The sequence below is a fragment of the Schistocerca americana genome, chromosome X (assembly GCF_021461395.2).
Source record: "Schistocerca americana isolate TAMUIC-IGC-003095 chromosome X, iqSchAmer2.1, whole genome shotgun sequence".
In the NCBI taxonomy this organism is placed as follows: Eukaryota; Metazoa; Arthropoda; class Insecta; order Orthoptera; family Acrididae; genus Schistocerca; species Schistocerca americana.
This window is the reverse complement of record NC_060130.1, coordinates 752392433-752464521: the sequence shown is the minus strand read 5'-3', so window position 1 is coordinate 752464521 and position 72089 is coordinate 752392433.

The window sequence follows — 72089 nt, the reverse complement described above, 5'->3', positions numbered from 1 at the left end:
AGCGCTTTTAACCGCACGGCCACACCGGCCGGCTTTCATGGAGTAACAGTCGGTTTCCTTATCCATGACACTTCAACATCTACACGATAAACAACCACTAGTATCAGACGCCAGACCATAGCGCACCCTGTGTTTAACACCGACCAGAAATCAGGAGCACTAACTTTGTGTTCTACCACGTACTTGAAAACATAATCTAAGAGCAGTTTAAGATTTGTCCATCGTATACTGAGTCTCTCCATAGCGATCTGTATTGCAGACTACAAGTCCCACAGGTTCACCAGACCTGAGCATTTAAAGTAACTCGACAGAGGCACAAGTTCGTTCTTCTTTTGCCCCATATACAAATGGTACAGCGGAAAGGATCGACTAGCAGTTATATAAGAAATTCTCCAAAATGTGTTGTATGCAGGCTTGCAGAGTACATATTGTCGTCTTTGTAAGGCTTAAGGCTTAGCGGAAGCAGCATAAAAGTCTTATCACCAAACACGCAACATACACACACCACAAACCACACATCACATCTCTCATTTCTGATGAATTGTAAAGGTGTTTGACTAAGAAAATATCCCATAGTAGCTCACCTGTAGCGTTCAGGATTATTAGCCATGAAGAATATATTAGCCAACTTGAGCACCCTGATATAAGACTCCACTGCACTGGTAGAACTCACAGACTGCCTACTAGCTGTGTAAAGAATGGAACGCTCGTGTGGTGCAGGGAGTGCTGAGAGCGACGATGATGATGGAAGCTGTAATTTGTGAACCATTTTGCTATAGTTGGGATGTGTTTTGTTGGACATTTTTGCACAGTTTGGAGATATTCTGATACAATCCTTTTGCTTTAACATGAATGAGATGAAGTGTTATGGAGTCTCCTCTGATCAGTTATTGCGTCATATAAATTCCTCAGAGTCCGAAATTCATCTGAAACATTTCACATTTATCAGACCACTTCAAAAGAAGAAGTATCTGCTGTGAAAGTCTAGCATGTTATTCACATGTGACACCCCAGAAAGAAATGCAAACCGCTGAGCAGGGTAACGGTATTTCCTTGACCTCACCCTGCAGGTACTAACCTGCATGGTTCTAAATTTAGAATCCATGACGTCTTGGATAACGTCGAAATTGAAGATGACTGACCTGCGGATATGGGCGCAGTGTCGTGTCCTAACACAGAATAGAAGGAAACAGAGGGTTAACTGTCACTCTGCCGTTTCAGAGCTGTTTGGAGCAAATGTAGAACGAATAACTTCCAGTGAAGGTAGGTTGAGTGCATGGATCAGTGCCAGACACTGTCACAATGCACCTACAAGAGGTGGGGATTTTGAAACTCGACAGAATGCTCGCAGCACGAGACCCAAGGATATTCAGATCCTAATTAACACAATTTATTTGCAATCAGACTAACTACTGTTCAAACAAATTTCGGGCTTGCAGCCGGTCGTCGTTCAATGCCATTATCACTGAGTATTACCGAGAGTATCCCAAATCTCAGAACTGAGCTTTCGACCAGGACACAAGCCACTGTGTTCACATCTTGCTTTTCTATTGGTTCTACGCAAATGAAATTTGTTAGAGCGACGCGGAATATTGGTACATATTCATTATTTCTGTCTGTTACCGTCAGGGGACTGACGATATCAAATATCACACCTATCAAACACCCATTCTGGTGTTGCTGTTGTAGCTAACGGCATTTTGTCTTATTTTGCTTTACCTTATTTTTTTTGACAACTAACAAATTTTCTGACATAGTCCTCAATATCTTTCTTCATATCAGACCACGTTCAGTATTTCCTACTTCCAGCGTATGTTCTCATGATCCCTTGATGAACACCTATGGGTACATCACGGAATTCCTTCAAAATTTCCGCCTTTTCTTCAGCAGTTATCTCCTGTTGTTCGTCTTCCGTAACTACCGGTCCTTCCTCACATTCATTTGCCACGGTTTCGGTATCAGTTGACTGTATTTCCCTTATTCTCGACAATGCATCCGCTACACAGTTTTTCTTGCCACTTTTGTATACAAAAAAATGGTTCAAATGGCTCTGAGCACTATGGGACTCAACATCTGTGGTCATAAGTCCCCTAGAACTTAGAACTACTTAAACCTAACGACATCACACACATCCATGCCCGAGGCAGGATTCGAACCTGCGACCGTAGCGATCACGCGGTTCCAGACTGAAGCGCCTTTAACCGCACGGCCACACCGGCCGGCCTTTTGTATACAATTTCATAACTATACTCCTCTGGTTTGTCTGAAATTTATTAAACATGAGAACGGATCGCTAACATTTCCGACCGACTGCAATGGTTTATGATCTGTACAAATGGTTAACTTATTACCAAAAACGAGTGGTGTGAAATGTTTGACCGCCTAAACTACGGCCAACAGCTCTACCTCAATTGTGCTGTTATTTTGGTGTGCATTATTCAGAGTTCTGGAAGCATATACAGCTGTAAGGTTTTTACCTACCTTGACTTTACCCTGTCTAAGAACAGAGCCAATAGCGTCCTGGCTAGCGTCAGTCGTGATTACAAACTTTTTAGAATAATCTGGGTATTGTAATACAGAGAGATTTAATAACTTCTGTTTTAGGATTTGGAACACATCTTCTCCATTCATACTTAACATCTTGAACTCATGTAGTGGTTTTGTCAGTTTACTGAAGTCACTTAGGAAGCGCCGATAGTACCTGACTAATCTGAGAAAACTCTTTAATGCTTCAGTGGTATTGTGCTGGGGATATTTGTCCATCGCCTTTAGCTTTTTTGGTTCTGGTTTTAAACTATCTTTGGTTACGACATATCCCAGATATGTGACCTCTTTCCTTAAAGATCCACATTTTTTTGAGGTGCAACTTCAAATTTTGTTGCTTTAGCCTCTCGAAAGTCTCGCCCAATCGGGCATTGCGTTCTCCCAGAGATGAACCGAAAATTACCGTATCATCTAAATATTTTAAAAAAATTTCATCCTGTAAAGCCATTAGAACTGAATTCATCAGTTTTTGGAACGTGGAGGGTGCAGAATGGAATCCGATTGGGGTAGTTTTATAAATATAAAGAGGGTGCTGTGTAGTAAAAACTGTAAATTGTTGGTCCTTATCGTGTACTGACACCTGAAAGTGTCCCTTAGCCAAATAAAGTGTTGAAAAATATTTTGCCTTGCCCAATCCGCCAAAAATTTCATCAACACGTAGGAATAGGAAGACTGTGTTTACAGTAATGTTATTTTGTTTTCTGTTATCAGCTACCACATTCTATTTCTTTTCACCAGATGTGTCCATCTCTTTTGAGAACCATGATTACCGGAAAATTCCAGTCGCTTGATGAAGATACTGTTATATCGGCCTCAAACATCTACTTTATCTCCAATTGTAACTCCTCTTTCTGCTCTTCTGGTGTTCTGCAAAGACGAGCGCAAATTACTCGTCCCTCTGCTTCGGCAGTTAATTTTATTTGATGCCGAATTGTGTCCATATATAGCAACTTATCTCTGGAAAATGAAAGATATCTTTATACGGAAAACACAGCTCTATTACGGACTAACTTCCTACGGCATGTAAATGATCTAACCATAAAGTTTTGATAGACTGATTCTCTACTTTTTCTCACTCCAGACCTTGTCTACATTGTGCACAGTCTGCTTCAGACTTGGGATAAATAGCGGAACTTCTTCCACCTTAATGCGAGGCATCTCATTAGAAATCGCCTCCTCTCGTATATTTAACACGATAATTAAACAAGGCCCTTTTCATACTCTCACCAGCGCCTCTGGAGCTACACACCTTTCAGCAATTCTTGTTTCTCAACAATGCCTTTTCCGTGGCTATTATCTGAAATCTTTCTCCTCAAAATCTTCTTCTTACGAGGACCTGACTTTATTCCAACCAACTGGCCTGCCTTAGGATCTGTATCGTCCGTTTTGCTTCGGTGACGTTGTCTGTCTATTGGTACTTTTGTTAGCTTCGCCATTTCTTCGGCGTAATTTGGTTTACTGGCTGCTGTGAGGTACTCAGAAAACTGTCAACTCTGGTATATACACATTCCACAATTTCAAAACCTCTTTGTAGCCTTATAAGCCCCTTTCTCCGAGTAGCTGCGCCTTGCGCTTCTATCTCTGTACACAGTTTAACGGGCCTATCCCAGATCCACAGGATTATACCAGCGTAATCATTTATTACACTATGCATTATAAGGAAATGTTTACCAATTAAACCGGCATAAGGAATATCCAGTTCACTTCCTATCAGATGGAACTTTTGTTTCATTCGAAATTCCTGATCCATTCCAAGATCTAAAGCATCAGGAGTTATAATACCTTTAATCTTTTTACTTTCTTCAAGTCTATATCCTACCTGGCTTCGCAGGTACTTCATACTGAACGAGATAATCTGTGCACCATTATCTAGAACTAATTTTAACAATCTTTCTGTACTCTGATGGCTAGTAAATTCTACAGACTCATTTCAACTTTCACATTCGGCTTTGAATGCCTTTCCCAATACAGCCCCAGTAGACTGTAATTAATGCTTTTCTTTCGTTGCCCTGCTTCTTATTTTAAATAGAATAGCCTGCATTCAGAGTATAACTCTCTAGTCATGTGCCCTGGCCTATGTCACATGAAGCACAAAACTGGCTTCTCTTTCATACAAGAATCTCCATGTCCCAAAAAACTTCAACTTTCGCACTTGACTGACTTTTGAGCCTCTGATTCTCGACACACTTTAGCCGATTCTACTTTACGAATTCTTTTCTCAAGTCAGCAGTCTTGTGTTAAATGACCTGATTTGCCACAAGTTTTACACTTAACATTACTTTTGCAATCCTTAGACGTGTACTCTGCACGTCCACATGAGAAAAACTTAAGAGTACCCTTCCTCTCTTGCCGTGATGACTTTTATCACCAAATCCTTTTCCCTTGGTAGATATAACTGCTGGCTCTTCTGTCGAAGATACCTCAACAGAATCAGTAATGGTGACAGTTTCAACTCTTGCACACACAATTGTCTGTATGCGCTCACCATATGCACCTGGATGAATACTGCTCTGCTTATTGTTCTTCTAATAACAAAGATCCTGACACCTCTGATGCTGGCATCGCAACATAGACAGCGTCACGAAATTGACGTTGAAGTAAATCTACACTACTGCAATCGTTTCTCCCTTTTATTACCCACTAGAAAACATTTTTCAGGCATGGAAGTCTAAAGTACACTTACACGTGGAATTTTCCAATAAGTCATTTCTTACTCCTTCCCATGTGGAATATAATTCCTAATAATATCTATACAGGGCCCTGAATGTGGGTTTTTACAAACTTTAACAATATTGGATGGTCTACTGCATGCATTAATTCAAAAGCTATATCCATATTATTGATTCATTCATTTAATCATTTCTTCACGCCATCGACAACGGCCTTGCCGCAGTGGTAACACCGGTTCCCGTCAGGTTACCGAAGTTAAGCGCTGTCTGCCTGGGCTAGCACTTGGATGGGTGACCATGCACTCTGCCGAGCGCTGTTGGCAGGCGGGGTGCACTCAGCCCTTGTGAGGCCAGCTGAGGAGCTACTTGATTGAGAAGTAGCGGCTCCGGTCTCGTAAACTGACATACGGTCGGGAGAGCGGTGTGCTGATCACATGCACCTCCATATCCGCATCCAGCAACGCCTGTGGGCTGCCGCTGAAGCTCGTGAAAACACCGCGTACCTTCCGCAGCTGGACCGTACTACCGCCATGTGTCGTTGCCCTGGAGATCCTTCGCAGATCGCACCCGCCCTTCTATCTCGTTGTCACTCGACCATTCCCGCGACCCCTGTGTTGTCGTATAATGGTGAATTCAGGTTGCGCTGGCCGCATCTTCCCTCGTCCAGAGTCTATCTCCGGTCGTCTGTTTCTTTCTTCTGTTCTTCTCGCTCCGCCTGCTCTCACTGCAGTCCAAGTGCTGCTCCTCATATGACTCTCGAAGCCATGAGTCCAGTCATGACGTCAGGCTGAGTTAATGCGAAGTACATATCTATCTCAAAAATCATTGAGGGAACGTCATACATGGCACCAGAAAATGTTTACATATGTCATGTCCTAACACAGGATGGTTGGAAGACAGGTCAATCTGCCATTTCCGAGCAGCTAGGAGCAAATGCAGAAAAACAAATTTCCGGTGAAGGCAGGCTGATTGCATGGTCACTGTCAAAACTGTAATATGACACCTACAAGAGACGTGGATTTTGAGACTCGAAACGATACTCGCAATAGGAGACACAAAGATACTCAGGGGTCTGAGTAACAGTTGTTTTTGCAATCAGAATAACTATTACATTGAAGGCTAATCCCGAAGATTAGAACAAGCAAACGAGGCAGCGTTTTTAGTACAAAACTTTGAGAGCAGCATTCCAAGTGAGAGAAACTGACAGTCAGAGCTTACTGGCCTGGCAACGAGTGACACAAAACTGGTGTCCTAGCGATCTCAATGAGAAGTCTGTCTGAATACAAAAACATGGGTTTGTAAAGGATTGTGGTGGCACACTATTTCTTCCTTCCTATAGACGACCCACTAGTCCACCGGAATTTTACAGGTTTCGGCCAACATCGTTGGTGGCTCTCCACCTATAGGGCACCTCTGGCCAACTACATTCAGATTCCTCCCCTTATCCAACTCAGTAGGTGTGGATGTTTCTAGACTTTACATTAACAAACTCCAAGCTTCGTAGCAACAGCGTTCAGGTGAAAGCTACACGCAACTGCCTATACTGGCTAGCAACAACTGTGTTTTACGTCACTTGGGACTCTCTTAGTTGGTGACTGCTCTTGTGTAAACCAACTGACGTTGTGGTTCTCAGGGGAAAGTATCAAGTTTGCTGCCTCTGGCAAGACGTGCCTTTTTGTGACCATCTTCCACTGTGACACCTTAAAACAGTGTCTAGGCGATGGATGGAGTTACCAGGTAATTCTCTGAAGGGAAACTTCTCCCCTCGGACAGCTGCCCAGGGTGTCTTCAACTTGCAGCGCTCTAGTGTTACTGTTAACCTCAAGTGAGTGAAACGTTAACACATTTGCCTACTCTCTGCATAATGTCTCAGATTTCATATCTTGGAATTCTCTTGCGGGCTTCCAACAGTGTTAAGCTTAACAATGAACAAGTCACAACATCGTCCATGTATGACAACAATATAAAACAGTTGTTTCAGTTCCAATAGCACTGTGGTCAACTAACCCCACCAATCATCCTCAGCGTCTGCATTTACTAACCATCAAGCCCAGCCACCACTTGTGCTTTGCACTCTGTAGTGAAAGGTTTATCATCATGAAGTGTCATCAGAGATCTACCATCTCCAGCCAGAAGAAGACTTGCACACTCGATTGTAAGTGTTAACCATTTTTGGGGGTTGGTTGGGTTGTTTTGGGGAAGGAGACCAGACAGTGAGGTCATCGGTCTCATCGGATTAGGGAAGGATGGGGAAGGAAGTCGGCCGTGCCCTTTGAAGGGAACCATCCCGGCATTTGCGTGGAGCGATTTAGGGAAATCATGGAAAACCTAAATCAGGATGGCCGGACGCGGGATTGAACCGTCGTCCGCCTGAATGCGAGTCCAGTGTCTCTAACCATTTTTGATTCGTTATGCGTGTATGTGTATGTGTGTGTTTTTCAAGGTTTTTCTTTTATTTTTCCCTCAGATCAACAACTCCATGATGTATACAATGAAGGACTTGGAACATCTGAGCAGCACGCCCCCTCTTGCAGCTCCTGTCACATTTGAATGGAAATCAAGTCAGCATGCCAAACCATATGCATCATCTACACCACTAAATCAGCATGCCGACTGCCTGCACGATGCAGTGCCTGATATGTCAGAGCCCAAGGATCCTGCTTCAAATTGAACCCGATGACCAGCAGCAACTTGTCTGGCGAGGCCCACACAGGGTGGGATACCAATTTGACTGTCTCCCACCATATGGCCCAACAACCAGTAGTGATGGTACGAACTGTCGTATTGTTTTATAGTAGAACCCATTTACTTTTCATCTGCAGCATGCTTAAAGCACAGTGGTACGTTAGCAGTACTCTAAGCCCCATTCTGTTGCCATTCCACTTAAGCTCCATCCTTCAGCTGATATATGAGTACAAAAACAAAGTGGCAAGTTAAGTGTTTATCTTTTTCTATGTTTTCCTCATTGCATATTTATTAAAATTCGTGTGTATTTTTCTTTTCAAGAGGTTAAATCCTGCATTTTTGCAAGTGTAAATTCATTCAATCTGTGGTGTAGTAGTTGCTCATTTGTTTTGTTTTGAAAACAGTCATCGATTCTTTGAGGAAGCCAGAAATAAATGTTTCAGAAATAAAATTTTGAGATTTTCATAAAATGTAAAGAAACGAAAATATGGAGAAAATATTGACATATGTTATAATGATAATGATTTTTTATTTCTGATATAAGAACTAAAAAGTTTTTTAATCACATGAAATCTATAATAAACGAATTTGACAGAAATGGTTATTCAAAAGATAATAGTTATGAAATTCCACAATTAAATACGAAAGAAGGGAAAATGAAAGACAAAAATTACAGAAAAATTGTATTAGAACATGTTAGTCTATGTTCGAAAAGGTATCCTTATAAAATTGGATAATAAGATTTTTAAGAAATTTAAGTAGTTAAAAAATCTCTTGTAAAAAGTGAAAGTACTATTAAATGTAATAAAATTGGTTTAAGTTCTGACAATGATAAACAGATTATATTACAAGATGGAAGAAATACATAACCATATGGTCAGTATATGATGACACAATTAAATCTTAATATTTAAAAACTATAAAAAATTAAATATAAAAACTTGAAATCTTTATAATCTATACATACACGATTTTCAGAACAATAAACTTGTTGAAACCCTGCAATGCACAAATATATGATTTTTAAACAATTAAAAGTTTTGAAAGTTTGTAATATTTTTAAAAAAAATTGGAATTTTTAAGTCTTTGTAATATGTATAACAATTTTATTATACATATAATAATGTAAAACTCAAACTATTAAACCTAGCTGATTTAATCTATTCAGATTTAAAATTCTCAAACAATTGTAACATATGATCATACTTATTAACATTTATTCTAATATCAAAATATACTCTGTCATATTTAATAACTGAAAAAGCATAATGAATATTATACCCAATATTAAAACGTTTTTAAATTGTCAATAACAAATTCCATTTATATGAATAATTTTGAAGACAGTTTTATTTTTATCGATCTACCTTGTGTGAGTTATCAAAGCCTAACCATTCAACCTGTACTTTATCATCTTTCATTTTTTGAACTTCTTCAGCTAGGTATATTCCTGGAAAATACATTAGCAGTAGTTCTTGTTCATAAAAATTTCCTTTTATTTCTTCACCATTTGAATCTTTTAATTTATATGTGATTAGATTAGAATGTGTACCATCTACCATTTCAAAAAACCAGTTGACTACTGAGCTGTGTATCCTTTCTCAAATATTTCTTTTAATTTAATAATTATTACTTTCTCACAAATTTTACATTTTGGGTTGATATCTAACAAATTTTTATATAAAGAAGTTACAATTAATTTTTTTCAGTTTCCGTATTTACATCTTTTGGTTTCATTTCTATTGTTGAATGTGTTGTGTTATTATAGTAAAAAACTAGATATTTAACTAAATTTACACATTTATAATTTCCTTCTAAGTCAAATTTTATTTCATAGTTCGAGTACATCTTTCAACAACAGTTGCTTTAATTTCAGAAACCGTTGATTAATGACTAATATTATATTATTTTTTGAAATCCAGTATTACACAAATTTTTACATTATCTATTAGTAAATATTTTGGTGACCTCCTTTTAGAGATTTTTTCAACACAATCAGCTGTGTTCTTATCTGTTTTACCTGTGGAAGAGCCAAAGCAAATTTTGAAAAAAACATCAGTTAATAGATATTTATTAATTTTATAAATTTCTTAAAATTCTTTCACTTTACCTGAATGCATTTAACCTAAATCAGCTTGCTATAAATAATGCACATTCATAGAAATAGCATTTCTTCTTTTAAAATTTTTTTGCATCACTTTATATAATTCATTAATAATTTCTTCATGAATATTTAGACCAAGACATAAAATTTTTTTAAGGCTTTTACTTTTTGTAGTTTTTCAAATCGAAGGAATACTAATTCTTTCTCTTTCATTTTCTTCCATTAATTTTTAGGATTTATTGTTTTAGTAAATTTGTTACACCTCAAACAGTAGTTGTGTTAGTCATGACTGATCATACAACTGCCTGCCTCTATAGAAAAAGAATTAAATAATTTTTATTTTAATCGATCATCATCATCATTCAACAATCCAACAACTAAGATTATTTTTCATATGCTGGAACAGTTTTGATAAAATCTTTTAATTTTATAATTAGTAGACTTGTCTTCTGAACGATTTTTATTGATTAAAAAGCTTAGTTATTTAGTATAACTTATCAAATACACTTCTTACAATTACCAAATTCGTTAAAAAATACTATTGTAACTATGTTTTCACCAAATGGGGCCTTTTTAAGAACAAAATTATTGTCACTGAAATTAGGCATTTTTTGTTCCTTTCCATTTATAAATGAAAGTTCTATTATTTGTTTCTCACAGATTTTATTTTGCAGAATACGTATTTGCCTTGTGTGGTGATCAATCAGCTTTTGAAAAGTAACCTGAAGGCTTTTTCAATTTCCTTTTTATACAGTAATTATGTTAATTAATTTGTATGGTAGCTTGTTTAGTAGTGACATAATTATTGCATTGTTTTAAAATATTAAAATATTCGTGTTTGTAACAAGAACATTTAACTCATTTTCTAAATGCTGTTTATTAACAACATCTGTTTTATCTCTTGGATCTTTTTCATTTACTATTCTTCTACTCAGAAAACTAATGTAACTTTTTCTTGAATTAAAAATGTAGCTTAATCCTTTATGAAAATATTTGATCAAATTTTCTATTTTCTCATTGAAAACATTAATATCTTCAAATTTTATTTCTAACAACTGTAATGTTGTTTTTATTTTTTAAATTCTGGATGTAATTGTTCCTTGAAGTTTGCTTTGAGTGATTGAATATGTTAGAGTTTTGTTTCTACTGTCTCTAACGATGGTTTTATTTTGTCCTTAATTTTTTGATCTATTGATGATTCAAAAACATACATCATATATTTAATTTCTGAGTACAAATCTTCAAATTTTGGTTTTTTAATTGTTGGTTCCAAAGAATGAGTATTTTGAGTTTTTCTACTATCTTTGTCATCTAACTACAATTACATAATTCATCATTAATTTATCTTATTAAGGATAGATAACTATTTACTACCTTTTGGTTCTAGTGATTGAAAACTTTTGACCTTTTCTAATTTACCTTTTTCTTTTGAATTCAACTTAATTTACCAAAAATGTTCATTTACTAAATTTGAAACATATTGAAATCTGGAATTAGCAGAAACAGTTTTAAACAAGTAAACACAAATGATCACAAATAAATTTGTAAATATTCTGTATCCTTTCAATGTTATAATATAAGACATATTTTCACAAATTTAGCTAGTTGTTTTGATGTATTGTCATGACAGTAATGTTTTGTTTTTCAATTCATATTTTAAGTCTTCCTTAATTTTGGTTATAGTCATTGAATAAATTCAATTTTTGTTTGTTGAAACTCTACTGATGATTTTCTTTCTTCCTTAATTTCTTGATCTAGTTATGATGGAATACTATATGTCATATTTTTGATTTTCAGATTGATAATTTTCTAATTTTGAAGTTAATTCTATTTTAATTTTTGGTTCTAATGACTGAGAATTTTTGATTTTTTATTCTAATATCTTTTTCATATAACTAAGATTAGATAATTTATCATTAAATTTTGGTTCCCATGATTGAAAGCGTTTGACTTTTTCTGATTCAACATTTTCTTTGAAATTCAATTTCATTAAAAATATGTTCATTTATACTGCATAAAACATTTTGAAGGTTGTAATTTCACCTGAGAATAGTTTAAAGAGAAATAAATGTAAATGACAGGAAATAATATTGGTAAAGTTCTGTGTTTTTTGATATTTTGATATAAGCGAATTTTTCACAAATAATTAACTAGTTGTTTTAGTATATCACCATCAAATGAATGAAAAACAAATTTCAAATTTTTGGATTTATTGCAAAAAAATCCTATGAGTGCCTACATGATCAGATGTATCTAAATTAACTATTCCACATTCAGTATTTTTTTAATTAGTAGTTAATTCATCAATCAAAAATTTTAATTTTTAATTGTTTAACTGGTTCTTCTACATCAAAATTATATAAAGTATTATTATACGTCCCATTTATTTCTCTGTATTTTTTAAATTTTCCAGTACTTATCCTTTACTTTCCATTACTAGATTATGTTTTTTTAATTTTCTAATTCCTTATCATATTTTCTCTGTCATGAACTGATTTTGTGTGTGCAGCTGCACCAGCAGCTGATCAACCTATTGCAGATACTGCCGCTTGTAAAATTGATAAAATCCACCTTCATGTTTTTTAATCCAGAAACTTCTTTATTTTTCATTAAATATTCTTTTTCTTTTCACAGTAGGTATACCAAATTTAATAAGTCAATTTCTGTCAGTTCTTTTATATCTGTTTCTTTTTTGGGAATCAGGAAAAAAATTACCAATAATTTGTAATTGTTCTTTATTTAATGTAACTTTGATTGATTTTGGTTTTGTTTTACTATTTGAAAGAATAATATGTTGGAGATAAGCCTCTGTAATGAGGAAAAGCTCAAAATAATAATAAAAAAATATAAAGAATAATCAATGCTATAGTTATTGATTTATATAGATTAAATACTAATAAAGAATTTTTTGTAAACCCCAGCCCTATCATTGGTTTCAATACCCATACCTAATTTTCCTTCTCCATATTATAACAGCTGTTGCAGCTAATTTTTCATCAAATGAAGCATTTCTCTTACACATTCTTTCTTTTGGGGCTAACTGAATTTCTTTGTCAGTTTGATACATAGATATTAAATCTTTATTATCTTGATATGCAGTATTATGTTCTTTGCATGTTTCATCTAAGGGTTTGTACTTTGATCTCCTCTAGCTAATCTTTCATCCCAGAACACAGAACTGGTAGCCTGGTATATGTATTTAATATCATAATTTGTTAATCAAAGCATTTACTACACCTTTTCCATATTTTTCTCATTTTCAAAAAGTGTGAGAAAGACCATTCAAAAAAATATATATATAAAACCTTTTTTCTGTGAATTTTTTAATTAACCCTTCACCTATTTATATCTACACCTGAATCTTAACTTAATTCTAAATTTACTGGTAATTTTTTGGAAAAATAAACATCAACAATATCTTTCATAAAATATATATTACCTTTACTTGATGTTTTTGGCTTATTTTCACTATATAAAGCACCTGAATTAAATAATATATAAGCATAATTTGGTAAATTTGTATGGTCAAGTTTGTTTACAGTATTAGTTCCTTATTAGTTTCTGTCTCCAGTTATTGAGTTATCACCATGAAAATTTACTGGTTAATATATTTAAGTATATTCAATTAAATATATTTAAATGTACCAGCAGGTCTTAATTAAAAAACTGTACCTTCACTGTTGTTGATAAATTCTAACATTCTTTGAGTTATATTTATTTTTCAATATTCAGGTATTCATCCTCATTTTTTAACTTTTATCTAACTTAAATTTCCTTCCAATTTTTTTCAATAAATCGTCTATTTCTGATTCACTTAGCGTATAATCATGTTGTAAACGTCCATATTATTTACTTGATAGAACATCATCAAAGTCTTCAAAATAATCTTGATGATAAGGAGTGATTTGTTTTTCAACTTTTCTGTTTTTTCAATCATTTTTAAACAGTGTCACCCAATCCTTTGATTCCTTGTTTAACTTGTTCAAGCATATCAATAACTGGTACACCATCTCTTCTTCATTTTTCATAATCCGTTCTTGGATGTTTTTCTAAATTTGTAAACATTTCTTTTCATTGTACTTTTACTTTTCTATTTCATACAGCTGTTTCAACAACTTCTGGATCGTATTTTGTAAACTTTATTAAGGATAAGAAACAATAATCAATTACCTTTATACATTCATCTTTTATGTTCATTGTTTCAATTCAATGTTTATGTTTAACATTTGAGTTCAATGTTTATATTCAACACTGACATTGAATGTTTATGTTCAATGTTCATGTGCAATGTTTACATTCTATGTTCTGTTCAATGTTTAAAAAATTCTTAATCTTCTCTTAGTATTTACAGTTATTAATTTTTTTTATCATATCTATTACAATAACACCAAATTCAACCTTATTCCACATTTACTACCAATTTATTTAAAATTGTCAAACTTAAAATCCCCTCCAACGAACTCATAATAAATGTGATTTGAATTTGTGTCAGCACATCTGAAAATGTGTTAAAAATTAACATTACTTTAATTAATAGATTTGGTAACTTGCTTCTTTAGCCATGTGGTCTAATACACTGCTTTCTGGGTGGGAAGGCATGCCGGTCCTGAGTCTGCCTGGTGGATTAATGTCGAGGTCCGGTGTGTTGGCCAGTCTGTGGATGTTCAGTGTGGGCTGGCCTGTTGTTGGGTTGTGAACCACTGAGGGCTACAATGGGAAAAAACCTCTCCACCTTTTCTATATCCCCAGTTCCATGAAATACAATACAATACAATACAACAGTTCTGGTATTCTTGAATATGTTTGACTTAAATAAATGTGATACATTCCTTTATGCCCACCTCTAATGACATATTCTCTAGCTGTATCATGATTTTAAAGCATGAAAACATCAAAGAATACAGCTGAATTATCTTTACATTTATGTAATGAAGTAATATCCTCACTCTTTTCAATAAAAGTAATAATTTTTTCATTAACTTTATATTCAATTTTTCACATTTTTCCATAATTTGTTGATATTTCCGTTTATCTAAGCTTTTTGAGTAAATCTACAAATGATTAATTTTATTCCAATTTAACCATCCAGATGCTAGAATACTGTTCCCAATTATTAACATTGTTTTGTTTGCAACCATTCTGCCCTATTACTCAACATTGAATAGAATTTGGTGAAAGTTTGCCATGTTTATTTTTTAATTTCTTTTTAGGATTTCTTATTTTTCGTCCCAATCTGTCATTTATTTACATAATTTTTATTAATAATAAGTGAATCATCTACTTCAATTTAATGGTAATTCATCTTTTCTTAAAAAAAGATTAGCTGTTCCAATAAGAGAAATTCATAAAAACGTTACACTTTCTAGTTTTTATACATCGTTATTACCTCTAAATATTAGACTGAAAAATGATAAACTGTATTGCGGTAGAGAAATAACAGAAATTCCTGTCAGTCAATGTAGTTTAAAATTCATGGAGAAATGTACTTATTCAAAAAGCATAATATACAGATTGAAGAAGATAAAATTTTAAACAGGGTTACTATTGAACGTGACATTACATTATTTATGAAGAATGAAGTTAATATTGGACAGATTTCAGACTTAAGTGAACAAATTATTGAACCCAACCAAAAAGTCACTTGATAATAATTTACCAACAATAAAACCATTTCAATGAATATATAAATTTAAATGTAGGTGCTGTAATGTCTGTAAAACATACTGATCATTTTCATAGAGAACTACCTGAGTGAAGGACCAATAATTTATTAAACAAATTTTCCTGTAAATATTTCAATTTTTGATACTGTTCAGTATTTACTAACTAGTGTAACTTATGAAAGTGACAATTTGATTGACTTCAATGGTTCAACTGTAAGACTTATTTAATGAATTTTTTCCTTAGTAAAACATGGTCAATATCAGGAGTTATCAGGTTTTATATTTTCCTGTGAATTAAAAAACTAAGAATAATTTAAATATTACAAAAACGAAATGTAAATTAATATTAATATTGCTGAAAGATTGATGCATCCAAATCACACATAATTATATGTAACATTTGATGTTATTCATGCAGACAGAACACTTTTCTCTGCATATTGTGGTAAATCAGATGTTAAAGTAATTGATAATTATGTAATAAAATTGTTCGATGTTATCACAGTTAAAAAAGGAAACAATATTTTGTCTAGTGAAGAATATGGGTTTATTTCTTCATCCATTCTTATTCTTTTACATTTGTCTGTATCAAATGAAGTAACTATGGAAGATCATATTCATAACAATGGCAGAACTGAAAAGAATAAAAACGAGGAAAATTGACAGTAATTTTCACTTGGAGTTCAAGTTCTGACGATTGTATCCTTTGATGGACTAGTAATAGTGACAATAGTTAATTTGCAAAGGAATGTAAAGATGTTGGAAAAGTATAGAAATAGAATCAGAACAGTCATTTAAACTGGAACAACAAAGACTCAAAAATCTGGTCATTTCAATTTCTTTCTTTGAACCAAAAACCATAAAGTTTGTAGGATTCAATTGGAATAGAAATTTTTGACCAGATATTACTAATTATTATAATTCTGCTGAATTTGATAGCCATTACTTTATTTTCATTGTTTTTCAAATGAAACGAAAAAATAGTTAGTTATCTGATTCTCTTTATTCGATCATGTCAAATTACAAAATATCTATGCAAAGAATGGAAGAAATGAAATTTTTTCCTCAAGATTATGGAATATTGTTCCACCAAATAAATTTTTAAAAGCTTATGATGCTATTAGAGATTTTAAAATAATAACATATTTCAATAACAACATTGAAATAATGTTCAGCTTTTTATTGAAAACCTACTGAATGATGCATTTGCATATGTAATTGTATAAGGTAAAAAGAATTTACATTACGATTCATAAAAGAGGATTTGAACTAAAAACATTGCTCTTTTTGAAAACTTAAATTTTTGTATATAAATAAAAGCAAGTCAAATGAATAGAAATGACAGCATTCAATATTTAATAAGATAACTTGATAGTTATACTAATGATTATGTAGAATTCTTTACTAAATTAACAGAACTGAAAAAATAAGTTTTTCAGTATTCCAAAAGCTGAAATTTTGGTAACTAAATAGGCTTATAAGTCTATGACTTTTAGGTGATAAATATAAAATTACTCTCCCAGATCACTATACTAAAATCTTTTCAGAAGATGAAAGTAAATTAGAGAAAATTATTCGCTTAAATTTTATGTATCAAGAAAAAAACAAAATAAATAGTGTTTGATTCATATTATTGAATTTAAATGAGTTTTAGATTTTTCTACTTTTGAATTATAACTGAATACACTTACTTTCTTAAGTATTAAATTTTGACTGAAAAATTTAATTTTTTTAATTAAATGAAAATTTCATTCATGGGTATTGGTAAATTACTTAAATGAGGGTGAGAGTAAATGAAATTTTTCATGAATTTCATTTTTGTATTTAAGTAAATGAAAATTTCGTTTGTTGGTAATGATAAATTTTTAATTGTGTGATGGAGTAAATTAAATTTTTAATTACTTAGTTTTTTATATTTTAAATAAATAAAAATTTTGTTCATGGGTGTAGATAAATTTTTTAAATGGGGATACAGTAAAACTCAAGTTGTTGTTTCATATTGAGAAATTTTAGAACGTGCTTACAGTGCCAGAACTGGCATAGACTATTTACTGCTCATCATTCATCGTTGCTGTTGCAGATAATATCGAATGTCCTGTTTTCCTGGAATGGTCATGGTTATCGCACAGTGAGAGAGATGAGCAACATACCAAGACACAACCTCTATTTGGATCCAGGGACATCTACTAATGTCATTCAAGTCTACAAGGTTAGGGCTCGTTCTAGTAATTAAAGTCAATTTAGTCCTCGTCAACGACCGACCTGCATTATGGAAGCAACAATAAATCTCCATGCAAGGGTATCCTGTAACTAGCACATTATGCAGAGACGATCTGGTGTTAGACTGATGTTGTTTAACTTCTCTGTATTAGGAACCTTCCCATAGATTACATCCAACCAAGTGTACTGGACATTTGTCAGCAGGCACTATTGATGAACTTTCTACCAAATCCTGCTTCAGTTTGTCGTTCATAGCTCCTATAGAGAGGTTGTGGAAGCATATACTGAAACATATTTGGTGCAAAAGATTTGTGGAACAGTAAAGAGATTCCTTCCCCATGTGACTTGCCATGGTGAAATATGATGGCATGTAACGTGGCGGCGGATCTATTTCAGTTGTGTATATTGGCAGAGGCCTATCGACTGGCTTAGAGGTGTTGAACATACACTCCTGGAAATGGAAAAAAGAACACATTGACACCGGTGTGTCAGACCCACCATACTTGCTCCAGACACTGCGAGAGTGCTGTACAAGCAATGATCACACGCACGGCACAGCGGACACACCAGGAACCGCAGTGTTGGCCGTCGAATGGCGTAGGTGCGCAGCATTTGTGCACCGCCGCCGTCAGTGTCAGCCAGTTTGCCGTGGCATACGGAGCTCCATCGCAGTCTTTAACACTGGTAGCATGCCGCGACAGCGTGGACGTGAACCGTATGTGCAGTTAACGGACTTTGAGCGAGGGCATATAGTGGGCATGCGGGAGGCCGGGTGGACGTACCGCCGAATTGCTCAACACGTGGGGCGTGAGGTCTCCACAGTACATCGATGTTGTCGCCAGTGGTCGGCGGAAGGTGCACGTGCCCGTCGACCTGGGACCAGACCGCAGCGACGCACGGATGCACGCCAAGACCGTAGGATCCTACGCAGTGCCGTAGGGGACCGCACCGCCACTTCCCAGCAAATTAGGGACACTGTTGCTCCTGGAGTATCGGCGAGGACCATTCGCAACCGTCTCCATGAAGCTGGGCTACGGTCCCGCACACCGTTAGGCCGTCTTCCGCTCACGCCCCAACATCGTGCAGCCCGCCTCCAGTGGTGTCGCGACAGGCGTGAATGGAGGGACGAATGGAGACGTGTCGTCTTCAGCGATGAGAGTCGCTTCTGCCTTGGTGCCAATGATGGTCGTATGCGTGTTTGGCGCCGTGCAGGTGAGCGCCACAATCAGGACTGCATACGACCGAGGCACACAGGGCCAACACCCGGCATCATGGTGTGGGGAGCGATCTCCTACACTGGCCGTACACCACTGGTGATCGTCGAGGGGACACTGAATAGTGCACGGTACATCCAAACCGTCATCGAACCCATCGTTCTACCATTCCTAGACCGGCAAGGGAACTTGCTGTTCCAACAGGACAATGCACGTCCGCATGTATCCCGTGCCACCCAACGTGCTCTAGAAGGTGTAAGTCAACTACCCTGGCCAGCAAGATCTCCGGATCTGTCCCCCATTGAGCATGTTTGGGACTGTATGAAGCGTCGTCTCACGCGGTCTGCACGTCCAGCACGAACGCTGGTCCAACTGAGGCGCCAGGTGGAAATGGCATGGCAAGCCGTTCCACAGGACTACATCCAGCATCTCTACGATCGTCTCCATGGGAGAATAGCAGCCTGCATTGCTGCGAAAGGTGGATATACACTGTACTAGTGCCGACATTGTGCATGCTCTGTTGCCTGTATCTATGTGCCTGTGGTTCTGTCAGTGTGATCATGTGATGTATCTGACCCCAGGAATGTGTCAATAAAGTTTCCCCTTCCTGGGACAATGAATTCACGGTGTTCTTATTTCAATTTCCAGGAGTGTAGATTTCTAGTAGTTGATGTGAAGCTGAAAATATTTTTGACGTAAATAATTTTTAGAGGCGGTAGAGTATTGTTCAGACTCAAATCGCCTTCTGAAATGAGTGTGGCTGTCGTTACAACGGGTAATGTGACGATATTAGATGACCGGATGGCTCAAGCAAGGGCTGGCAGAATTTATTTGCTGTGTTGACTGGGTTGGGACAAACTGACGCGAGTTGTTGGAGCTCAGGTGAAGGATAGGTGTTAATGAAATGGCCCATTTGTAGTACGTCAAAACTCTTTAGTCGATGCCCTCGTAAGGTTAACAAGAAGAATTGCATTTTGTTCATTCGATTTTTGTATAATGTATCGTTGAGGATTGCTGATATGTCTATACCCACTTGCTAACAAAGTGTGACATTTGTGAGCCACAGCGATTGCTATATGAATTATTCACCATCCTCCGTTAGCGGGGCTGATTTTTTTCTATTGAGCATGACGCTGCTATCCTCTTCATATTCCTGTATGAGTTGTTGCATGAGGCGAAGATCTGCTTCTCCAGCAGGGATGACGCATCTGCATATGTCGGCACTCCACATTTCTAACTGCGTAATGCGAAGCACTCAAGGTTTGATTAGAGGTGTCATAGAAGCAGTTCAATGGCTAACGCATTTAACGTCACTGAAAGCGGGAATTCCTGCCTCGGATCTCGCTGAAGACCTATGAGAGACGAGTGGGACTGATTTATCTCCATTCTGGGTTATGATTGCAAGATGCATTCCATTATATGCTAAACGAAATGGCGTTGGAGGCTGTAAACCAGCAGATGCTGTGTTAGAGTATTTTATTCATCGTATGTCAATACATATACAAAGACTACAAAACCACAGCTCTCCAGCATAAAATAACACAAATGACAACAGCTATACAGGGTGGTCCATTGATAGTGATTGGGCCAAATATCTCACGAAATAAGCATCAAACGAAAAACGTACAAAGAACGAAACTCGTCTAGCTTGAAGGGGGAAACCAGATGGCGCTATGGTTTGTCCGCTAGATTGCGCTACCATAGGTCAAACGGATATCAACTGCGTTTTTTTAAAACTAGGAACCCCCATTTTTTATTACATACTAGTGCAGTAAGTAAAGAAATATGAATGTTGTAGTTAGACCACTTTTTTCGCTTTGTGATAGATGGCGTTGTAATAGTAACAAACGTATAAGTACGTGGTATCACGTAACATTCCGCCAGTGCGGACGGTATTTGCTTCGTGATACATTACCGGTGTTAAAATGGACCGTTTACCAATTGCGGAAAAGGTCGATATTGTGTCGATGTATGGCAATTGTGATCAAAATGCCCAACGGGCGTGTGCTATGTATGCTGCTCGGTATCCTGGACGACATCATCCAAGTGTCCGGACCGTTCGCCGGATAGTTACGTTATTTAAGGAAACAGGAAGTTTTCAGCCACATGTGAAACGTCAACCACCACCTGCAACCAATGATGATGCCCAGGTAGGTGTTTTAGCTGCTGTCGCGGCTAATCCGCACATCAGTAGCAGTCAAATTGCGCAAGAATCGGGAATCTCAGAATGCTCAAAATGGTTCAAATGGCTCTGAGCACTATGGGACTTAACATCTGTGGTCATCAGTCCCCTAGAACTTAGAACTACTTAAACCTAACGAACCTAAGGACATCGCACACATCCATGCCCGAGGCAGAATTCGAACCTGCGACCGTAGCGGTCGCTCGGATCCAGACTGAAGCGCCTAGAACCGCTCGGCCACTTTGGCAATCTCAAAAACGTCGGTGTTGAGAATACTACATCAACATCGATTGCACCCGGTCCATATTTCTATGCACCAGGAATTCCATGGCGACGACTTTGAACGTCGTGTACAGTTCTGCCACTGGGCACAAGAGAAACTACGGGACGATGATAGATTTTTTGCACGCGTTCTATTTAGCGATGAAGCGTCATTCACCAAAAGCGGTAACGTAAACCTGCATAATATACACTATTGGGCAACGGAAAATCCAGGATGGCTGCGACAAGTGGAACATCAGCGACCTTGGCGGGTTAATGTATGGTGCGACATTATGGGAGGAAGGATAATTGGCCCCCATTTTATCGATGGCAATCTAAATGGTGCAATGTATGCTGATTTCCTACGTAATGTTCTACGGATGTTACTAAGAGATGTTTCACTGCATGACAGAATGGCGATGTTCTTCCAACATGAAGGATGTGCGGCACATGGCTCGCATGCGGTTGAAGCGGTATTGAATAGCATATTTAATGACAGGTGGATTGGTCGTCGAAGCACCATACCATGGCCCGCACGTTCACCGGATCTGACGTCCCCAGATTTCTTTCTGTGGGGAAAGTTGAAGGATATTTGCTATAGTGATCCACCGACAACGCCTGACAACATGCGTCAGCGCATTGTCAATGCTTGTGCGAACATTACGGAAGGCGAACTACTAGCTGTTGAGAGGAATGTCGTTACACGTACTGCCAAATGCATTGAGGTTGACGGACATCATTTTGAACATTTATTGCATTAATGTGGTATTTACAGGTAATCACGGTGTAACAGCATGCTCTCTCAGAAATGATAAGTTAACAGTGGTACATGTATCACATCGGAAAAACCAAAATAAAATGTTCAAACGTACCTACTTTCTGTATCTTGATTTAAGAAACCTACCTGTTACGAACTGTCCGACTAAAATTGTGAGCCATATGTTTGTGACTATTACAGCGCCATCTGTTGCAAAGCGAAAAAAGTGGTCCAACTAAAACATTCGTATTTATTTACGTACTACACGAATATGTAAAAAAATGGGGTTTCCTATATATATAAAAAAAAACGCAGTTGATATCCATTTGGCCTATGGCAGCGCCATCTAGCGCTCCAACCATAGCGCCATCTGGTTTGCCCCTTCAAGCTATAGAAGTTTCGTTCTTTGTAGTTTTTTCGTTTGACGCTTATTTCGTGAGATATTTGGCCCGGTCACGATCAATGGACCACCCTGTATATGGATATCAAAGTGTTTTATTTATATTACCTCAGCACTCATCACTGTCAGGAAATCGTCAAAAGGACCCTTTTAGGCACGTGTGGGACATGTTGATACAACATGAGCCACAGTATGTCGTTCTGCACCACAGTCACTCGATGATTGTGAAGATTGAAGATGTGTCCCACTTGTGGAGCGTGTCTGTACATCTTCCATGGCCCATTCTGATGTGGTCCAGAGTAGACCAAATTGCTCGAGGGGTTTTCTCCTGGATGCAAGGCAGTTTCAGGCACTGTTTTATTGCCAGAAGGGATTCCATTCATCGATGGCATTGAATTCAGTTTCCGTGAGAGTCCTGACTGTGATGAGAGTGGGATGTCTTGGTCTTTTTCACTCTGCAGGAAATACATTTTTCAGTATTGGAAGGTCGATGTTATCAGAAATCTGTTATTCACACAGTAGCGCGCTGTTACGTCCGGTACCAGGAGATGGAATGTGGCTGAAATAGATAACTAGTACGTCGGGGTAGATCATATTGACCCACTAACCATGTGCATGGCTTCCTTAAGTTTTACGTCTATCTTTTTTATGTGTGGACATGCGCACAGTACTCTGTTGTTGAGCATACCAATCCGAGTGATGATTTAGAAGAGTGTCTGCTGTCTTTGGCAGGAATACCCGATGCGATCTGATTCATTTTCTAAGTCTAAGAATGCGAATAACGAGGATATATTCGCAGGTCACGTCGTTGATACAATGTCTCTCTACAATACAAGAATATCTCTCGTAGATCGACCTAGTACCGCAATAGATTGGTACTTTCCGACTATTAGGGCGTGACTGTCAGCATTCGTGCATTAAGTACCTTGGTATATAGCTCGACGTCAGCGTTAATGCACGTAATGTGTCGATAATGCCGTAACATTCTCTGTTTGGCTTGCTTATGTCAGTTGCCATCCTATCTCGACAATCTATGACGGTTCCGCCAAAGTGACGAACACACTTTATGCCCTGAAAACTACCAATCTACCCCCAAACAGTCAATGTGATGCAGTGATAATGCAATCTCATCTTTTGACTAGTGATAGGAAATGGCAAGTTCATACAGAGCGCAACGAAAAGGGGGCGTCACTTGGAAATAACAGAACTGAATACTGAACACAAGCTTGAAAACTGTTGTCCACACCTTTGTCTGAGTGGCTCAAATGGCTCTGACCACTATGGCACTTAACTTCTGAGGTCACCAGTCCCCAAGCTGAGTGGCTAGGTCAGCTGACTGCCACGCATGTGACCTGGCTTCGAACCCGGTACTGCCAGTGACTTTCCTTGTTGGGAGGGCTGGTACAAGGTGCACATAGCCTTGTACGTCAGCTGAGGAGCTACTGGTCCAATTAATAATGGTTCAAGAAATCCGAGAACGACTGGAAGCAATGTGTGCTGACCGCATGACCTTCTGTATCGGATCCGATGACGCTACTGACAGAGGAGGACACGGCGGGTGGTCAGGCCTGATAGCCCCATTTAGCTCCAAGAGCTTTAGTTTTTAATTTCATGAAAACTGTTAACAATATACTACATAACTCCCAAGTGCAATAAATCGCACATTGTAAGTCCCCTTTGTGAAAGGACAAATGTTCTTGTCGTCTGTCACCTACTTTGCGTAATAACTTGCAAAAACTGAACATGTGTGGTCAAAGGAATAACTTGCAGTTACGTAGCATTGGCAGCAGGAACTCTCAGAGTAAATGCACCAGCTCAAAATTACATTTTATGCTGAAAATGTTACAAAACAATAAATTCTCATAGCGAACGCATGTACAATACAACTCTGAATCAAGTGCAACACAAATGACTTGGTGTGGAGTATCTCACATTCCTTCGCAAGAATGTTTTGGAACCACAAAAGAAATAATATTACATATCCACTGAAAACTTCATTATTTTTGGGAAAAACTGCTTGAATGTTGCTTATCCCTAGCACCTTGGTAGAATTAGACCCCCACAGATTAATGAAGATTCTGGCGCAGTGGTTTATGAACTCTCGTCCTTAACAATCATTTATGACCCCCTAGCCCTTCCACAACCCTTCTACCCTACTCGGTGATCCTTATCAGTAATTAAGACACCCTCCTCATCCTCCTGTCAGATGGCTTAAATAATAGGATAATTTATTGCCTTGAGATTCATATGAGGATAATTTATCTCCTGTAACGGCTGATATAAGATGACGGAAACTCAGACGGTCACCAAGATGAACAGATACATAAAATGTCATATTAATCCACCCTCAAGATCATCCGCTACCCGTATGCCATCGTAAAACAGCGGGAAATAAAAAAAATACAAGTTTAAAATTTGACAGATAGCGTGTTTGACATGTTTAAAACAGCTGCATGTTGCGTGGTCCATTTGTTTAAACATTTAGGAATTTTTAGCATCCCTCCAGATATGTGTGTAGAAGTGTTTCATTACCACAATTTTTTTAAAAATGCAGTAGGTAGCACAAAACATCGCCAACGCTGTGCTAAGTGTAAAATTGTGAGATAATTCTTTAACATGTTTTACACAGTTGTATAATGCATGTATTATTTGTTTAGATATTTCAGATCGTTTGCAACACACTACAGGGCATATGTGTAGCCAGTTTACGCAGCTGAGCACCAAGCAGCCGAACACCAGCCGCGGACTGCCACTTGACTATCCCTCACGTCTTATCTCTCCAGTGCAGCCTGTCTTGGCCAGGCCATGAGCTGAACTCCTCGGGTGCACCTGACAGTCTGACAGATCTGGACCCACAGACACTGAATATTACACACGTTTCCTGGCCCTAAAATTGCTTCTGAAAATTGGACTGTCTCACCTCCCCCTCACTGCTGGCCCTGACCTCACTGCCCCGTAGACATCTAGACATCACAATCTCCATACGTCTAGACATTACAATCTCCAAACGTCGACCATGGCCTAGCAACCCAGGTTTCTGGTACTCTTCCAGAACGTACTTCCCCTGTAGGTCATTTGTCCTATTGCTAGGAAATGCAGGGCGGTTGTGGTTGGTTGGTCGGTTGGATGCATAGGCATAGGATGTCACCCAACCACAAGGCAACTAGAGACAGATTGCACACACATCCTTCCACCCCCCCCCCCCCCTCAACTCGATCCTCAGAGACTACACATGAAACAGTTCCACAAGTTGAATTCCTATCACCATTAATCTGACTTTCCACCATGAAACATTTTTCTCGTGATCACTCTGGTAAGGTGAAGGAAGACCATAGATGCTCTCAACTCAGTGCTGACGTTTCAAGTATCAAAACATTTTGAGTGTGTGTTTATGCATTTGTTTTTGTATAGGCATGAGCTAATGAATTTTTTACGCTACAGGCTGTAGCATTCTGTCCCCATTCCATTGCTAATAGAAATTAAAGAGACTCCAGAGGCAGGTAGGTGGATGAGGGTGGTGGAACTGACGACACTAATCAATGACGATTGTGCCCATATGTAAAAGTCCATTATTACATCCGTTGAAAATAATTTATGCTTACATACAATGCTTATTTGATGTTTTGTCGGCTGGTCCCAGTGGAGGTTCTAGTCCTCCCTCGGGCATGGGTGTGTGTGTTTGTCCTTAGGATAATTTAGGTTAAGTAGCGTGTAAGCTTAGCGACTGATGACCTTAGCAGTTAAGACCCATAAGATTTCACACACATTTGAGCATTATTTTTATGTTTTGTTTTTGTCTCCCAGGGCTCTTGAATGATGTCAGTCTGCCGGATGTGCCTGCTGTGTGTTCCCAGGATGAAAGCATTACATCTCTTATGAATGGAGCCAGTCTGTTGGGTTTGCCTACTGCCAGCTCCCACGACTGGAATCCAGTAACTTACAAAAGTACTACACCTTTCTAAGGATTGCTGAATGATGTGACAGGCTCTAAAGGAACCGCACCGCTTGCAGGTGACACTATACATAAGTAGCATGTCTCTTTCTCTCTCTTCCCCTCTGTCTGTCAGCCTGTCTGTCTGTCTCTGTCTGTCTGTCTGTCTGTCTGTCTATCGCCCTCCCTCCCTCCCACTCTCCCTCCCTCTCTCTCTCTCTCTCTCTCTCTCTGTGTGTGTGTGTGTGTGTGCGTGTATGTGTATGTGTTGGTGTGTGTATTTATGTTTGATACTTATATGTGTACGTCCTTTTTTAGAAATAGTGAACCAATCTTCTTCTCAAACATCACAAAGCTGGAGAAATGTGATGCAGCATAGCACTAGAGCTAGTCAGATCCCTGTTGACAATGGTGGTAAGGCACTTATCCTACATTCAGATGAGGATCTGCAGGAGCCGGAATCACATCAGCCTTGTATGATGACGCTGCCCTCAGCCATGAGTTCAAAGGACTGGGGTCTGACTGTTGACGATAATCCATAAAAGTCTTTCTGTGAAAAACTAATTTACACTTTCATACTGTGCTTGTCTGTTTTTCTGTTGTTTCTAGAAATGCTGGATAATGAATAGTTGAATTGGCGGCCATTGGCATAGACCAATTAGAATCTCAAATACTTGATGGTGATGAGGAGATGAAGCCTATTGACGTATATAGCCAAATTAGAGTATCAAATACTTGACGATGTGGAGATTATGTCCATATAGATTAATACAGATGATCCCCAATGCACATGCCAGTTCATGTAAAAAAGTAACTTTCATTTGTAAATATGATTTGTATGAGCTATTGGTTTTTCTCTTGCTAGGAATGTTCGAATCGTCATGGCAAGGACTTACATCAACAACTCAACCATTGCTATTGACAACACGATCACCTTCGCCTGGTCTATTGGCATCAATATCACCTTGGCCTGGACCATCAACCTCACAATCACCCAGGCCTGGAGTCATGATTACCCAGGCCAGGATCATTGATGGCGTAGTGCCGGTGAGCATCAAGTATGCTACGCCACACCTTTACCATACTCAGTGGTTAGAGCTACATTTGGGGATAGGATACCATATGCCTGTGTCGATAATTCTACAGTTATGTCCTGAGATCCTTTTCCAGATTGCATATCTGCCCATTTTGAAAAGCGAACTGCCTAAAACTGTAAATGATCTGCGGTATCCTGCCATTAAGTGCAATGGAGTGCTATGCTTCAAGATCACAAACCCATCAGACTATGATGGTGATGTTAAAAAAAGAAAAACCGTTGTGCATACGTGGGATGAAAATGGTGAGATTTTGCAGGGCACCTCAATTGCTCAGTGTCACCCAGGTCCATTCCTCTCAACAGCCGGAAATAGGATCTGGAAAGCTCTAAGTAGTGTCCTGTATTTGGACATTCACCCACGTGTATTTGATCCATTAAAGCCTCTTTCAGAGAATACTCCCGCTAAAATAGGTATTATTAATGGCCAAAATAACGACAACTTTTGCTTTGTGTGGTCCCTTTTGGCTTACAAAATAAACTACGAGGAAGATACACACTGTAAAACTAAATACAAGACGTTTAATATTCGTAGGTATTGTGACTTTGGTGGTATTGATGTCCCCATGTAACTTCATACTGTACTTAAATTTCAGAGGCAGAATACTGGTATATTCATATTTATGGCCTGAAGAAGACAAACCAGGAAAGCATAAAGTTGTTAGATCCCTTCACTTCTCCAGTTTCGCCTACTGTCATCAGAAACATGCAAATTTGTTGTTATTATCTCAGGGGGGTAACAACACTACTGGTCGATCAGGAACATATCTTGCCAAATTTCCTTTCAGTTAAGTTCACATAGTCATCTATGGGATATTTGCCCTAGGTGCCTGAACCCATATCATACAAGGGAGTGATTACTCAGCATCTGCTGGATTGCTCCACAGAGGAACCAATACATGCAGAGGTGAATAAGTTCTTTAAACTTAAGTCACTGCAGTACAGGGCGTGTAACCTTTGTAATACATGTTGATTCTGTGATGATGTTACAAAGTTTCGGGGATCATGTATAAAGGTTAATGTATCAATTTGAGGTAAGGAACCCTGGTCCAAAAACGACCAAGTCAGAAGTTGTGAGTTACAATCGTTCTGATACCTCTGACAATGGAATACATTTAGTGGTACTGTTGTTGATAAGATTTTAGGATACGCAACTTTCAGAAGTGATGGTATGAACCAAAACAAACAAAAAATCTAGTAAACAAGTGCTCTAAATGCATACCTTAAGAGCTAAGAGCTCTAACTCATCTCTGATACTGTGAAAGAAATCTCTTCTACTGCAAGCTCTTTGGCTTGCATATTTTTTGAGGAGGTAATATGGACCAAAAAAAACAACAGTAAATATGGGTTCTAAAATGCATACATTAATATTTACAGGCACTTATTTGGAGGAAAAGATGTGTTTCACAGTAGCGAAGATGACCAATAGCTCATTGTTCTTAAGGTATAAAGTTGATATCTCATGTTTACTCGATATTTTCTTTTTGTTGTGGCTCATATAACCAACTCTGAAAGTTGCCTACCCTACATGCTAGCAACAGCAGTACCAGTATATTTATTCCACTGTCAACGTATTAGAACGATTTTGGTTTTTAACTTTCGACTCGATCGCTTCCAGTACAGGGTCCGTTAGCTCAGATTGATACATTTATCCTTCTCCATCATCCCTGAAGGTTTGTACATCATCATGGAGTTGTCTGTGTATGCTGACTTCGAGTACCTCCTTGCTCCTGTGTCATGCTGTGAGGATGGCCCACTGTCTCCCATACCACCCATCCATACCATATACAACAGCACACCAGTTTGTGTGCTTATAGGACTCTCGTATCTCAGGGAAAATCCTGTGATATGCCTGCTCTCTGGGCTTAAACAACTATCAAGGAAAGTTGATATGATTTATAACACCAATATCCCTAAGATCAAGTCGCAGGAAAATGCAGTAGACTGTAATATTTGTGGTTTTCCCTTAGCTAACAAAGCTGGAATTCCATCTAGGGATGGTTGTTATCTAACTGGAAAGTTCCACAGTCCAGTACACAATGCACTCAACCTGTACTACAAAAGTACCACAGGACACATCCATTTTATTTCACAATCTGAGTGGGTATGCTACTCATTTCCTTGCTAAGCACTTGTCAGATTTCCATCTGTTCATTAAGTACACTAGCGTAGTAACTGAGAACTCAGAGAAATACATTTCTTTTTCCAAGTGAATCACCAAGAATATCATACCGTGTTTCCTGGACTTGCTACAATTTATGTGTGCACCAGTTCAGAAACTTCCTGAAACCATGCATTGAGAAGTTATGCATCTCACTCGAGCTGCACATTCTGATGATACTAAGATTCAGCTCATGCCGAAGAAGCAGGTCTTTCCATATGAACATCTGGATTCAGTGGAGAAACTCAATGAAACTACATTATCTGACATGACCGCATTTGAAAGTAATCTTAGAGGTAATTCCATAAAGATGCAGTATATGAGTATGTTGTAAGCATTAGTCAGATGTTTAACATCTCTAATTTAAGGTGTTACATTAGGATTTATATTGACACTTATCTACAAATACTTATAGACATTTTCGATAAAGTCTGGAGTCCATGCAGGGAAATATATTTGATGCATTCAGCATTCTAGTACTATATGGCAAGGCTTCCATGGATGTCATTCTCATAAAGACAGAAGTCAACATCGAACTTTTAACAGATGTCAATCTGCTGCAGTATTTTGGGCACAGGATTCATGGGGGACTTTGTCATTGTGTCTGTAAGCATGCCAAAACAAATAAGCCATGAATCGGTGAAAAGTGAAAGAAAATACATCGATTCAAATTACATCCTGTACTTGTATGTAAAAAATTAATGTAAACATACCTTGCAACAGTCTCTGCCCGTTGGAGGGTGTCCATGGCTGTCTAGTGATTAAATCGTTGGAATACATAATTCCTTGGATATGGCAGCGGATCCTGCTATAGGATATGTCTTGGAGGCAGACCTGGCACATCCTAATACTCTGCACGACATGCACAACGATTTGCCATTATGTCTAGAGCACCAAGTTCCGTGAAACACTTACCCTCCCTCCTGAGCTGATGATGACACTGGGGAATAAGAACAGATATATACTGCATTATAGAAACCAGCAGCCTTGACTCAGTTTGGGAAACGAACTGTTTAGAGCCATGCACACTATTAAATTCCACTCGTCCATTGGTTGAAGGAATATATTGATGTAATCACCACTAACGGGACTTGTGTGATGCTTGATTTTGAGAAACGTTTTTTATGAACTTATGAATAATACAGTTTTTCGCGAAGACAGTCGAACATGTTAAACACTATTAGAAAATTCACTTAACTATGAAATGGGTTGGGTGTTAGGTGTCTGAGATAATATGCCAAGTCATAGAATTTGTCACTCTGGAGATGCCTAAGGTTTCACTAAGAGTTGACGAAACCTGTTTATGTCGGTGTGTGTACATTGCATCCACCCAAATTCCACAGAAAACAGTTTTTCATCATGAGTTTGCAAAAACTTGTGTTTAAGAGCTGAAGTTACTTCATATAGATATGGACAACACGTAGTGGGTGAAAGGTAGAGATCCATATAAAGTAAGAAAGTGTCACCCTGATGCTTTCAACACATCTGAATATGTGGCTGATAATCCTTATTGCATAAAGCATGTTGACAACAAGGTGATTGGTCTAATAAAAGACGAGGCGAATGGGTCGCAGACTGAGAACTTAGCAGATCTAAGACGGAAAAAGTATCTGAGCCTTAAAGTGACAGATGCCCCCCAACAGTGTGCAAAGAGTGTGCGATGAGTTACCTCAGTGGCTCTAGTGGTTGACGATTAGTTAGATTGTTTGGATGACAGTGAAGAGAACACTCCTCTACAAATGGTGTGTCAAATTAATATTCAGTCCTCAGTACGTGGTAAATATTGTGTTCCACCGAAAAGTCAGTGTGTCACATCATGACAATTAGCAGAACATTTGGAACCCTGCTGTACTTGCACTGTCTATGTTGGTCACAGAGAGAGAGAGAGAGAGAGAGAGAGAGAGAGAGAGAGAGAGAGAGAGAGAGACTATATTTCTATATTGCATACATATAATGAAAATGTTTCATGTGTCTATATGTAGTGGTAAGACCCATTTATAATATTGTAAATGGGTGCAAATACGGGGTCTTAGAGGTATAAGTGCAAATATTTCTATTGATCAACGAAAACAACGTACTGAACGATGTTGCGTCAGTATTTGCTTCATTTGCAGACCAATAATTGTAGGAATTTCAGTAGTATGTTTTTAGATTGGTTAGTACCCCCAAGTATGCACAACACAGACAAGATATTAACGTTTATTTTACCCTGGGCAGCAGGTCAGGTATTGAAGTGTGGATGTGTCGACGCAAAATGTAAAGTCTACTAACAGGCACAGTCCACTTTGTGGACTGTAGTTATGACCATGCAGAATACATCAGGTAGTAAATTATGTGACCTGTTTATGGGAATACTGTTATATGCAGTGAAAAAATAACAAAGGCACTGAAGTGAGTACATACTAAGGTACCAATTATCACAAAATCTGTACCTATACCGCTATCAGATTGTGTGTGCTCTAAAAGCATACTATAAGCATCTGAATCAATGGTGTAGTAGGTGTTTGAATTGCATACATTGCACGTGTGTGAATTACACTGTTTCATTTCCTTAGTTTTTATTTTTTCTCTGCTCTTAGTCATACAAGTAAGTATTATTAGTTTTCAGTATTACATATTTCTTTTTATTTCTGACGTTTTGTCTCTCTGTAACAATGTAACAGATGTACTGAAAGAAAAATAACAACAGCTGCAACATTCCTACTGGCGTAATGTTTGTGTGTAACCTTTGAAAGGCTCTCGTACGAATAAACTTATTGTAAAAAGAGTTATACATACTTTATGTTCCTGAATGGTTTCGATGATGCAATGTTTGTGGAAAATGTGATAACACGTCCAATGTTTGTGAATGCCACGAGGGCAATACCTTAAAAAACAAATACTTAAAATTCATCACAGAAGCCTTGAGTGTCTATAATGATATTTGCGCTTTGGAGTTTCATAGTGAATTGTTTTTGACCTGTTCATTTATGTAACACGTTGCACATTTCTCATAAGGAGAGAATAATTAATCACATCTTCGTATAGTATTAATGAGTATGCTGCAGTGCCTTTGGGGAAATTTTCTGAAGATTCGAATTCTATGTGGATGTATATTGATCCTAATTTCACAGTTTAATTCTATTTCGAGAAATCGATCACAATAACTGATGCTAATTCCTTAAATATCTGTGAGCTGTGCATACATCCAGATTCCTCTTCTTCGGTGTCCACAGAGTAAGAAGGGGAAAACCTCGTATACATGTTCAACAGTAAACTATAAATGTTATTCTCCAGCGCAGCTATAAATCTTGATATCGGTATATTTCTGAATTAAAGTAAACTTTACCATTAGATAGTTTACGATTGTCAAATTCAGTTGACTCACAGTTCAGTGTCCCCTTCCTGACAGTTGGCAGCACCAATATCAGTCAAAGCATTTCTAACTGAACTGCTATGTTAGTAGTCTATGTTTGTCTGGAAGCAGTTGGAAGCGTGGGATAATGTAATAGCTCCTCTGAGAAGAGAGTTAATGACAATTTAATATCAACATTCACCACCTTTAAAAATTTTAAAGGCTCCACATCAGTTACAGACACATGAGTCATTTGCCATACTAATTTCTCAAGCATAGTTTTATTCTTTTCAGGATCACACTGTTCTCCCTGAAAACATCAGTTATTATCAATTACACTTCATAACAGAATTAATTCTTGCTTTGAATTCATGATAGTGCATTTCATGCCTTTGAATACGCCATTGGAATCGTGAGTGGTATAAACACGTTGAGGCACTTGTAGTGACTTATCGACCCATCTACGAACCCTCCTGCACTTTCTAAACAATTGAAGTCTGAAGTTGATGCAGAAGCACATCTTTTGAGTGTTGATGTGGTTCTAAAATTTATTGTGTTGTTATTGCCAACACTATTCAGTTTGTATCTTACTTCGTGAAACAGAAAAATGATAGCATAACACGTAATTTGCGATAACACTGTAGGAAGTTCATCCTTTTTCACAAATTTTCCATCGAAGTTTAGAAAGCTGTTGCTTGGAATAGTTAAAGCATCTTGGTGCTGAATGAGAATCCTACATTCATCATTATTATTAAGGACTGTGGAAAAATATTTCTGATGTATAATTCGCTCTTTACGTTCAACTCTTGCTTTTGTATGAAGTAATGTCATTGTGTGGTTTCAGGCCCATCAGTTTATGGAATTTTTAATTCTCCCATGTTGTCATGCTGTTTTTCCAGTGCAAAGTGGTGTACTGATGATTGTGTATGTTGGTTTTATACCTTTCATCCACGCTGTTCCAACTTCAAAAGCAAACCGATTACAGTTTTTTCGCCTTGAAAGTCAACTAGATGCCCATCTTGGTCTACAATATTCAACTTGTGATGGTCTAATGTCTGGACAGTCACTGGAAGGTATATTGCATTGGTGACTACTTCAACTATTTGACAACATGAATCCACTATAGGGAGGAAGCAGTAGACTGTGTGAATCAATTTGCTGTTGAAATACACTTTCGTTGCAATACTGCACACAAGACAATCTGTGATAACTGGTAGTATATTTACCGGTCGAGTTCACTCATAAAAGTTACCAGAATTCTTCTGTAGAACTCGACTCTTTGAGAAATTTTAGTTGTGGTCGTACGGAACCTTAATACTGAAAGTCTGTTGTCTTTCCTGATGTTTTTATATCATTTTAAATACATTAACGTTTGTACATACAGGTAGTTCAAACCCTTTTACAGATTTTTTCTTTATAAAGGCATTTAAATAATCGATATTGTCTGAAGCAGGGGGTATTTCCACAACTTTACCATTTCCTAGATGTAGGTTATTGTTTATGTAACTGATATTAGGAATCTTGTTGTGTGTTCCCAGCCCAGTGAATGCAATACTACATTCCCACTCTTAAGTGAATTGGTGGAAAGTAATTAGAGCGTAGAACTGACAATTATTCTTTTAATGTTAATCACATCTAAACTTCAGTTGACACAGTGATGTGCATGGTGGTCGTTTTCATCTAGTCGTCAGAAGCAACATGAATCATGAATGCCCACACAGACATTTTTTGAAGTCTTGGTAGTATTGAAAATAGCGTAACACAATATTGTTGGTAAAGTAATGACGCAGTTCTTCAGGCGGGCATAAAAAGTCTCCGAATGAATCAGAGTAGTACACGTTATTCTAGTTTTCTTAAATATGCAACCCAGAGAATTCCTGGTCCTCCTGTAACATTTAAATTTACAATCCCGCGGTCTTAAGTTTTCCACCTAGTCTTAAACATTGTATTCCGCATATACACTCCACGAAATATTGGGATTCATAATTGTTTATTAGATTTGAGGACATTGGTATCTGTAAGTGGCTCGGTGAGTAGTGTAGCTAGGAAATTTGTTTTATGAACACTCCAAGCCCTTTCCTGCGTGATTTTAGGTATAATCCTTTCTGGATAGTGACAGGTTGAATCATCCTATTGCGTCTTTTCACCTTGAAAAGCTCTTCTGGAATGCTTTGCGCATTTTCACTCTTTGGGCGACATCCAATGCTCCTGTGGCTAATGATCCAACAGCTGAAAGTCCTATCAGCGCAGGAATTAGGAATGGGACAATGCCACCTTATGTCTTAGGTAATGGTAGAACGTGGGATGAGTTAATCTGTCTTCTTCTTATTCCCTTCTTCTTCAGTACTCTTTTAGCTGCTGACAGCGATGATTGGACGAAATTTTTTAAACATCTTTGGGTTTTCCTCTTTTGAAGTAGTATGTCAGTAATTTATTGCAGCACTCAATTTAAGTTTGGAGTGCATTGATTTATCAACTGCTAATGTTGCAGTTACGTGCCAGCTTCCTTACTCACACGTATTTAATTGGCTTTATCAGCTAAAATTCGATTCGCAGTGTGACGTTCCACCTAACATTGATCTGCAGCGTATGAGATAACATGTTCTTTGGAAGTCTCATAAAACAGATTATTTCCCTTGTCATCATGTGTTAGTTACTTTTCAGCTTTGTTCTCGATCCGCAATAGTCCCCCTAAGCGTGAGAATAGTGTTTTTCCCTTACCTTGTGTAAGACGTCTGCCTCCACACAACCGTGAACTGACTGGCAGTTTATACACAGCTTTCACAATCGATAAGTGCATTATCAGTGTACTGCTCGCGAATAAAGAGGGTTCTGAAAAAAAAAAAACCCATGATTTTTCCTCTACCTCGAGTACGAGGCCCGATAGCTTGTGGCTGTCAAGGCTTGTTGTATACTGTAAGGATCCAAGATGACGCCACTTCTTGCCATGTGATTATAACGTCACTCCTTGTCAAGAGAAGTATGGGACTTCTTCGGTATGTACAGCATTGAATCTTTCATATACGGGTGCACCTTGTTACCCAACTGGTTGAAGACGTCATATCAACAAAAGAATCGTAACTAATCAGATAGTATGCTATCATATTTTTTGTGAACGTTGTTCAATTCTCCCCCCCATGAACCATGGACCTTGCCGCTGGTGGGGAGGCTTGCGTGCCTCAACGATACAGATAGCCGTACCGTAGGTGCAACCACAACGGAGGGGTATCTGTTGAGAGGCCAGACAAACGTGTGGTTCCTGAAGAGGGGCAGCAGCCTTTCAGTAGTTGCAGGGGCAACAGTTTGGATGATTGACTGATCTGGCCTTGTGAAACTAACCAAAATGGCCTTGCTGTTCTGGTACTGCGAACGGCTGAAAGCGAGGGGAAACTACAGCGGTAATTTTTCCCGAGGGCATGCAGCTTTACTGTATGATTAAATGATGATGGCGTCCTCTTGGATAAAATATTCTGGAGGTAAAATAGTCCCCCATTCGGATCTCCGGGCGGGGACTACTCAAGAGGCCGTTATCAGGAGAAAGAAAACTGGCGTTCTACGGATCGGAGCGTGGAATGTCAGCTCCCTTAATCGGGCAGGCAGGTTAGAAAATTTAAAAAGGGAAATGGATAGGTTAAAGTTAGATATCGTGGGAATTAGTGAAGTTCGGTGGCAGGAGGAACAAGACTTCTGGTCAGGTGAATACAGGGTTATAAATACAAAATCAAATAGGGGTAATGCAGGAGTAGGTTTAATAATGAATAAAAAAATAGGTGTACGGGTAAGCTACTACAAACAGCATAGTGAACGCATTATTGTGGCCAAGATAGACACGGAGCCCATGCCTACTACAGTGGTACAAGTTTATATGCCAACTAGCTCTGCAGATGACGAAGAAATTGTGGAAATGTATGATGAGATAAAAGAAGTTATTCAGGTAGTGACGGGAGACGAAGACTTAATAGTGATAGGTGACTGGAATTCGTCAGTAGGAAAAGGGAGAGAAGGAAACATAGTAGGTGAATATGGATTGGGGCTAAGAAATGAAAGAGGAAGCCGCCTGGTAGAATTGTTGCGCAGAGCATAACTTAATCATAGCTAATACTTGGTTTAAGAATCATGAAAGAAGGTTGTATACATGGAAGAACCCTGGAGATACTAAAAGGTATCAGATAGATTATATAATGGTAAGACAGAGATTTAGGAACCAGGTTTTAAATTGTAAGACATTTTCAGGGGCAGATGTGGCTTCTGACCACAATCTATTGGTTATGAACTGCAGATTAAAACGAAAGAAACTGCAAAAAGGTGGGAATTTAAAGAGATGGGACCTGGATAAACTGAAAGAACCAGAGATTGTACAGAGTTTCAGGGAGAGCATAAAGGAACAATTGACAGGAATGGGGGAAAGGAATACAGTAGAAGAAGAATGGGTAGCTTTGAGGGATGAAATAGTGAAGGCAGCAGAGGATTAAATAGGTAAAAAGACGAGGGCTAGTAGAAACCCTTGGGTAACAGAAGAAATATTGAATTTAATTGATGAAAGGAGAAAATATAAAAATGCAGTAAATGGAGCAGGCAAAAAGGAATACAAACGTCTCAAAAATGAGATCGACAGGAAGTGCAAAATGGCTAAGCATGGATGGCTAGAGGACAAATGTAAGGATGTAGAGGCTTATCTCACTAGGGGTAAGATAGATACTGCCTACAGGAAAACTAAATAGACCTTTGGAGAAAGGAGAACCACTTGCATGAATATCAAGAGCTTTGATGGAAACCCAGTTCTAAGCAAAGAAGGGAAAGCAGAAAGGTGGAAGGAGTATATGAAGGAGTATGTAGATGAAGATCAAATGGGAGATATGATATTGCGTGAAGAGTTTGACAGAGCACTGAAAGACCTGAGTCGAAACAAGGCCCCCGGAGTAGACAACATTCCATTAGAACTACTGACAGCCTTGGGAGAGCCAGTCCTGACAAAACTCTACCATCTGGTGAGCAAGATGTATGAGACAGGCGAAATACCCTCAGACTTCAAGAAGAATATAGTAATCCCAATCCCAAAGAAAGCAGGTGTTGACAGATGTGAAAATTACCGAACTATCAGTTTAATAAGTCACAGCTGCAAAATACTAACGCGAATTCTTTACAGACGAATGGAAAAAACTGATAGAAGCCGACCTCGGGGAAGATCAGTTTGGATTCCGTAGAAATGTTCGAACACGTGAGGCAATACTGACCCTACGACTTATCTTAGAAGAAAGATTAAGGAAAGGCAAACCTATGTTTCTAGCATCTGTAGACTTAGAGAAAGCTTTCGACAATGTAGATTGGAATACTCTCTTTCAAATTCTGAAGGTGGCAGGGGTAAAATACAGAGAGCGAAAGGCTATTTACAATTTGTACAGAAAGCAGATGGCAGTTATAATAGTCGAGGGGTATGAAAGGGAAGCAGTGGTTGGGAAGGGGGTGAGACAGGGTTGTAGCCTATTCCCGATGTTATTCAATCTATATATTGAGCAAGCAATAAAGGAAACAAAAGAAAAGTTCGGAGTAGGTATTAAAATCCATGGAGAAGAAATAAGAACTTTGAGGTTCGCCGATGACATTGTAATTCTGTCAGAGACAGCAATGGACTTGGAAGAACAGTTGAACGGAATGGACAGTGTCTTGAAAGGAGGATATAAGATGAACATCAACAAAAGCAAAACGAGGATAATGGAATGTAGTCGAATTAAGTCGGGTGATGGAGAGGGAATTAGATTAGGAAATGAGACACTTAAAGTAGTAAAGGAGTTTTGCTATTTGGGGAGCAAAATAACTGATGATGGTCGAAGTAGAGAGGATATAAAATGTAGACTGGCAATGGCAAAGAAAGCGTTTCTGTGGAAGAAAAATTTGTTAACGTCGAGTATAGATTTAAATGTCAGGAAGACGTTTCTGAAAGTATTTGTATGGAGTGTAGCCATGTATGGAAGTGAAACGTGGACAATAAATAGCTTACACAAGAAGAGAATAGAAGCTTTCCAAATGTGGTGCTACAGAAGAATGCTGAAGATTAGATGGGTTGATCACATAACTAATGAGGAGGTATTGAATAGAATTGGGGAGAGGAGGAGCTTGTGGCACAACTTGACTAGAAGAAGGGATCGGTTGGTAGGACATGTTGTGAGGCATCAAGGGATCACCAATTTAGTATTGGAGGGCAGCGTGGAGGGTAAAAAAAGTAGAGGGAGACCAAGAGATGAATACACTAAGCAGATTCAGAAGGATGTAGGGTGCAGTAGGTACTGGGAGATGAAGAAGCTTGCACAGGATAGAGTAGCATGGAGAGTTGCATCAAACCAGTCTCAGGACTGAAGACCACAGCAACAGCAACACTTCAGTTCTCATATCAATAGGAGACGATTTCAGCGTTTCTTCATCCTGATGCGAGCAATCGATGAAGTGCATATGGCGGTTCTCGAGCTCTGTACAACTCATGAAACAATCGTTGAAATGTATACGGCTGCTCTGGAAGTCTGAACGACTCATGAACGGATTTCACCTTAGCCCTTCCTTTTCAGAACACGGCGACTGAAAACTTCAATTCATTTCATACACTCGTGCAGTATTATTTGAGCTAAAATCGACTGAACAGTTCTCTTCAGAATATGTAGCTGATTTCGGACATAACTTACAGTGTGTGTGCAGTTGTACGACCTTATACAGGGTGAGCAGTAATAAAATAGGCAAACTGCAGGAACGGACTACTGACAGGAAATGGATGAAAACAGGTGGAGAATGACAATTCCTCTGACCACGTGAGATAGTAGTGGTTGCCATGCAGGATACACATAATAGTACTTCGGCTTACAGAACGTTAGCGGACCACTGGCCTGGAGCTTGCACTAGAGTTTTTCTCAGTATCCTGTAGAACCCGGTCTTCCAAATTTGGTGCACGCACAGTCAGCCGCCTCCTTGCACATTCGTCTATCTGAAAAGCTCCATGAACAGACAAAAGCCCAAAAAGGGCTTGAAATGTTGTGTGGTGTGGTTGGCGTCTGTGAGAGTACTCGATTTGGTATACCTGTGCTGCCTCTAGACGTTTTCCATCTGCTTGGCCGTATACGAACACCATCTCGGCTTGTTTCCAACATGAATACCGGACCATTCTGCTGCAACACGCAAGGAACACACGGAAGGTGTTCAGAAGAACTGTTATTCGTCAGCATCATCTGCTGTGGCAACGATGCATTTCTGAAAACATGTTCATAGAACCCTTTTTCATCCATTTGGAGTGAGGAAGCCGTCTCTGCAGTTTGTCTGTTCACCCTGTACATTTGTTGGGATCAACCGACATAGTGCACTGACAGTTGGTACAGGTGCTTTATCAACAGCCAAATCGATCGACCACGAAATACTTTAAGGGCGTTTACAACACATAGCCCGGAGGAAGAGATTCGTACACGTTCTTGCCACTTGTATTGTTTATTTCACATGTAAGTGTTAAGTTCTCTCCTCCTTTTACCCTTCCAGAGGGTTGGATCCCCTCCTTCGAAGGCGACAGATTCCAGAGCTTGCGCTACACTTGGGGTGAAATCTACGTTTTTGAAGAGCTCGTTGCTATTGAGTTTGCTGTCTGTCTCTTCTCTCTCTCTCTCTCTCTCTCTCTCTCTCTCTCTCTGTCTGCCTGCGTGTTTCGTCTGCCATCGCCGCCTCCTGCTGCTGCTGTTGTCGTCGGTCCATCTGCGTTCCTGCCTGCCTGCCTCCTCGCCACCGTTCCGGGCTCACCGCCACCGCCTGCTGTCCGTCCGTCGCCGTCCGTCCGCAGCCTTCCATCGTCGCCGCCGCTTGTTGTCCGTCCGCCGCCGTCCATCGTCGTCGCTGCGTGCTGTCCGTCCGTCCGCTACCGTCCATCCCATCGCCGCCGCCGCCTGCAGTCCGTCCGTCGCCGTTCGTCCACCATGAGCCTTCCCACCTGTACTGTCATCTACACCTCCCCCTCCCACTCCACCACTGTCACTTCCTGGAGTGCCGCCCCTGGCCTCCCCCCTTATACCTCGCATCGTCTTCCCCCACTCACCCATTCCCCCATCCCCTACCCATGAACACTCTCTCCCACCACCAGGTCGACACCTTCGTTTTGAACGAAACCTTTCTCTAGCCCCCCATTCTATTCGCACGTCTCCCTATATACTCCACTGCACTGATGCTCCTGGTCCTTGAGCCCAGGGTGGAGTCGCGATTGGCCACCTTAAGCATATCCCTGTCCGGCCACAACCCCATTTCAACAGCCCCGCCAAACACATTGTCCTTAGCATTTTCTTCCCCTCCCTCACGATTACCTCCACACCATCTATGTCCGCACCTCTGCTCCTCTTCCTCATGACTTCATCTCCCACATTGACCGCATCTTCCCACCTATGTGATTGGTGCCGACATTGACATCCATAGCTGCTCCCCTCGTGCCCTTTGGCAGTGGCATCAGTTCCTCTCCATGATGCAAGGTGACCTTGTTCCCCTTCCCAAGCACACCTGTCCTGAAAGCGACACCACCCCCAATATTGCCATTGCCTCCGCCAACTTCCTTGGGCATATCACTGTCGACATCCTTGACCCCACAGGTAGTGACCACCTCCCCATCCTTCTCACCGTCATGTCTGCTAACCACCCCCTCTGGCTCCCCACCCTGGACCCTGTCCCAAGGTCGTCCATGACAACCATCATGCCAACAGGGATGCCTACTGGGAATCCATCGCCAGCCAGGTCGAAAGCCACCCTCTTACCTATCACCATCCTGATGACATCATCCACACATCGTCCTTCCTTCAGAAGGTACTCACCGACGCCGCGGAGGCCCATGTTCCTACTAAAACCATCCACCCCCATCGTCCCACTCTCCCTCCATGGGCTGTCCTGCTCCTCCACGAATCCCGCTGCCTCTATCGCTCCTTTCTGTGCATGGATAAATTCTAACGCCACCAGCAAATACAGCGACATGTCTGGAACCTTATTACAGCAAAGAAACCCGGGGACTGGCGCCAGACCTGCACACAACTCAACGCCACCCTCCCTATCAACTCCTCCAAGTTCTGGTTCGCCTTCCATAGCCTTACAGGTTTCCATTCCGCAACCCATTACCCCATTCACCATAACGACCGCCCCCTTCCTGACAGCGCCAGTAAGGCAAACCACTTCGCTTCCCACCTTTCTGAGGTGTTCTCCATCCCTGATGATCCCCACTTTGATTATTTTCTTTTCCCCACTGTCATGGAATGCAGTTGCTCCACTTGCTCCTAGTCTCCAGTACTTGAGGCAGTTGCCCCCTCCAACATCAACACTCCAATCACAGCACAAGACATTAAACTTACCCTCTGGTCCATATGCAACAAGGCCCCTGGTCACGACTGTGTCACCTACTGCCACCTTAGAGAAAACCCCTTCTCTTTCCTATCTGCCCATGCCCATCTCTATAATGTCATCCTCTCTACTGGCTGCCACCCCAATCTGTGGAAGACTTTCTGCGTCCTCATATTCCTCAAACCCAACAAGCCCCCTTCCGTTGCCTCTTCCTATCATCCCATCTGCCTCACCTCCATCTTCTGTAAGGTCTTTGAATCCATGTTATCCCATCATATCCATCAGTACCTTAATCAACAACACCTTCTCCCCCTTACTCAGTGTGGCTTCTGACCCTCCTTCTCCACTGAAGACCAACTCCTTCACCTTGTTCACCTTCTCTCCCTTCAGCTTAACTCTCGTCACTCCTCCATTTTTGTTTTCCTCTACCTGCAAAATGCCTATGACCATGTATGGCATCCAGGTCTCCTCTTTAAACTCCAAACCTACACCCAGTCTATCAGTTTTGTCCATCTGGTCCCTACCTTCCTCTCACGCCGTCCTTCCTATGTCACCCTCCACAACACCAACTCCCGTGTCTTTTATCCCACTGCTGGTGTCCCCCAGGCCTCTGTACTCTCCCCTCTCCTTTATCACTTGTACACGGCTGATATGCCCAAGCCACCCTCACTTGTCCACCTTCTCCAATACGCTGATGACACGGCCTTCCTGGCACTCTATCCTACCCTTCAACGGTCCCAACGGTCCAAACCCACCTTTACCAGTTCACCACTTGGTGTAACCAGTGGCTCCTTCATCTCAAACCCTCCAAAACCCAGGCAATCTTCATGGACTGCACCATCCGCTCCTTCCATCTCCATGATTTTTACCTCACCCTTTATGGTCGTCCCATCCAGCTCATCCCCACCCTGAGATACCTGGGCCTCACCCTCGACTGTCACCTCGCTTGGACCCCTCACCTCCTGACCATCCAGCAGTAAGCCAGTTCCCGCCTCTGCCTCCTGAATTTCCTGTCTGACCGGACATGGAGATTACATCCTTCCACCATCCTCCACACCTACAAATCCCTCATCCATCCTATCCTCTGTTATGCCAGCATTGCCTGGATCTCCACACCCACCTGCTTTTACAAGGCCCTCCAAATCCTCGAACACCATGTGCTCCGCCTTGCTTTCCGTATGCGCCTTCCTTCCCCCACATGGCTCCTGTACGACCTCATCCCCTTCCCCCACCTCCTACTTTTGCTCCAAAATCTCCCGCATCCTTTACACTGTCCACAGGATTGATCCTCCCCAACCCCTGGTTCCTTCCTTCCTCTCTGCCCCCTGCTCATTGCAGCGCCTCTAACACTGTATCACTCCCTCTCTCCACCTCGACACCATCCATCTCCTTCACCAGAGCAGTTTCCAGTACCTCCCCGTCCCGGATGTTGAACTTTGCCGTGACATATACCCTTCCTTTCAACTGTAACCTGGCCTTGATCTCCTCCTCCCCAGGGCCCCCCTTTTCCTTTCTCCTCCTTCTTCGAGAGCGGATTTTCCTCCTTTCCCCTCCCTCCCCCCTCATTCTCTGCAACCCATCCTCGCCTCTTTCCGTCCCACGTCCTCCCCCTCCTGGCCCTCTTTGGCACGCCCCCCACCTGTTTCCCCCTCTCTTCCACTCCCTCCCTTCTTCCCTTCTCCATCATCGCCTTGCATCTGGCTGATCAAATGTGTATGAAACCTTATGGGACTTGACTGCTAAGGTCATCAGTCCCTAAGCTTACACACTACTTAACCTAAATTATCATAAGGACGAACATACACACACCCATGCCCGAGGGAGGACTCGGACCTCCACCGGGACCAGCCACACAGTCCATGACTGCAGCAGCTAAGACCGCTCAGCTAATCCCATGCGGCCCTGGCTGATCCTCTGTTTTGCTCCTCGTTGTCAGCGTGCTACATCAATATTGTGTTTGGTGCTGTTCTCCTGTGCGTCAAGAGGTGCGATTTTAATTGCGTGCTGGACTTGTACACAGTGTTCCTGTGAGTGATTGTTACGTACTATGCCGTCCGTTGATACTTTTGTGCTCCGGTCATACTTCGCCTTGTGTTATTTTAACTGACCCAGTGTGTGTTTTGTTTTGTGTGCACTACTTTTTTACGGTTTTTATCTCCGTATTACAGTCGCGCCTTTTTGTCTATTGTCTTCGATAATGTTTCCCCTTTTTTATATCTATGTACACCATGTTTTCTCCTTTCTGTTATTTTTAAATGTCTTCTATTGTCTGTTTTATGTCTTTCAGCTGAAGAGCAGCTGAAGAGCTGCTGCTACGAGCCCGTCCCGATGGGGAATTGAAATACAGTGGATGGATGGATATGGTGTTATGGGGGCTCAACAGTGTAGTCTTTAGCGCCCGAACGGAAACAATAACGGACGAGTGTAATTGAAATACAATAAAGAAAGAAAAAAAACCCCTTTTACCGATCTTGTTTATCCTGGTTGCCAAGCCCACGATACATAAACTATGTTTCTGCGTAGATCTTGGAGGAGCAGTTAACCGATTCATTCAGAATTCATATTCAAAATCGCTATTGTAATACTTTACATGTACTTGACAGAATGACTGGACAAATTGTATTCAAGTATACAGCCAAAGCAAAAGCTTTTTAAGATTCTTGTTTCTTCTCAAAGACAATTTGGCAAATAGCTGCACGTTTTTCCATAACCACGAACAGTCAATAAACCCATGATTGACTTTACTTTCTTTATATAAAAGTGTTCTTTCCGCTTTAACTGGCCAGCTCTTGAACATCAGAGAAAAGTAAGCCTAACAAAATTTTAATTGGCAGATTAGACTCACCACGCACTTTCGATCAGTTCTGTTTCGCATTTACCATCTAATAACAGTACGTGTTAGTTTCTTTTACCCCACACATAGTTTCAAGAACTAGTGATTACTTTTAGTTTAGGTAGTCGTTATGAAATTTATCTCGAAACTTATTCTTTTTCCTTCACTCACACTCCAGTCACTTAAGGCCACAGTTGGAAAAGTTTACGTTCTTCCAATTATCACGAAAAGCATCAATAACAACCACCATCATGTTGATTGGGACACATATCAGTGTTTCACGGACATTATACATCTTCCAGCATTTCAAGAAACATTTGTAGATTTCTGATTTTGCATAAATTTCATCGTCAATGACAGCAATGCAGTACACCGATCTCTACATAGACATATGGTTCAAATGGCTCTGAACAGTATGGGACTTAACATCTGAGGTCATCAGTCCCGTAGAACGTAGAACTACTTAAACCTAACTAACCTAAGGACATCACACACAACCATGCCCGAGGCAGGATTCGAACCTGCGACCGTAGCTGTCGCGCGGCTCCCGACTGTAGCGCCTAGAACCGCTCAGCCACTCCGGGCAGCTACATAGACATATCTCAAAACTTTCTTTTCCTTTAAAACGTACAATACCACATATTTTATTATTCTCTTTACTCTTTGTTTTTTTGTTTCAAAATTCAATGACGCAGCAAGTAATGTGCAATTTTAGGTGTCATCGGCTGGTGGAAAATGTTGTCGGCGACGCCAAGTACTTGTCGTACTGCCGCGATGAGCGAAGACTACCGTCCACTATGCGTTACCTGTCGCGCCGTACATGGAACAGCCGGCCGCGGTGGTCTCGCGGTTCTAGGCGCGCAGTCCGGAACCGTGCGACTGCTATGGTCGCAGGTTCGAATCCTGCTTCGGGCATGGATGTGTGTGATGTCCTTAGGTTAGTTAGGTTTAAGTAGTTCTAAGTTCTAGGGGACTGATAACCACAGCAGTTGAGTCCCATAGTGCTCAGAGCCGTTTGAACGTACATGGAACAGAAGATAACGCAAAACAAACTTGTTTATCAATATTATTGAAACACTATTTATGAAATCATCATTAATTAAAATCCATTACCGTAATACTTTCCCCCATGAATCGTTGTTGTGGGAAATAAGTTGTGCGGTTTAGATAATTTCGCACTACAACCTTCAACTCCGTTATGTCTGTCGGATCGAAAAAGCTACACTCACTGGGAATAGAAGCCCTTTTTGTTTGAAACTACGTATCTTGCAGCTTCGAGTATCAAACTGAATTTAATTGCCTTTCTGAAGTACTAATTTCTGGTGCAATACATTCAATTAAATACCAATGACGAAATGCTACAGTCACGTATAGATCATTTCTCATGATATTACACAATGATATTTGCTCTTTCGCGGACGTTCGTATTTCTGGCGTTTCCCAATACATTATTTCCGATCGCAATTTTCGACTTGGTATCTGTATTATCTTAGGTAATATATTTAGTGTCTTCTCTGCTGCGAATCAGTACAGGTCCACGGCGAGCGTTTAAAATAATCTTCCTCTAATTTTCTGCGATGCCTAGCACCACACTAAGCGGAATACTGAAACCGAAACGTCCATCTTTACTTCATTTGTCGTTACATAGCCACCGCTCTGCAATGCGGTAGCATCATTTGTCCTAAGAGACGCATATTCTCTCATTATCAATCCAATTCCCAATTAACGCACATGATCAATAATTTGTTTATTCAAACGACACTGAATTTCCGCAAGCAGGTGAAGTGCGCAATTTTGAAGTCGATGTCACTAGCTTGCTGTCGCACTGACCCTTCCTTCAATATGCAAACGACTCGCTCATGACCTTGAATCGCAAATGACGATGAGCAAGCGCTCGATACAGGTCCAGTAAATTAAAAAATATAAGAAGCAAGCAGCCTTGTATTTTTATATACTAATAAAAAATGTCATTTATTAGCTACATGAAAGCTACAAGATACCTTGAATATGAAACGCCTGTAAGTCTATCATACAACATAAAAGGTGTCCTACTATATTATCAGAAGACAGAATCGACAATAACAAGGAACAGTAAATTTTTGTCTCACATTCCGAATGTAATTCAACTCCACCATCTTCTTTTTCTCCCTCACCCAGCAATATGTCGAATGAGAGTTCATAGAGAATGATGGAAGTATTTACAGCATTCTGTGTCCTGGTGATAGTATTTTCCAGGTGTGAGGAGTCATGACTATTACCACTTTTCTTAATCTTCTTCTTCTTCTTCTTCTTCGTATATGTTCCTATTTCTTCAGAGACAACTCGCGGCCAGAATATGATGCCCATTACGATTCCTTAGGTGTAATCGAAAAATTATTTCTTCTCCGTCGAAATCCACAAGACTTCCACCTTGGTATCCAATTGACATACTTAATTCTAAAGTGTATTTTACCACGGCTGGTATGTAAATGGGTGGATTTGGTAACTGCAACTTGTATGAAATAGAGAATGGGAAAAGAAAGGAAAAGAATGAGTGAGAATTCGTAATCTCCAGCCGCAGAGGGCAAGTTGAAAATTTGTGCCGGCATTAGGTTCCACGTTTTCCATATTAGGTGCATTGCGCTGCCACCTACTGCCAGGTACTCCATACCAGCGACCTCAATAGTCGTTAGACTTCGTGAGAGAGCAGAATGGGGCGCTCCGCGGAACTCACGGACTTCGAATGTGGTCAGGTCACTTGTGTCATACGTCTGTATGCGAGATTTCCACACTCCTGAACATCCCTAGGTCCACTGTTTCCGATGTGATACTGAAGTGGAAACGTGAATGGACACGTACAGCACAAAAGCGTACAGGCCGACCTCGTCTGAAGACTGACAGAGACCGCCGACAGTTGAAGAGGGTAGTAATGTGTCATAGGCAGACATCTATCCAGACCATCATACAGGAATTCCAAACTGCATCAGGATCCACTGCAAGTACTATGACAGTTAGGCGGGAGGTGATAAAACTTGGATTTCATGGCCGAGCGGCTGCTCATAAGTCACATATCACGACGGTAAATGCCAAACGACGCCTCACGTGGTGTAAGGGGCGTAAACATTGGACAATTGAACAGTGCAAAAACGTTATGTGGCTTGACGAATCACGGTACATAATGTGGCGATCCGATGGCAGGGTGTGGGTATGGCGAATGTCGGGTGAACGTCATCTGCCAGCATGTGTAGTGCGAACAGCAAATTTCGGAGGCGGTGGTGTTAGGGTGTGGTCAAGTTTTTCATGGAGGATGCTTGCACTCCTTGTTGTTTTGCGTGGCACTATCACATCGCAGGTCTACACTGATATTTTTAGCACCTCCTTGCTTCCCACTGTTGAAAAGCATTTCGGGGAAGCCGACTGCATCTTTCAACACAATGGAGCAGCTGTTCATAATCCACGGCCTGTGGCGGAGTGGTTACACAAGAATAAAATCCCTGTAATGTACTGGCCTGCACAGAATCCTGACCTGAATCCAACAGAACACCTTTGGGATATTTCGCAACACCGACTTCGTGTCAGGCCTTACTGACGGACGTCGATACCACTCCTCAGTGCAGCACTGCCTAAAGAATGGGCTTGCATTCGCCAACAAACCTTCCAGCACCTGACTGAATGTATGCCTGCGATATTGGGAACTGTCATCAAAGTTAAGGGTGGGCCAACACCATACTGAGTTTCAGGGATACCGATGGAGGGCGCCACGAACTTATAAGTCATTTTTAGCCAGGTGCCCGGATACTTTTGATTACATAGTGTAGGAGTGGTGAAATCATATGAGTGGTGAAATCGTATGATTGTCATGACTTGTTTTAACAAAATGTCGATTTTGGATCAACTAGCTGCGGCTGTAAAGGTTCACCACCGACTGATAACGTTTTTAGTTGTGGGTATTAATGTATAGAAACGACAAATAAGAAGCGGGCCTAAGTTTGTCATACTCTATATGTCATTCTCTATATGCTGAAAATACTATAAGTGATAATGGGAACAAAATTTTTTGTAACGTAGTACCGCACTGTCATGGCCTCATTTGTTATCTTCATGTCTTTGAATCGCTGTCATATCCTTATAGCCTAAATATATGCTATAGTGTTAAACGTATCTCTACCAACATAAAGTGAAGCATTGGCATTAATTGTGACCTTTCCTGGTAGTAAAAGGAAAATATGAAGTATTCTGTGTTGCCTGGTGTGGATACTCACACACAGAACCACTGCCATCAAATATTCACATACATAACGAGAAAGTGTCTCTTATAATCACTTCCGTGTTTAACTGTCATTTTGTGAAATAGTGTTTGGGCATAGGAGGCCACCGTTTCACATAAGCTATAAAAAACGATCAGTTACGAAAATGAATGTTTAATACTATGGCTATTTGTGTAGATATCATTTTCTTCGTTTTTCCTTTTGAAATATATTCTCTGTGTTGAATGTGCATATGCGATATTTAACAAGCCTTTGGTGTTATTTGTTGTCCGTTTATGTAAAGGTGTAAGTAATTTTTGTTGTAAATTATCATGCTCAGCTTTTGTTTGATGATTATACATTTGTCATCTAGGTATGGTAACACAGTGAAAGCTTTTACATTGGAAAATCTTTTAAACCACACTTATTTTGCGACTAGTCTGTAGGGCAATGTAGCACTTTTGAAATGGTTCAAATGGCTCTGAGCACTATGGGACTCAACTGCTGAGGTCATTAGTCCCCTACAACTTAGAACTAGTTAAACCTAACTAACCTAAGCACATCACAAACATCCATGCCCGATGCAGGATTCGAACCTGCGGCCGTAGCGGTCTGGCGGTTCCAGACTGCAGCGCCTTTAACCGCACGGCCACTTCGGCCGGCACTTTTGAAATAACTGCTTGCTGGAAGATGGACACGATGCAGTAGGAATGTGGATAGCTATGAGTATGAGCGGACGTGTGATGAAGTGCTGTGCAATATCAAGACGACTAAATGTGTATGGGAGATGTTCATATCCTTACCTGAGGGGATACAGTGCGATTAACTAAGTATATATTTGATCTTTGACGAAGCTGGTGGCGACGGCAATATCTTACTATGTGTCAAGAGCTACAGGAACATGCAAAGGAATTGTTAAACCTCAGTTAGACCCTATTCAGTTTTGCAGGTTGAACATTATTTTTTTTGTGTTTTATATTTCTTTCTCAACCAATCCGTTATCGAAGATTATGCAAAACTGTTCAACATGTAATATACACAAGACAAATTTAAGACTAAATGACTACATGAGTAAATCTGGATAGACGAGTCAGTTAATAAAATAAAAAAAGTACTCTATGCAGCACAAAGAATACCGCAGAAATCACAGTTAAGAACCTCACAAAATGAACTTATTTACATATAATAAACACACTCACATACTCTACCTGACAAAGAAAAGTGAACCACCAAGAAGAGGAGGAGGAAACGAAATGAAACTTCACTAGTTGAGAGGTTATGTGATGTTATTTAAGTGATTACCAAATTGAACTAAATTCACAAAGAATGTGACCATATGAGTCCACTTACCAATGTGACGCTGTAAACCCATCTGGCCAGCATGCATGCACTGATTCAATTAGGAGGCAAGCAGGCCCTTTACTGCTGTAGCTTGTCCTTGATATCCCAGATACTGGCACTGTGATGGAGTTGCTATCCCAGCAGGTCGCACACATGTTCTCTTGCGGACAGATCTGGGGATCTAGATCGCCACAGCTGTACCTCAACATCATGCTTACAGTTCATAGAGACCCGTGGCGTTTGTGGAAGAACATTGTCCTTTTGAAAATAGCACTACGATACTATCTCATGAGAGGTAACAGATGAAGACACAGGATGTCTGTGACGTAACATTGTGCCGTCAGAGCATCCAAAATCACTACCAACCGTAACCTGAAGTCATACGCGATGATTCCATATACCATGACGTCAGATGTGACCCTCCAAAGCACTGGATGAATGGAACCTCTCCCCAGGCCGCCATATTCGCCGACGCTGCTCACCCGGAGCAGTGCAGAACCGCCATTCATCTCTGAACACTGTGCGATTCCATTCATCTGCAATCAGTGCTTCCTGGTCACGGAACCACCACTCCAAAAGCAGCCGTTTAAGATGTGTTGTTAACGGCAGCCTATATGCATGGGACGGTAATTCCATAGTTTGGCTGCTGATAATCTCTGTGAATGGGGTGGGATGCCACAGTATGTTGCGGAGAGTCCATTACTTGTTCTCTGATAGCAGTTGCAGATATGGTAGCGGTTATGACGTTCTTGGTGCCAATACGGTGATCCTCCACTGTGGCAGTCAGATGTGGTCGACTGGAACCTTCATGCTGAGTATGCCTTTCACACGTTCCCATGCAGTCCAACATCGAGTCACTGCCACATCTGACTGCCTCAAAAACCTGGATATTGCACAATTCGGCCAAATGGAGCCCCACAATGAGACCCCTTTCAAACTATGTAAGGCACTGATAACGCTGTCTCACACGAGTACACGGCATCTCCGTGTCCTTCACAGTGATCACTCAACATCTCAGGCAGTTCACGGCCCTTATATACTCTGCCAGATGTAGTAACAACATAAATGCATTGCGGTGGCTGTTCTATATGTCAGAGAGAATTGCAGCCGTAATTATTTACATAACCCCCTCTCCCGATGCTGTATATGTGTACGAAGTTACGTTGACATCCGAAAATGTCCTCCCTGTGCTTCACTTTCTTGTCAGACAGTGTATATTTAGAGTGTCATTGCGGAACAGGAAGTATTCCTGCATTACCCCATATGCCTGAACTTCCAGACAGCCAGTACTGGAAAGCCTGTTGGTAAATCAGGTATTGGGCTCTGTGGAAGTTGAATACCCGCCATAGGAAATGGGCTTCGATGGTCGTTAGTTCGTGGCCGGTGTAATTACAGCCGCGCAGCGACTGAGGAGCCAGTTCTGTACTCGCGTCTGATATTGTCGGCTATTATTATCGCTATACTAAGGACTACTCGATAACAACCTCGCTTGGCTCTTGGTCTTTCTTGTCGCAATTCAGAATATGTTTCCTTGCTCTTGGCCTGTTGACTACTCTGTGCGAAGGTTTCCGCTTTGCATCTCGTTTATGCATAGGGTTCTTTGGAATTGTTGTAATCTGTGTCTTGTCAGCCGTTAGTCAACCGTGTTTGGCTCGAAAACCGCATCGTATCGTCTCCCCTTCCGCTGGCGGCCCTTCCACCTTGCGGCTTCACCTGTTTCTCTCCCTGGTTCTGACGCATGCACTGATATTTGGGTACTCACGGATTTAGCTGTAAGAAGTGCAACAAATTATACATTTTAACAAATTTTTACCATAACGTTATGCACATAAACAAGTGTTGGAAGGAACCGTAAAACAGCCAGATTCTGTACATATTAAAATGGACCTTTTTGGCAGTGGGCTACTGATACTGGAAGACTTGTCAACACATTCAGCCCTAGCATCAGAGACTTTAAGCATATCTCAAATTAAATTACTATTTATTTAGTGTACCAGCCACATGCCTGACTTTTTCAGAAATGTGTGACTTAATTTCGATTAATTCAGTAACATTCATAAAGACTTCCCACTGCATTGTGAAGTGAAAGTGCGAAAGCTTCGTTGACATACAGGAATAATGACTCATCTAGTCTCGAATGCTTTTTCAAGAATTCTGTTATCCACCCAGTTTTCATCTAGTTCAACAGCCCATCTTTCCCTCTTCAGAGCTGTGACATTTGCAGATTCTTTCATCAGAAAAATCAAACTTATGATTACTTGCTTCTGCAGCTATATGTGATTCTGCTGACGTTTCGAGTGCGGTCACTTGCAGGTCCCTTAACTTTGTCAGCTTTGGCCACCTCTTGATTTTCCGACATTCCACATGCTATAACAACTGCGTCGCATGCATCAAGAACATCCTACTACAACAAAAACTATTTTCCTACCTGATAAACTCGGAATTACTGACTAAGTAACTTCATACACATTGAAACTGAGAATGAAGTGCTTTAAATAACTCTAGCTGTGATTTTGTCCATGTGGGATAATTTATTGCAGGCTGAAATATGTTCCTCTGTACTGAATTATAATAAGAGTCTTGAGCAATGTTTGTTTCACTATTTAATCTCTTGAATTATTCGAAATACATTTACATAGTTACTGGTTCAAAGTTACATTATAAAGTCTGTATATTGCTCCAGGCAGCATGCACAGTAGAATAAAAATTTATATTTTTGCCACTACATAGCAATTACGTAGATGGCACAGTTCTAATTATTTATTATCACTGTAGCATAATTGCAAGAATATGAATACAGTATGACTGTGTCGATACGAATGTAAATGATGTGAATGTGTGTCTGTTTTTTTAGCCTTACTGCTGCGTTTCACTTGCTGTGATATTGCTGCGTAGTGAATAAATCGGCGTTGTGGATCTACATCTACATACATATTCCGCAATCCACCATACGGTGCGTGGCGGAGGGTACCTCGTACCACAACTAGCATCTTCTCTCCCTGTTCCACTCCCAAACAGAACGAGGGAAAAATGACTGCCTATATGCCTCTGTACGGGTCCTAATCTCTCTTATCTTATCTTTGTGATCTTTCCGCGAAATGTAAGTTGGCGGCAGTAAAATTGTACTGCAGTCAGCCTCAAATGCTGGTTCTCTAAATTTCCTCAGTAGCGATTCACGAAAAGAACGCCTCCTTTCCTCTAGAGACTCCCACCCGAGTTCCTGAAGCATTTCCGTAACACTCGCGTGGTGATCAAACCTACCAGTAACAAATCTAGCAGCTCGCCTGTGAATTGCTTCTATGTCCTCCCTCAATCCGCCCTGATAGGGATCCCAAACTCTCGAGCAGTACTCAAGAGTAGGTCGTATTAGTGTTTTATAAGCGGTCTCCTTTACATATGAACCACATCTTCCCAAAATTCTACCAATGAACAGAAGACGACTATCCGCCTTCCCCACAACTGCCATTACATGCTTGTCCCACTTCATATCGCTCTGCAATGTTACGCCCAAATATTTAATCGACGTTACTGTGTCAAACGCTACACTACTAATGGAGTATTCAAAAATTACGGGATTCTTTCTCCTATCCATCTGCATTAATTTACATTTATCTATATTTAGAGTTAGCTGCCATTCTTTACACCAATCACAAATCCTGTCCAAGTCATCTTGTGTCCTCCTACAGTCACTCAACGACGACACCTTCCCGTACACCACAGCATCATCAGCAAACAGCCGCACATTGCTATCCACCCTATCCAAAAGATCATTTATGTAGATAGAAAACAACAGCGGACCTACCACACTTCCCTGGGGCACTCCAGATGATACCCTCACCTCCGATGAACACTCACCATCGAGGACAACGTACTGGGTTCAATTACTTAAGAAGTAAAGACTTGTGTTTACTTACATTAGATTTTCATGTGCAGCGTTTTACAAAATATGTTTGCTTTTTTCAAATATATTTTAGTGTGCATTGTCTTGGAGGGGATAAGTTTGTACGACTTTGTGTCTTGCTGTGTGATTACATAATGATGAAAGTGGGGGTCGCAACCAGTCCATATAACAGCTTCATTGTATTCAATTATCAAATTTTGGGTGAGAAATAAAATCACAGGAATAATGGGAATTTTCGACAGGCAATTAGTGGCAATGGCTTACGATATTTAAATTTTGAGAAAAGTGAGTGTTACTTTAAGACGGTCTTTCGTTTGTTGCGCTAAGGTAGTTTTCGGTAGAAAGTTATAAATTAGATCTTACAGTACTTTATGCATTGTTTGAGAGTTATTCCACTACAAATGGAGAACACTATATAATTATTGAAACAAAGATGAAGGTATAATTCAAATAAAACTACAGCAATGATTCAGTCGTATATCGACTGAGAAATTTGAGCAAAGGCACCTCCATTATACAATAAAATACACTCCTGGAAATGGAAAAAAGAACACATTGACACCGGTGTGTCAGACCCACCATACTTGCTCCGGACACTGCGAGAGGGCTGTACAAGCAATGATCACACGCACGGCACAGCGGACACACCAGGAACCGCGGTGTTGGCCGGCGAATGGCGCTAGCTGCGCAGCATTTGTGCACCGCCGCCGTCAGTGTCAGCCAGTTTGCCGTGGCATACGGAGCTCCATCGCAGTCTTTAACACTGGTAGCATGCCGCGACAGCTTGGACGTGAACCGTATGTGCAGTTGACGGACTTTGAGCGAGGGCGTATAGTGGGCATGCGGGAGGCCGGGTGGACGTACCGCCGAATTGCTCAACACGTGGGGCGTGAGGTCTCCACAGTACATCGATGTTGTCGCCAGTGGTCGGCGGAAGGTGCACGTGCCCGTCGACCTGGGACCGGACCGCAGCGACGCACGGATGCACGCCAAGACCGTAGGATCCTACGCAGTGCCGTAGGGGACCGCACCGCCACATCCCAGCAAATTAGGGACACTGTTGCTCCTGGGGTATCGGCGAGGACCATTCGCAACCGTCTCCATGAAGCTGGGCTACGGTCCCGCACACCGTTAGGCCGTCTTCCGCTCACGCCCCAACATCGTGCAGCCCGCCTCCAGTGGTGTCGCGACAGGCGTGAATGGAGGGACGAATGGAGACGTGTCGTCTTCAGCGATGAGAGTCGCTTCTGCCTTGGTGCCAATGATGGTCGTATGCGTGTTTGGCGCCGTGCAGGTGAGCGCCACAATCAGGACTGCATACGACCGAGGCACACAGGGCCAACACCCGGCATCATGGTGTGGGGAGCGATCTCCTACACTGGCCGTACACCACTGGTGATCGTCGAGGGGACACTGAATAGTGCACGGTACATCCAAACCGTCATCGAACCCATCGTTCTACCATTCCTAGACCGGCAAGGGAACTTGGTGTTCCAACAGGACAATGCACGTCCGCATGTATCCCGTGCCACCCAACGTGCTCTAGAAGGTATAAGTCAACTACCCTGGCCAGCAAGATCTCCGGATCTGTCCCCCATTGAGCATGTTTGGGACTGGATGAAGCGTCGTCTCACGCGGTCTGCACGTCCAGCACGAACGCTGGTCCAACTGAGGCGCCAGGTGGAAATGGCATGGCAAGCCGTTCCACAGGATTACATCCAGCATCTCTACGATCGTCTCCATGGGAGAATAGCAGCCTGCATTGCTGCGAAAGGTGGATATACACTGTACAAGTGCCGACATTGTGCATGCTCTGTTGCCTGTGTCTATGTGCCTGTGGTTCTGTCAGTGTGATCATGTGATGTATCTGACCCCAGGAATGTGTCAATAAAGTTTCCCCTTCCTGGGACAATGAATTCACGGTGTTCTTAATTCAATTTCCAGGAGTGTATTACAGTTTAAAGTACATTCAAAGTGAAGATGCAAAAAGATTTGCACAACACGTATTCTGTCTATAAAAGTGTCTTAAGTGTAATTCGAGACCGAAGGAGTGACGCAGCAATTAAGACACTGGGTCCGCGTTTCGGAAGCGTGAGATTCAAATCTCCATCTGATCATTCGGATTCAATTTTTACGTGATTCCCTTCAATCGACAAAGATGAAGGTCGTAGTGGTTTCTTTCTAAAAAGCGTAGTCGTTTTCCTTCGCCATCTTTATTCTGACTCAGCTTATGCTCCATTTCTAACGTCTTCGGCGTCAATAAGTCGTCAACTACTAATCTTCCTTCTTCCCCCCCCCCCTTTCCTGTATTGATTGATAACTGAAGAGGTCGGGAGAAGGAAGTGTGAAGCCACGAGAACGTATTTTACGTTACGAGTTTCAGGGAGAGCATAAGGGAACAATTGACAGGAATGGGGGAAAGAAATACAGTAGAAGAAGAATGGATAGCTTTGAGGGATGAAGTAGTGAAGGCAGCAGAGGATCAAGTAGATCAAAAGACGAGGGCTAGTAGAAATTCTTGGGTAACAGAAGAAATATTGAGTTTAATTGATGAAAGGAGAAAATATAAAGATGCAATAAATGAAGTAGGCAAAAAGGAATACAAACGTCTCAAAAATGAGATCGACAGGAAGTGCAAAATGGCTAAGCAGGGATGGCTAGAGGATAAATGTAAGGATGTAGAGGCTTATCTCACTAGGGGTACGATAGATACTGGCTACAGGAAAATTAGAGATACCTTTGGAGATAAGAGAACCACTTGTATGAACATCAAGAGCTCAGATGGAAACCCAGTTCTAAGCAAAGAAGGGAAAGCAGAAAGGTGGAAGGAGTATATAGAGGGTCTGTACAAGGGCGATGTACTTGAGGACAATATTATGGAAATGGAAGAGGATGTAGATGAAGATTAAATGGGAGATACGATACTGCGTGAAGAGTTTGACAGAGCACTGAAAGACCTGAGTCGAAACAAGGCCCCCGGAGTAGACAACATTCCATTGGAACTACTGACGGCCTTGGGAGAGCCAGTCCTGACAAAACTCTACCATCTGGTGAGCAAGATGTATGAAACAGGCGAAATACCCTCAGACTTCAACAAGAATACCATAATTCCAATCCCAAAGAAAGCAGGTGTTGACAGATGTGAAAATTACCGAACAATCAGTTTAATAAGCAACAGCTGCAAAATACTAACACGAATTCTTTACAGACGAATGGAAAAACTAGTAGAAGCCGACCTCGGGGAAGATCAGTTCGGATTCCGTAGAAATACTGGAACACGTGAGGCAATACTGACTTTATGATTTATCTAAGAAGAAAGATTAAGGAAAGGCAGACCTACGTTTCTAGCATTTTTAGACTTAGAGAAAGCTTTTGACAATGTTGACTGGAATACTCTCTTTCAAATTCTAAAGGTGACAGGGGTAAAATACAGGGAGCGAAGGGCTATTTACAATTACCAGATGGCAGTTATAATAGTCGAGGGGTATGAAAGGGAAGCAGTGGTTGGGAAGGGAGTAAGACAGGGTTGTAGCCTATTCCCGATGTTATTCAATCTGTATATTGAGCAAGCAGTAAAGGAAACAAAAGAAAAATTCGGAGTAGGTATTAAAATCCATGGAGAAGAAATAAGAACTTTGAGGTTCGCCGATGACATTGTAATTCTGTCAGAGACAGCAAAGGACTTGGAAGAGCAGTTGAATGGAATGAACAGTGTCTTGAGAGGAGTATATAAGATGAACGTCAACAAAAGCAAAACGAGGATAATGGAATTTAGTCGAATTAAGTCTGGTGATGCTGAGGGAATTAGATTAGGAAATGAGACACTTAAAGTAGTAAAGGAGTTTTGCTATTTGGGGAGCAAAATAACTGATGATGGTCGAAGTAGAGAGGATATAAAATGTAGACTGGCAATGGCAAGGAAAGCGTTTCTGAAGAAGAGAAATTTATTAACATCGAGTATAGATTTAAGTGTCAGGAAGTCTTTTCTGAAAGTATTTGTATGGAGTGTAGCCATGTATGGAAGTGAAACATGGACGATAATTAGTTTGGACAAGAAGAGAATAGAATCTTTCGAAATGTGGTGCTACAGAAGAATGCTGAAGATTAGATGGGTAGATCACATAACTAATGAGGAGGTATTGAATAGAATTGGGGAGAAGAGAAGTTTGTGGCACAACTTGGCCAGAAGAAGGGATCGGTTGGTAGGACATGTTGTGAGGCATCAAGGGATCACCAATTTAGTATTGGAGGGCAGCGCGGAAGATAAAAATCGTAGAGGGAGACCAAGAGATGAATACACTAAGCAGATTCAGAAGGATGTAGGTTGCAGTAGGTACTGGGAGATGAAGAAGCTTGCACAGGATAGAGTAGCATGGAGAGCTGCATCAAACCAGTCTCAGGACTGAAGACCACAACAACAACACATGTTATATGTCTGGTTAAGTTCAAAGAGAAGAAAATAAATAAGATAAGGGAAAGCAGTTTGTGCGGTAGATCCATCTTTTTAGTGGAACATATGGAACTCTTTGTGACCAGCATGTTTCACGTTCGAAAACAGAACAGATAATGTGATCGGACTAATTCTTTCTAAACTGATTGTTAGCACATCTCCTACCGATCCTTTAAATTCTCCCAATGGTGTTCAGTTTGCCAAAGTTTCCTACTATGCTCTTTTATAGAGCGTGTTTTACGTAACAAATAAATACATCAAACATGCTCAAAACTTCATATTTCTAATAGTTCTCTCATTTCTATTACTAGGAAATTAATCTAATTCCAACATTATTAAAGAGCCGTTATTGCGTGTCTTGTGTTCAATTAGTATCAGAGAGAGAGGTACAAAAGCGTAAGGCAATCTGCACACAGGGGTTGTGTCTGACTGCAAGGATCATCGATTGCTGCCTATCGGCGGAACCGGTAGCTTGAATTTCACGGTCGTATGCTTAGTCCTCGTTACGTGCTGTGTGCTTCGTAGATAAGCAGCGCTGCTCCTTAGGCCGTAGCTCCCCAGAAGGACGCTCTCATCGGCTCCACAGAGCAGTGTGCCCCTCTGAACACATTAGTAAGCCAATTAATGCGTGCTTCAGAGCGATACTCAGCGTAGTAAGGTGTCTGATACTGGAGGTGTCAAGCTGCTTCGGGAATCCACAAGGCCGGCAACAGTCGCTGTGTTTATAGCTTAAGATTACGTTTGCGGCCAGTTGACTAGAAACTGTCGCTCTCTATTTTAATCATTTAAAACACGTGAACATCCGTGAAAGACTTGTCTTATAAGTGAATTTCGTAAATGTCGTAATATCAGCCTTAGCTGTTCCTGCAGAACCATAGAACAACTGTTTCAAACCTCCCACATTTTGTTCAGCTGTTGAAAAATGATTAAGACTAATTAAACGCTTCTTTACATACGTGATAAGATAGCATTTAAAAAAAAAATATATAACCTTAAATTTTAGATTAGGCGTACTTGTGCTTAAACCGTGAATGTGCGGTAGCGTTCTCGCTTCCCACGCCCGGGTTCCCGGGTTCGTTTCCCGGCGGGGTCAGGAATTTTCTCTGCCTCGTGATGACTGGGTGTTGTGTGCTGTCCTTAGGTTGGTTAGGTTTAAATAGTTCTAAGTTCTAGGGGACTGATGACCTCAGATGTTACGTCCCATAGTGCTCAGAGCCATTTCTGTATTAAATAAAATTTTCAGTTACCAACTCCGCCTTCAGTCGTTTTGTTTCCTCTGCACAATGCATTTCGAACTTTGTGTCGCAGCCAGGCGTAGCCAGTTGGAATTATTTATTTTGCGACAGAACAAACTGTTTAGCTGAAAATACAGCACTACAAACAGTTTGTGATGAGATGTGATTAAGTTAATTAAAGCTCTTCCTGTTCTTTTTGAAGTAAATTCCGTATGAAATTTTAATGAACAGGAATTATTACGAACAACATAAATTAGTTTGTTACTTGAGCATAATACACATGTATTTCATACAAATTTTTTACTGCATCCTAATTAAAGATATAACAGCACCTAAAACATACTATACAAACACCCTAGGGCATATCTTTCAGATTTAGAATGCTTTCTGTATCGATAATTTTCTCTGTGCGGAAAAGGTATATGGGCAGAACGTACCTATTTATACCATTTTCACCGGGATACGTGACAGTATTCATATAGTGACAATATGTGGTATCATCAGAGAGTTTTACGTACCCAAATAGGTGATCAATCTAACGAGAATGAGCACAAAAAATGGCTCTGAGCACTATGGGACTTAACTGCTGTGGTCATTAGTCCCCTAGAACTTAGAACTACTTAAACCTAACTATCCTAAGGACATCACACACATCCATGCCCGAGGCAGGATTCGAACCTGCGACCGTAGCGGTCGCGCGGTTCCAGACTGTAGCGCCTAGAACCGCTTGGCCACTCCGGCCGGCTGAGCACAAAATAAGCGCTAGTTGCAATGGTACATGATGGAAAGTTGTCTGAGATGTTTGATATTAGTTGCCGGCTCAGGAATGGTGATGCAATATCCCTACTTCTAGTGCATTTTCCGTTGGAAAGGATCACAAGATGTCTACACAAACGACAGTGGAATGCTGCAGGACTGAACGGACATAATAAACGGCGATTCTCTGAGAACCTTTTTAGTGATTAACCAATGACACAAACAATCTGAAAAGTATCACAGGACACATCGTGCTGAAGTTTGCAAAAGCAAGCCTGTAGATCAACCAATGTAAGATCTAGTAAATGCAGATTTCAAGGACAAACCACAGAAGCCATTCAGATAACTTGGAACCTTGTTCACCATAAACAATAAATAAAACTTCGATTTAAAAGAGAATGTTCAGAAAGGAGGGAAATACTTCTCCAGTTTGTTAAATACTCTGATATAGAAAGCCGTTCTTTAAAGATAAATAGAAAAAAACACTATAATCTGCCTAGTTGGACACTATGGATCCAACAAATCATGAATACCTAGTAAATGGATACAAAGCAGCAGGACTTCTTCGAGAGGGTGTTGGCAGAACGTTATGAGCACCGACCTACTAGAGATATAAATCCGTACAGGCGATAGCAGTGTCACCTGGCGAGGAATGACTGCTAGTCACACATACATAAACACACACACACACACACACACACACACACGGTGCATTTAGCATCAGTGAGCGGGCTGTCCGTGTGTAGAGTGGGGAAGGCGAGCGATCTACCTGAGTCTGACCGAGGGCAGATAGTGATGGCTCGGATGCTCGGCACAAGCATTTCGGAAACTGCACGACTTTCCGGGTATCCCGAGGAGTGTTGTTGTGAGTGTCTTCAACACGTGGCGAAACCAAGGTGAAATCACATCCAGACGTCGTGCAATTTGCCGACCACCCCTCGTTACACATGTCGAACATCGTAGGTTGGACATACTGGTAAAACAGGACAGGCGATGAACTGAGGCGACACTAACATCACACTTTAGTCCTGGGTAGACTATAAGTGTGTCTGAGCACACAGTTCACGGAACACTCACAACGATGAGCATCCGCAACCGAGGACCCATGCATGTGCCAATGTTAACACCAGGACATCGGGAACTACGACTGAAATGGGCACGTGATCATCGTCACTGGACGTTGGTGAGGTGGTAGAACGTTGCATGGTCTGATGAACCCGATACCTGCCTCATCAAGCCGATGGGTGGCGCGAATCCGTTATCTTACAGGGGATAGTGATAGCTCCTTGACACCTATTCTGCGGGACGGAGACAAGCTGGTGGCGGCTCCATTATGCTCTAGGGAGCATTCGCGTGGGCCTCCATGAGTCCAGTGGAGCTCGTGCAAGGCACTATGACGGCCAAGGAGTATCGTGCACGGTTGCAGACAATGTACACCCTTTCATAACGATGATACTCCTCGACGGCAGTGCCATTTTCCAACAAGATAATATGCCATGTCACAAGCCCAGGAGTGTCATGGAATGGTTCGAGGGACACAGGAGCGAGTTCCAATTGATATTCTGCCTCCCCCCCCCCCCATTTCAACAGATCTGAGCCTGATCGAACACATCTGGGATGTGACTGAACGTGGCGTCAGACCTCATCTCCCCCTCCACGAAATTGAAGGCAATTACGTGATTTGTGTGTGGCGATGTGGTGTCATATCGCTCCAGCGACCTAAGAAGGTTTCACTGTTTCCATGCCACGATGCGTCGTCTCTGCTATCCGTGCCAAACGTGGACATACCGGCTATTAGGTAGGTGGTTATGATGTTCCGGCTGATCAGAGTATATATATTGTGAAAAATTGATGTATGTATATATGTACAGGGTGTCTGTCCTAAGAGTCGTCACGCGAATTTTCCCTGGTGTTTCGGCAGATATTTGCCGTTTAGTTTTTGCGATGTGTAGCTCCAGTCAGCTCGGACAACTACTGAATGAATTACAATGAAATCCAAACCATTAGCTGCTTACTGGCGCCTATAAATATCAACGGGGGCAATTGATAATGTGTGACCCGATTGGGACTCGAACCCAGGATCTCCTGCTTACATGGTACACGCTCTCTTCAACTGAGCCAACGAGGACACAAAGAGTATAGAGCGACTGCAGGGACTTACCTCAGGCACGCTCCCCGTGAGACCCACATTTACAACTTACTACATTTGTAGTCTTCATAGAGACAAGGCTTACCGGGCAATGGTCTTCTTCAGTGCGGATGCACTCACATTGCTCAATCTCTTATGGGAGTAGGTAGATTTTATCGCTTACTACATTTTCGCTGTTCATGCAGCAAATCTACCGCATGAGGCATGTAGTTTTAATGTATTACTTCTTTACTACACTCGCAGCACGTTTTGCTGCACCAGCAAAATTCTATCGTTGTACGACACATAGTTTAGGAGATATAATGTCATAAACACTGAGATACGTGATAAACTTCCGCATCTTGCATAATGTTTTAATTTATTACTTCTTTACCACTAACGCTATTCAGAACACATTTTGCAGACAGTAGCCACATTCAACAGTTGATGTACCTGGAGCTGCTTGAAAATGAAACTGCAGACCGAAATTCCCTAGAGATACAGGTGAAATGCGTGTGAAGTATTTTAAATATATGCGAAATATATTCGACAAGTGCGTGCTTCCGTGGCCAAAGCCACGGGGAAAATACTTATCCTGAACCCCTGGAACGATTTTACTCCAATTTGGTTCATACATTAGCTACGATCTTGAAGGAAATAGTGTGGGGTTAAGAACCGCCAGCCTCCAATTAGGGTGGGGGTGATAACGTGGAGAGAGAAGGTGGAAAGAGGAGACGGACAGACAGAAAGGGAAAAGTATGTGATGGACACAGATAGGGGGGAGGAGGAGGTGGACAGGGAGAGGGGGAGGGGGTAATGCGCAGAGAGGTTGGAGAGGAGGAGATAGACAGAGAATGGAAAGAGGAGGAGATTGGTAGTGACTGGGGAGTAAGAGGTGGGCAGAGAGAGAGGGTAGGAAGAAATGGACATTGAGAGGGGAGGACATAGAGAGGAGCAGAGAAATGAAGAGGAGGACATGGACAGAGAGAGAAGGGAGGAGGAGACAGACAGAGAAAGGAAAGAAGAGGAGATGGACAGACAGAGGAGGGAGAAGGAGATGAACCGTGAGAAGATGAGAAGGAGATGAACTGAGAGTGGGGAGGTAGAGATGGACAAAGAAGGTGTGCAGGAGATGGAATTAAAGAGGGGGAGGAGTAGATGGAACGAGAGGATGGACAGAGGGGAAAGGAGCAGATGGAAAGAGATGGAGATGGGTAGAGACAGGGGAGGAAGAGATGGGCAGAGAGAGATGGTAGGAAGGGGGGGGGGGACAGAGAAAGTGGGAGGACCAGATGGACAGAGAGAGCAGTAGAAGGAGATGGACAGAGAGAGGGATAGGAGGACATGTATAGGTAGTGGAGGGTGGGGGTGGAGAAGGCGGACACAGAGAGAGATTCAAGGAGATGAACAAATGAATAAATACATGATATCAGGTCGAAAGAATCTGGGCACTAATTAGAGGACATTAATATAGAGTTGTCCATTCTTCACCACTATCACGAATTGAACTCTGCTGAGGACACTTTTAATGAGGCGTCTGAATGTCCGGGGAGCAATGGCAGCCGATTCTTCCTCAAGAGATGAAACCAGAGAAGGTAGTCATGTTGGACACTGGGGCCAGGAGCGAAATCAGAGTTGTGTCTCATCTCAAATGTGTTCCATTGGTTTCAGGTCGAGACTATTGACATCCCAGTTCTTTTCAGGAATGCTATTGCCCACAAAACATTGCCTCACAGATGCTGCTCTATGACAGGGTGTATTGCCATGCTGACACAAACAATGATATTCTTCGAACTGTTCCTCTACTGTACGCAATACACATTGCATCTAGTTGTCAATTCCTCATTGCACAGCGGTGTCTTAATATTTTTAATCAGATATTGTACATTAAAAGCAAGTCTGCCAAGTTCGTGTGATGATTTACTCTCCATCTTCGATAACCGGACATAAAATGTAAATGATGATTAACACCACCATGGACACACTTAACGTTTTGTTCTTCAGGGTGACAACATCACAGTCGATGCGGCATTCAATTTTTCGTTCTGAACCGTACGACTTTTACAAACACGTGCTTCAGATGCATAGGTCGTTCAAAATCTCACACAGCCTGAAGTGGTCATTATGGTTCACTGGCCCCTTAACTCAAGGGTAACCTGTACATGTCAGATTTTTTATTTTATTTATTAACATGTGGCAAAAAATTTAACGCTTCCAAAAAATAAAAGTAATACATGAAACAAACATACGAAAATATTAACAAACTAATAGAAACGTGTACCAAGTGAACAGTTACAGAGATTATATTAAAAACTAAATGTCACGTTGCAAAGTTATTTTTATTTAAAAATAACGCGTTTCACCGTGGTTAGGAATCATCAGATTATCTAAAAGGAAGAAGGAGGCTAATTGAATAACTATCATGTAAATATTATAAGGCATGGTTATGAGCTGCGACCAAAATTTCGTTAAAACTGCAAACAACACTCACGTGAAATTGTGAAATGAAGCTCATAGAGCCAGCTACCGAAGCCCTACGAAAGCCACATATACACTATGTGATCAGAAGTATCCGGACACCAGGCTGAAAATGACTTACAAGTTCGTGGCGCCCTCCATCGGTAATGCTGGAATTCAACGTGGTTTTGGCCCACCCTTAGCCTTTATCACAGCTTCCAATGTCGCAGGCATACGTTCAGTCAGGTGCTGGAAGGTTTCTTGGGGATTGACAGCCCATTCTTCACGGAGTGCTGCACTGCGGAGAGGTATCGACGTCGGTCGGTGAGGCCTGACATCGGCGTTCCAAAACATTCCAAAGGTGTTCTATAGGATTCAGGTCAGGACTCTTTATAGGCCAGTCCATTACAGGGATATTATTGTCGTGTAATCACTCCGCCACAGGCCATGCATTATGACCAGATGCTCGATAGTGTTTAAAAATGCAGTTGCCATCCCCGAATTGCTCTTCAAGAGTGGGAAGCAAGAAGAAGCTTAAAACACCAATGAAGGCCTGTGCTGTGATAGTGCCACGCAAAACAACAAGGGGTGCAAGCCCCTTCCATGAAAAACACGACCACACAATAACCCCATCGCTTCCGGTTTCTACTGGTGACACTACACATGCTGGCAGATGAAGTTCACCGGGCATTCACCATACCTACACCCTTATATCGGATCGCAACATTGTGTACCGTGATTCATCACTCCACACAACGGTAGTCCAAGTTTACGCTCCTTACACCAAGCGAGACGTCGTTTGGCATTTACCGACATGGTGTGTGGCTTATGAACAGCCACTCGACCATGAAATCCAAGTTTTCTCACTTCCCGCCTGTCATAGTACTTGTGGTGGATCTTGACGATGTTTGGAATTCCTGTGTGATGGTCTGGATAGTCTGCCTATTACACTTTACGACCCTCTTCAACTGTCGGCGGTCTCTGTCACTCAACAGACGAGGTCGGCCTGTACGCTTTTGTGCTGTACGTGTCCCTTCTCGTTTCCGCTTCACTATCACATCGTAAATAGTGGATCTAGGGACATTTAGGAGTGTGGGTCTCGCGTACAGACGTATGACAAGTGACACCCAATCACCTTACCATGTTCGAGGTCCGTGAGTTCCGTGGAGCGCCCCATTCTGCTCTCTCTCGATGTCTAATGACTACTGAGGTCGCTGATACGGAGTACCTGTTAGTAGGGGGCAGCACAATGCACCTAATAAGAAAAATGTATGTTTTTACGAGTGTTCGGATACTTTTGATTACATAGTGTCAACAAAATTGTCTGGACGAAAATCCGCTCTTCAGAATAACTAAAAACCGTGGGAACCTAGACAGAAAATTTCGGAAATCAACCTACAGCCACAACGTAAACTAGGTCTAATAAAGTATTGAAGGAAACCAACGAAGGATTACAAATACCGTTTGAACTGTTACAGCAGCAACTAGAGCACAGCGTAGAGCAACACGTACGTGTTGGCTTGGTTGTCAAACAGCTGAGCAGTCTAACCAGCAGCAGCACCAAAAGTATTAAACGGCGTAGTGCCGCCTATAGCTGCCCTAACACAAAAAAGCGCAATAGATAGTGCTAGTAACTTATGTTACGTAGAGAGCTAATGTACCATTGATTAACCTATGCTTAACAAGACTGAATAAATTACGTTAAAATTAAAGTGTAATGATGATTAAAATTATGGAATAGGTAATATGGCCCATCCAACTCACCTGCAATACAGTAATGCTTGCTGTACATACTAGGTAAAATGTATTGTGGTAAATGACATTAATATTAAAAGTTAGCCAGCAAATACGACATGCGTAAAGGGTACAAAAGTAGCATTCATGGACAATTGAATAAATAAATCTACTGCAGAATTAGAATAAAACTTCTACAAAGGTAGTAGGAGTAATCCTCTAAACTACAGGCCCATATCATTAACGTCAATATACAGCAGGTTTTTGAAACTTACGAGCGTGTTCGAACATTATGAATTACCTAGAAGAAAACGGTCTATTGACATACAGTCAACATGGATTTAAAAAACATCGGCCTTGTGAAACACAACTAGCTCTTTACATGCATGAAGAAGGTATGTCAGACTGATTCCGTATTTCTGGATTTCCGGAAGGCTTTTGACACTGTACCACACAATCGGATTGTAGTGAAACTGCGTGCGTATGGAATATCGTTTCAGGTATGTGAATGGATTCATGATATCCTGTCAGAGATGTTACAGTTCGTGGTAATTGACGGAAAGTCATCGAATAAAACAGAGGTGACTTCGGGCGTTCCCCAGGGTAGTGTTATAGGCCATTTGCTGTTCCTTATCTACACTCCTGGAAATGGAAAAAAGAACACATTGACACCGGTGTGTCAGACCCACCATACTTGCTCTGGACACTGCGAGAGGGCTGTACATGCAATGATCACACGCACGGCACAGCGGACACACCAGGAACCGCGGTGTTGGCCGGCGAATGGCGCTAGCTGCGCAGCATTTGTGCACCGCCGCCGTCAGTGTCAGCCAGTTTGCCGTGGCATACGGAGCTCCATCGCAGTCTTTAACACTGGTAGCATGCCGCGACAGCGTGGACGTGAACCGTATGTGCAGTTGACGGACTTTGAGCGAGGGCGTATAGTGGGCATGCGGGAGGCCGGGTGGACGTACCGCCGAATTGCTCAACACGTGGGGCGTGAGGTCTCCACAGTACATCGATGTTGTCGCCAGTGGTCGGCGGAAGGTGCACGTGCCCGTCGACCTGGGACCGGACCGCAGCGACGCACGGATGCACGCCAAGACCGTAGGATCCTACGCAGTGCCGTAGGGGACCGCACCGCCACTTCCCAGCAAATTAGGGACACTGTTGCTCCTGGGGTATCGGCGAGGACCATTCGCAACCGTCTCCATGAAGCTGGGCTACGGTCCCGCACACCGTTAGGCCGTCTTCCGCTCACGCCCCAACATCGTGCAGCCCGCCTCCAGTGGTGTCGCGACAGGCGTGAATGGAGGGACGAATGGAGACGTGTCGTCTTCAGCGATGAGAGTCGCTTCTGCCTTGGTGCCAATGATGGTCGTATGCGTGTTTGGCGCCGTGCAGGTGAGCGCCACAATCAGGACTGCATACGACCGAGGCACACAGGGCCAACACCCGGCATCATGGTGTGGGGAGCGATCTCCTACACTGGCCGTACACCACTGGTGATCGTCGAGGGGACACTGAATAGTGCACGGTACATCCAAACCGTCATCGAACCCATCGTTCTACCATTCCTAGACCGGCAAGGGAACTTGCTGTTCCAACAGGACAATGCACGTCCGCATGTATCCCGTGCCACCCAACGTGCTCTAGAAGGTGTAAGTCAACTACCCTGGCCAGCAAGATCTCCGGATCTGTCCCCCATTGAGCATGTTTGGGACTGGATGAAGCGTCGTCTCACGCGGTCTGCACGTCCAGCACGAACGCTGGTCCAACTGAGGCGCCAGGTGGAAATGGCATGGCAAGCCGTTCCACAGGACTACATCCAGCATCTCTACGATCGTCTCCATGGGAGAATAGCAGCCTGCATTGCTGCGAAAGGTGGATATACACTGTACTAGTGCCGACATTGCGCATGCTTTGTTGCCTGTGTCTATGTGCCTGTGGTTCTGTCAGTGTGATCATGTGATGTATCTGACCCCAGGAATGTAGCAATAAAGTTTCCCCTTCCTGGGACAATGAATTCACGGTGTTCTTATTTCAATTTCCAGGAGTGTATATAAACGATTTAGGAAACAATCTGAGCAACCGTCTTAGGTTATTTGCAGATGACGCTGTCGTTTATGGACTAATAAAGTCATCAGAAGATAAAAAAACTCCAAAACGATTTAGAAAAGATATCTGTATGGTGCAAAAATTGGCAATTGACCCTAAATAACGAAAAGTGTGAGGTCATGAACGCTAAAAGAAATCCGTTAAACTTCGGTTACACGATAAATAAGTCAAATCTAAAGGCCGTAAATTCAACTAAATACCCAGGAATTACAATTACGAACAACTTAAATTGGAGGGGAAACATAGAAACAGTTGTGGGGAAATCTAACCAAAGACTGCGTTTTATTGGCAGGACACTTAGAAAATGTAACAGATCTACTAAGAAGACTGCCTACACTACGCTTACCCGTCCTCTTTTAGAATACTGCTGCTCGGTGTGTCATCCTTACCAGATAGGGCTGACGGAGTACATCGAAAAAGTTCAAAGAAGGGTAGCACGTTTTGTATTATAGCGAAATTGGGGAGAGTGTGTCACTGAAATGATACAGGAATTGGGGTGTACATCATTAAAACAAAGTCGTTTTTCGTTGCGGCGGTTTCTTCTCACGAAATTCCTATCACGAAATTTCTCCTACAAATGCGAAAATATTTTGTCGACACCGACCTACGTAGGGAGAAATGATCACCATGATAAAATAACAGAAATCAGTGTTCGTATGGAAAGATACAGGTGTTCGTTCTTTCCGCCCGCTATTCGAGATTAGAATAATAGAGAATTGTGAAGGTGGTTCGATGAACCCTCTGCCAGGCACTTAAATATGATTTGCAGAGTATCCATTTAGATGCAGACAAATCTTAAAAATGTTAAAAAATTTGTGTCTGTGTGAGAGGCAGAATGCTATGACACTGCACTATTAAATGTACGCTCAATAACCACAGGGCAATAAAAACCTAAACATCCAAGTGCCTACATAGCGGCCATGGGTTTAAAACACATTGTACACCACACAAAAAGACGAGAAATAGAAAGTCCTGAACCAATGATACACACTGAGTAGGTCTTAGACTGAAAAGTAGAAATACAAAGATAAAACAAATTATTAGAGTAATAGTTCTAAGTCAATGCAGGAACATTAAGTCATAAAATTCCTGCTACACAACTGATCATTAAGAAGAGCACCACTGTGTTCAAATGATTGTATAGTAATATCAATCTCTTCTAATAAGTTCAACATTTTTTGTACGAGTGGAGTACCTTTAAATTGTTTAGCGTCGGCGGCTGGTGGCCTCTAGCTTTTAGATGCTCCACAAACGCTGAGTGGTGTTTAACCTGCCCTTTTCTATTCAGTAAATGCTCACGAAGTCTAGTCTTAAGCATCCTACCCGTTTATCACATATATGACACATTTCATTCACTACAATTGATCTTGTACACGCCTGAGCCAGCAAATTTATCTATATACGGCAGTTCATTGGGGATATAACGGTTCTATTGGCTGTTGGCCGAAGCTACAATAATGACTACATACTGTATCTTAAAAAGTTGAATAGCTTGTACGAGAGACCTCCTACGAAGCGGATTGTTACGAAATTGCGATTGGTAGCCGGTGAAGCTAGTGGAATGTTGTACTCTTATGATGAAGTCTTTTTTCTGTACAAATCGTCAACTATCACTGGGTTATAAACATTAAGAATAGCAATGAAGTTAAAATTAGTCAACTCTTTTTCTATGGATGCTGGACTTCACAGGATTTAAGTGATGTGATGGGCCATAGTCTCGGAAAAAGCGCACTTGTAGCGGAATGGGTGACAGGATGAGGTGTGTATCAAAGTGACGTAAGCTTGGTTTCCGGTATGTATCAAACCTAATACAGCTCTCACTGAGTTGTACTTGTAAGTCCAGGTAGTTGAGTACTTAATTCTCGTCCATCATTTCATGAGTGAAATTCAATTTTGGGTGCAGCTTATTAAAATCAGGTTCCAACACCTGAACGTCAGACACCGACCCATTAAAAATAATAAAAATGTCGGCATATCGACGATAGAAGAGGACTTTCTTCGAACTACCCACGTTTTTAGCGAAGTACTCACGTTCTAAATGGCTTACGAAGACGTCAGCAATAAAACCTGCCAGGCAACTGCCCATAGCAATGGCATCAGTTTCTATGTAACATTGATTATTGAAAGAAAAATAATTATATCCCGCAAGTACCGTGAAAATGGAAGTAGTTTCATTGGTCTCTTCCAGCTCAAGTCGGCTGTGTTTTAAAAAGATTTTCTCGTATGACGGCGATAGTTTCATTGTTAGGTATATCAGCATACAGATTTTTAATACCTAGCTACAGCAATGTGCAGTTAGGTGAAACGACACCTTTACCGAGTGCATTAACCAGTTTCTTCCGATTGCGAATTGAGA